The sequence below is a fragment of the Mus musculus genome, chromosome 4 (genome assembly GCF_000001635.26).
Source record: "Mus musculus strain C57BL/6J chromosome 4, GRCm38.p6 C57BL/6J".
Taxonomy (NCBI): Eukaryota; Metazoa; Chordata; class Mammalia; order Rodentia; family Muridae; genus Mus; species Mus musculus.
Genome location: NC_000070.6, coordinates 93,806,098 through 93,878,186, shown reverse-complemented (window position 1 = coordinate 93,878,186; position 72,089 = coordinate 93,806,098). Strand labels below are relative to the sequence as shown.

At 37.0% G+C, this 72,089-nt stretch overlaps 1 long non-coding RNA gene across 2 annotated transcripts; it reads left to right on the top strand.

Moving 5' to 3' along the window:
- The first annotated feature begins 13,951 nt into the window (after window positions 1-13,951).
- On the top strand, window positions 13,952-47,770 carry Gm32035. Of its 2 annotated transcripts, XR_867909.1 has the most exons (5): window positions 13,952-14,176; window positions 28,739-28,801; window positions 43,922-44,087; window positions 44,369-44,509; window positions 46,152-47,770. It is a non-coding gene; the product is annotated as a predicted gene, 32035 (long non-coding RNA). The 2 variants fall into 2 exon arrangements; XR_376397.2 differs by lacking the exon at window positions 28,739-28,801.
- Window positions 47,771-72,089: the final 24,319 nt, after the last annotated feature.

Sequence of the window (72,089 nt, the reverse complement as noted above, 5' to 3'; positions counted from 1 at the left end):
CCTCCCAGGTATTCCACAAATGAGTACTGCACCCATTGTTGTCCTCGAGTTTCAGGGTCTCCCGTGGACTTTGACATTATTAATTTAACATGCCAAGAGTGTCTGGCTTGTGTGCTCCACAGCAATCTTACTTGCCAGAGTCACCTGCATCTGTCTCTTTATGGACCTTTTTGATGTTCAAGGCCAGTCAGCCTGAACTAAGGATGAGAATATGAATCAACAGAGGTCATGCTGTGACTTGTAATATCCACACACTTCTATACTTATGGATCCTTTATACAATTCTGTCATTCTTATCACTAAATGTATAAGTTATGTGTGTGTGTGTGTGTGTGTGTGTGTGTGTGTGTGTGTGTGTGTGTGTATGTGTGTGTAAAGTGAGGGGATACTTAGCAAGACAGTGTTCTTTACTGACATATTCTACATTTCAGAGATATCCTGTAAAGACTCAAACTCTGGACCCTTTATTATGACACGTGCCATATTTTTTAGGGAGAGTTAAATCAGTGAATATTGTCTCAAGTGACTTATCTATCATTCCTTCAGCCTCGATTTGACTGAAATTCTATACTATAATCAAAGTGAGCTATTACAACTATAATCCTTTAATGAGTCAAGAAAGTATTGATAACATGTTTTTCTTTCTTTAGCAGAAAGATTGGCTGATATCAATATACCATAATCTTTATGAACAGAGAAGAGAAGTTAAAAGCAAGGTTTCCCAGAATGTTACTCAAAAGAGACACATTCTTTTGATCACAAAAGTTTGATGGGAATGTAGCTGCTCTGATTAACTCACTCCAATATAATTTCTTCAATTAGATATTGAAAAAACACATTCTATCAAATGAGAACTAAGTGGCAGGGAGATGGCTCAGATGGTAAAGATAGGAGCATTGCCAGACCAGTAACCTGAGTTCCATTACCAGAATCTCCCAAAAAAGCTGCATGTGGTGCATGCTGTGTGTAATCTCAATCTCAGCCCTTCTACCCCAATATGGAAAGGGGAGACAGGGGAGTTGTCCAGAACCTCTAGGGCCATCTGGAGGAAGCTGCACAGTGGCAGAAAACCAGAGACCCTGATTCACCAGGGAGGAAGCCAGAGCCAACTCCCAAAAGCTATCCTCTGATCTGCAAACCCAGGCCATGGCATATGTGTGAACACCCCCCCCCCAGACACAGACACAGACACACAGACACAGACACACAGACACACAGACACAGACACACAGACACACAGATACAGACACACACACACCACAGAAACACACAAACACACACCCCACAGACACACACACACACACATCCCACAGACACCCCCCACAGACTCACCCCCCACAAACACACACACACACCACAGACATACACAAACACACACCCCACAGACACACACAGACACAGATACAGACACAGACAGACACACACACACAGACACGCACACACACAAACCCCACATATATACACACCCCAAAGACACAGACACCCCCACACACAGATGCAGACACAAACACACCACAGACACATACACACCACAGACACACCACAGACACAGACACATACCCCAACACAGACACATACATACACAGACACCCCACAGACACACCTCACAGACACACACACACAGACACAGACACACAGACAAACACACACACACACACAAACACGCATACTCACACTGATTCTAATAAAAAAAACTATAAGCTCTCTATAATTATTTAAATTTTTTAATCATACCCTTTGGCATTTCTTGTAATTTGGTTGATTTAAGACAGCATCTGACCCTTGCTAAATCTCAGGCAAGCATAATGAAATAATCTGTCAGATGTTGTAAATCCATTAAGATTATTCAATAACGCCAATGGTATTCACTGGGAGAAGGCTTGTTTTTTGTTTTTTTGCTTTTTGTTTTTATTCTGATATTAGAAAAGGATGTTTGACAAGTCAAGCTCCTCACCCCATCCCATGTTCTTTCATTTGGCTTCTTTTTGTGCTCATTCTGTCTTGGTTCTGAAAATGGTGAATTGTTTTAAAAACCTGATGTGATCTCTTCGTTCATTTACATGTTCTTGCATTTCCTCCAGTATCTTTCTTTCCTAGGAATAACTCTGAAATTAGATTAATTTGACATAGATACTTTTCAGAGCGAAGAACGGAAAATAGCCTACAGTTACTGCCTTTGTCACCCTACTGGGATGAAAATGACAGGGGTGCTGAAATCTGACAGTGATGAATTCAAATTCTGAATTTGCCAATTGCTTGTTGAATGACCCCTTGTGTATGCTTCCATTTCCTAGGATGTAAAATGGCAAAATGTCTATCTAACTCCAAAGGTTCTTAGGGAAATTAAAAAGAAGTCTGGGCATGCCTTTCCTCTAAGGTAAGAAAATGATGTGTTTTACTCTATTTTCATCTAGGATGCTCACTAACTTTTTGAAGCCACACTACTGCCATTTGGAAATTATTGTTTCCTCCTATCAGAAAGAACAGTTATTGGCCATTCATATCTGAAACTCCTGTCTCTTTCACAGCCCTAATAATCTTTGAAAAAAAGGACCTCCATATTTCTATAAGTTGAACAGTTTGGAATCAGATTTGTATCTGAGTGTCACTTCTCAAGCATTTGATTCATACAAATGGCTAGTTACTTGATACATACATACACATCCACATACAGAGGCTAAAATTCATTTAAACTATCAGAAATTTACTAACAATATGTGTTTGAGAATATAAGGCCAGACTGGATGTATGGATTCTTGAAGGCAATATGTTATATTTTCCTCCTTGTTCAAAAGAGAATATTGTCAAATTTCACCTGGTAAAAAAATGAAGTGGTTGGTAGCTTTACTCAAAGGAATGTGGTATCGTATAATATTAAAAGGTGGACCATTTGAAATATTAATGTCTAATGATTGCAGATAGCTATGCAAATTGTTCTACATTTTTATGATAGATAATATTAAAGTTTAACAGGAAGAAGAGAGTTGGATACAGTAGCATCTGTGTGTAGTCCCAGTTATTCCAGAAGCTTCATTGGGACCAGTGGGAGAGCCAAATAGTTCAAAGCCAGCCTTAGCTTAACAGTGATACCATGATTTGATATTACTCAAAAGAAAACAGTTTCCTTTCTCTTCTACTTGTGTGTGTGTGTGTGTGTGTGTGTGTGTGTGTGTGTGTGTGTGTGTGTAAGGGGTCATGGGTGAAAAGAATTGTATCATTAACTATATTTTCTTAATGTATTAATTACTTTTTTCTTTTTTATTAGATATTTTCTTTATTTACATTTCAAATGTTATCCTGAAAGTTTCCTATGCCCTCCCTCTCCCCTGCTTCCCTACCTACCTACTCCCACTTCTTGGCCCTGGCGTTCCCCTGTACTGGGGCATATAAAGTTTGCAAGACCTAAGGGCCTCTCTTCTCAGTGATGGCTGACTAGGTCATCTTCTGCTACATATGCAGCTAGAGACACAAGCTCTGGAGGGTACTGTTTAGTTCATATTGTTGTTCCACCTATAGGGTTGCAGACCCCTTCAGCTCCTTGGGTACTTTCTCTAGCTCCTCCATTGGTGTTTGTCTCACCATTCTAGGGTACAGCCCACCACGGAGGATCCACCACTGAGGTGGCAGTAATTTGAAGCAGGTAATCATGTTGAGTCCACATTTAGGAGAAAGACAGAGGCACATGTGGAGTTACTTACTCTAACCCTTTCATGTGGTCTCAACCCAGTGAAGTGTCTGTGTTTGGGGGCAGATCTCCCCACCTTAGTTAACCTAATTTAGGAAATCTCTTACAGAAGTTCCTAGAGCTTTGTCTTTGTATTAATTCTAGGTACTCTAAAGGTGATAATCTATATTAACCCTCATAAAACAAAATTAAAATCTTAGTAATGGGGAAATATGTATGAAAAAATAGGTAAGATAGCTGTAAAATTTAATGTACATAAATTTTAATGTATAGCACTCACATTTATATGATATGTAAAAACTATTTCAAGATCCATTCCCAAAACTACTGATGTTAGTTATTGGAGTGTTTTATTATCTCATTTAAAATTGTTTTTGCTATTTTTGTACAACTACATGTAGTACTTCCCAGATGAGAAAACATTTTAAAAGAAAGTAATCTAAACCTTTCTAATGACATCTAGAATGTGTAATTACTGCTCAAGTTTTGTCTTCCTCATTTCCTGTGGGTTTTACCAGTTTGGATGTAAAATTTGAGGAAGGCTTGTTTTTGGAACAAAAGAAAAAACGTGAGCAGAATGGTAGAAACATCAGAAATCAGTTAAGCTAATGTGTTATCATTTCCATGGTAGAAAACTTCTATATGCGCTGGTGGAGGAGGGAGAACACTATAGGATGAAGTGGTAGGAAAATGTCTTTTGTCTATTTAGTGCCAGAGCACTTTAGTCCCATTTCTACCTTCTCTCTAATAGTAACCGTGTGTAAAATTTAGAAGATAATTAAAAACAGGGGTCCAATACAACTGTGTCAGAGATGCAAATGAGTTAAAAGTGGGAAAAGGACATGGGTTCAGGCACAAGAGAAAAATCCAGTAGCATTTCTCCACAGGCAGCAAATAATTTGTTTGAGTGTATAATTAATAGATTTGTCAGAAAGTACTTAGATTGTGAAATATTGCATGTAGCCCTCGTTCCAGATGGATTGAGATGAATGGGTCCTCCAGCAGCGTATGAAACCTCATTGCTCAGCGGCTAGAGAATTGCTGTATCTGGAGTTGTGCAAGTCTCTGCCTCTTTGCTCTCTCCTTTCTCTTTCTCTGGCTGCAGGGGGAGAAATGAATAGAATGCTTCTAATTCTGATATTGAATGGTGTCCTTTACCTAAAGGGCATCCAAGCAGACAAAATTAAATCAGATACTCAATGGGGAAACTTTCCACTAAGCAGGAATTTAAAACAGAGAAATGTATTAACATGCTGGAAAAAAAAATGGTTAAATTAAGCCGATCTGTAGATCAGAGGTGAGACTTTGCAGCCACAAGCCACAGACGTATTTCATGTGCAATTGCTTGCACATTGGGAAGTGACACATGCCTCCTTTACCCTTGGAAATGACCATGCAATCCATTCCTGGGGGACTCTGATATAAATTGGTTGCTAAAAACATTCTGATGAGAATCCAGACTCGATTTCTTTTCAGCATACAGTTGATTTGAAGGGAAAAAAAATTACCACATCGGTAGTTTGTACTTGAAACTTTTGTTAAACATGAGAATTACAGGCCCATGTGGATGGAGGAAAGAACTCCGAGTCCCAGGTAGTAATCTCCATTAATTTGGGTGGCCTGAAGTCTAAAATAGGGGTACATAAAACAAGTTCATTTCTTAAATTCTTTTATTTATGTTAAAACAATAATTTGTGGGTAGGGGCGGGTAACAAGTTAATTTTAATGTCTATTCTGTATTTCTTTTTCAATGTTTTCAGTGGGGAGCTGTGGAGGAGACATGGCTTAGCATCGAAGGGATGGTACCCTGCCCTCTCACAATGACTCAGCTCTTTCCTCTCGGGCTTAATAAACAATTATTTAAGAGCACGAATAGAAATCAAGGCATTTTCAAGTTTCATAGGTAGGGCACCCTATATCTGATGACATGTATGGATTTTTTTTCAGGGCAAACAAATTGTAAATAACAACAATAAATAGTAAATTATTTGATTACTATACTTGGAGTCTCGGAAGCACATTCAAGATGTCTGAAAGTGTGAGGTCGAAACAGGGCTGACATTTACCATTTCTAGCTATCTAAACTTTATTGAGGATCTAACTATTTGCTCTCAGAAAAGTGTTTTCAAGATTATCAAAATACCAGTCATTTTTAATAATTATTTTAAAACTGTAGATGGTTAACATCCCATCATCAGACCACTGACATGCAACCTCTCTGTAGCAGCTCTGGGCATTGGCATTCAGCCCGCTTTAGAGTACTTTCACATGTAAAGTCTTAGAGTCGGTGGTCATAAGTGTATAGGATATTTTATCTCTCCAGCCCTCATGTTTCACTGCATGAGACTTTGGTCCCTGAAGACCCTGATGTAAGGAAAGCCAGAGTATGTTACAAAATGGTTTCAGGAGTTAGTAAGATCATTGGAATTGATTATAGCTTATTGCTTTAATTTTCTACTAATTAGTTTTTCTACTCAATTTCAACAAATAATTATGGAAAGTCTGTTCTGTATTAGGCATATGTAAAGTTCTGATTTTATCAGGAAGATATTACATAGTATTCCTTATAAATTCTTCTGGGATCCATGTAACATAGGTCTTTTGAGGCCCATTAACCTATTTGATTCTTAGTTGGACCAATTATGTCTCTTTTGTTTTAGAAGTCATTTAAGGCCGGGAGTGGTGGCGCACACCTTTAATCCCAGCACTCAGGAGGCAGAGTTCCTCCTGAGTTCCAGGCCAGCCTGGTCTACAAAGTGAGTTCCAGGACAGCCAGGGCTATACAGAGAAACCCTGTCTGGAAAAACCAAAAAGGGAAGAGGAAGAGGAAGAGGAAGAGGAAGAGGAAGAGGAAGAGGAAGAGGAAGAGGAAGAGGAAGAGGAAGAGGAAGAAGTTATTCACGACTTGCCTAGATTTCTTGAATTTTAGCATCCATCTTGTCTGTCTGTCTGTCTGTCTGCCTAGAAAACTCAGTGAGGAAAATTAAATCTTCAGGTAAGAAAAATTGGCTTTAGATACAGATTTCTCAAGGACAAGGAATAAGCTTTGGGAGTAACTTAGTATTACAGACAACAACAGTATTTTCTGTCCTGTCCAGTGTAAGGAAAAACAGTCTCACTTTATCTTATGCTTAAGGTGATCACATCTGTTTTCCCTAGGTACCTAGTCAGAATCAGATGTAACTCTGATATTATTCAAATAAATATAACTATGAGAACAAAATAGTAAGGTTACTCAAATAAGTTACTTTGACAGCAATATCTCTGATAGATTAAGTGGAAATATTTAGATATAGAATGTGGGTATTAAATTAGCTACAAGGCACGTTTTAGTGATTTAAATCATCAGATTTGCAATGACCAGAAACCATGGAATGGTTGGTTTAAATCTCAAAATGGAAATCTTAGTCTTCTGTCCTCCCAAAACATATCAATGGAGTATCTAGTTATCTAGTGCAGATCCTCTGTCTGTTACATGCTTATGCCGACATGGGCATGCCCGCGCGCGCGCGCGCGCACGCGCGCGTGCACACACACACACACACACACACACACACACACACACACACACACACACACACAGAGAGAGAGAGAGAGAGAGAGAGAGAGAGTCACTCTCAGAAAAGTGATACACAAACAGAACAAACTCTAACATTTTTTTTTAAAAGAAAACCAAGCATTTTGGGAAGACTATTGTTTTCCTGGAATGATAGGCCACACACTCTTCCAAGAACAGGTAAAAGCACCTTTTTACAGCACAAAACACAGGGATATTCTTTTTTTCTTTCTCTTCCTATCCTAGGAACACAAAGCTTCTGTTTTGTTGCCCATTTTAAACTCACCCTGAGCAACCTTGAGAATGTACAATCAGCCTAAAGGGTTTGCTTGCAACCTAAACCCATTGCACATGATAAAATCACATTTTTTTTCCAGTCTAAGGAATGAGATGCTGAGGGTGACAATTACTCTTAAAAGTGTCAAGAAAGACTGAAAAAAAATCAATAACTACTCGGTGGTATATTAAATGCCTATGGACCAAATGCAATTTTGTTTGGTATAACTATTGCAAAAGTTTCTGAAATATAACTAATTTAGGTGTAAAATGTGTAAAATAAGCATGACTGGGTACTAGAGAGTATAGAGAGGCACAGCTATGCTTTCTGTAAATCTGAACTTTATTTTCTCTTTTGCCATGTTGAGCCTTAGTGCCAGGAAGAGTCCAGTCAGTCCCCCTCCTCCCACCCACCCCAGCAAAAACCAGACAGGAGCTGATCGGATGCGACTCACAGCAGGCTCTTTATACTATTTGAGCTAGTTCAGGCCCTCCAATGCAGGACAGTTTGGGTTTTTTTTTGTGGGGGGGGGGCAATATCTACTGGGGCAAGGCTTTATAGTAAGCAGCAAGTTGGGTGAGGGGAGGGTAAGTATGAATCTAATTGAAAAGCTTCATTGTGGCCTTTGACATAAGTGACTGGTGCTGGGAATCATATCATAGACTTCATTTTTGCTCCCCTTTGCATTGGTGGTCCTTAGGCAGGGGGAAATAACCTGGAGATGCTGGTCTTGTTGAAGGTATAACCTGGAGATGCTGCTCTTGTTGGGGATTAGCCTAGAGACAAGAGCTAGGCTTGGGTTTGTTGGGGGCAACTTGGAAACAAATGCTAGGTACCAGCCTGTTAGTTTATCTGAGTTCAAACTTAGGCCAAGTTCTCTAAAATGGAGTCTGACCTTAAAAGATGTGGACTCTCAGAACTTGGTACTTTCCTTAATATAAAAGCTTTAGCATCTTTATAAAAATAAGAACCTGTCAATCTAAGTGCCTGCTGTTATAAGAAATACTTTAAAGTCTACACTATCTGTAGAGTCAGTCAAATCAAGCAGGACACATTGGCTTGATTTTGATCCCACCAAACTACCAAAATTATATATGCAGAGTATTCTTTAAGAAGAAAAACATGTGATTAATTTGAACACTTGAATCTTTCAGTGTTTTTGCCCCGAGGTCATAGGTTTTGTACCCAGAACTCCTTCTGCCCCTCTGATGTTTGTGATCATCTGGTAAATCACTGTGGATACATAATCATGGTGAGGACAGCTCTCATCATCACAGTGAATGAAGGGAAACCTGCAAAGCCTGATTGCTTTCAGTATGTAGCTCAGTGTCAGAAGAAATGCCCAGAGGCAATAATCATGTATAGCGATGTAAATACAATGATGAATTTTTATTCTGGTCACAAAAGTAGAAAATTAGAAATTTTTATATTTGGAGAACTATATTTAATTATGGCCACAATTCTTTCCTCTTGAAAAGACCACTATGTTTTGGTCTACCTCCTTTATTTTTGTTATAATTCTTTCCTTCCGAAGGATTTTGTTCTTTCTCATGGTTTTTGGTTGTTAATTTGTGACACTAATATAAAAAAATGTGTAACCATTTATTCTCCTTTATTGTTAGTACTCTGTTGTGTAATTCACCCTCATTTTGAAGGACTGCATCTTTGCCTTTATGCTCGCCAACAAAGGAACACTTTTAATGAGGTATGTTTAGACATGTGCCTATACTTCCATTTCATACTTTATAAAAATTGACTCCATCAACCAACTTTATGTTCTTTTTCATAGCTATATTCTAATAACTAAAAGAAGTAGCGGATAACATGTCTGAAAATTTAGACCTTAAATTTTAGCATGATGAAGCTGAATTAAGGATATAAAATTACTTTTTTTTCTTGTCAAAACACACACAACAGTTACAAAATGTATCCATATTCAAGGCCCAAATGAAAATGTTATATATACACCATATATAGAACACATTTCACTGCAATTTAGAAGTACGATGGAGGATAGTAACACTCACCTAATATTATGCTTTTGCAACAAGAAGAGATACCATTTTTTTTCTCTCTCAAGGCTCATCTAATCAAATGGGAAGTTGGAAGTAGATCTATGCTTAGGGCTATCCACATGATACTAATCTCACCAAATATAATGTTCAGGGCAAAACCAGAGATGTTATTGGAGTAGTACGATGAAGGAGAGAGGATTTCATTAGTCACCAATTGTGCTGAATAGTCTCAAGCCAATGGAGGAGAGCTGCAGCTAAGAGATGCTGGGAAAGTCATCAAAAAGGGAGCCTACACTCTGGAATGCACCTGTGTAGTGGAAACTGAGTGACAGTCTTTCACAGCATCAGAGCTGCAAATTAAGGACCACATCCTGTTTGGACATCCTTTCTGTGCTTCTGAGTAATGACTTCCAATTTTCACTGGGCTCTTTGGGAGCCTTCCCTGTGAATCATATATTAATCCCACTGTATGTGTATTTAATAAAGCACACCAGCAAAAATAATAACAATGTTCCTTCTACAAATACATTCTCATGCTTAGTAGTATATGTAGCAAGCTTCTGGATAACAAAGATTAAATAAGAAGCAGTTCCAGAAACAAATGGCAACAACTGGCACCATTAAAGGGAGTCTGAGGGTTTATTCTAAAATTATTGGTGCTACAACAGCATTCTACTGACTTTTCCTCAAATTTTCTATTGTAATAAAATAAATACACACTTTACTATCTTAGCATTTATAGGCTCACAGCCTAGTGACAGTAAATACATTCAGACTATTGCTTCATCTTTCCCACCATCTATTTCCAAAACTCTTCACCTTGCAAAAAATAATATTCTAAACTCATCAAACAACAAATATGGTTGCTCCATCCTCCTAGCTATGACAACTAACATTTTGCTCTGTCATGGCAATTTTGACTGTTCTAAGTATTTCAGAGAAGTGGTGTAAGCAGAGTAATGCTCATTTACTTCTTGTTTGTTTGCTTGTTTGTTTGTTTAGTATTTGTCCATTTATGCTTGGCTTTATTCACTCAGCATTGCTTGCCATAGTAAAATGTTATGGATTTGGAAGAGACAACGGCATGCCTGCATCCAGGAGCAGATTCTCTCAGGCTGCGAGGCCACAGCTGTCCCTTAGTAGGACCTAGATGTTTCACTAACATTTCCCACTTTACAGAGATCATCAGAATATTTTAGGATTCAGATAATGGATCAGAACCCCAAAACGCTTTGTATATTTCTGTCTCTTACTAATAAATGTTACTTTCTAAAATCATATAGGAACAGAAAGTATAGCTACACACTTAAATTACAAAACACTACCTTTAATCTCCCATGTCTTTTAATTTAAAAGTGTCTTTATTACCATACATACTTTTAAGTTGCTTCACAGTATCATTTCATACCAACCTGTAAGACTTAATATTCCTTTTAGGATTGTACTAATAGTTAAAAGCATCTTCAACGTTTGTTTACCTGGGAATGTTGAGATTTTCTCCTCAGTGAGACAGCTTTGCTTGCTGTAAGGTTTAGATTTGTTGGATGTTTTGCTGTTATCACTTCAAATATATCATCTTACTTCTTTTTTCCCTTCAAAAATACTGCTGAGAAGTCTAGTAATATTATTGATGATGCCTTGTGTACAACTCATCTTCTTTCTCTTAGCTTTAAAATTTTTTCTGGTCCTAATGAATAGTTTGATTGTAATGTGTCCTGATGTATATTCATTTTTAGTTCTTGATTTCCTTGAACTTTTTTTTAACTTTTATTTTATTTTATTTTATTTTATTTTATTTTATTTTATTTTATTTTATTTTTTATAGTCCAGCCGCTGCTTCTCTCTTGGTCTCCCTTCTCACAGCTCCTCATCCCCTCCTGTTTCCAATAGGATGTTCCCATGCACCCCTAACCCCCCCCCCCCACCTCTCCACTCCCTGGGGCCTCAAGTCCTTTGCTGTATATGTTAGAGTCCTCGAACCACATATATAGAGGTGGATCCCTGTCTGAGAGTTCTCAGGGGTCAGAGTTATTTGAGACTGCTGGTCTTCCTATGGGGTTTTCCTCCTCCTCAACTTATTCCAGCCTTTCCCGAATTCAACTACAGGGATTCCCCAACTTCAGGCCCATGATTGGGTGTAAGTATCTGTGTCTGTCTCAGTCAGCTGCTTGTTGAGCCTTTCAGAGGACAGCCATGCTGGGTTCCTGTCTATAAGCACACCATACATAGCATCAGTAATAGTGTCAGGCCTTGGAGCCTCCCCTTGAGATGGATCCCAATTTGGGTGGGTAACTGGGCCTCCTTTCCCTCAATCTCTTCTCCATGTTTTGTCCCTGTAGTTCTTTTAGACAGGAACAATACTTGGACAAGGTTTTTGATTGTGGTATGGCAACCCCATCCCTCCACTTGATGCCTTGTCTCTCTGCTGGAGTTGGACTCTAAAAGTGCCTTCTCCCCACTTTAGGGCATTTCATCTAAGGTACCTCCCTTTGAGTCCTGAGAGTCTCTCACGTCCCAAGTTTCTGGTACTTCCCTATCTCCCATTCCTAGAAGTTGCATATTTCCATTCATTTTGCTGGCTTCAGGACTTCTGTCCTATCTCTCCCATTCCCCATATTTGATCATGTTCCCCTTTCCCCTTCCCTGTCCCCTCTCCTATCCAGGTCTCTCCCTCCCTTTTCCCCTTGTGATTGCTTTCTTCTCCCTCCCAAGGGGGATTGAGGCATCCTTACTTGGGCCCTTCTGCTTGTTAACATTGAGTTCTGTGGATTGTGTCCAGGGTATTTTGTACTTTTTTGGATAATATCCACTTATTAGTGAGTAGATACCACACATGTCCTTTTGGGTCTGAGTTACCTCACTCTTGAACTTTTAATTTCAAGTTTTTCAAGATGTTTGAAATATTTTCAAACATTAGTGTTTCCAATGTTTCTCTGCCCTTCTCTCTTCTTTGGCATTCTACTGAATATGGTCCTGTCGTCTTGTTGGGTCTGTTTATTTCTTTTCAGTCTTTCTTTTCCCTGCTCATGAATTTGAATTTCTTCAGTGAAAGGGTTTATTTTGTTTGTTTGTTTCCCAATTTTTAAAATCCCAGTTTACTGTACCTTCCAGCTATAGAATTTTTTCTGATTTATGTTTTCTATTTTTTATGAAACTTTATATTCTATTTATAGCTTGATTTCCTAACTTTCTTTATCCCTTCAGTTATTTGAATATTATAACAGCATCTCATTGAGAGTCTCTTTGTATTGTATCTGCCATCAGTTCTTTTCATGCCAGCGCCTGTTGTTTTGCTTGCTTTTTTCTTTTGTTTTTGTTTTCTTTTGAATGGACCACACTTATTTTCTTTCTTTATATGCCATTTGAGTTTTGTTCTTGTTTTGGAAAGATGTATTAAGAATTATAAACGTCTTTTGAGAGTCCAGCTTTCCTGTGGGTACGCACAGTGACTATCACGTTTACCCTTTTTGTATGCAGGTTCTTTTGAAAGCTCTGGCCTTCAGTATTGTTGCTTTTAACATCCAAATTCTAAAAGAAGAATGTAAATGAAGGCAGAGGTTAAAAAAAAACTGAGGGATTTCTTTTTTAGATCCTCCTAAATTCACTTTACATAGAAAGAAGTGGCCTGTAGTAAGGGAGAAAGGTGCTGATCAATGACTCCTTCTGTTTGCCCTTGTATGATGAGAAGCAACTATTAGCTGTCTGTGAAGACATCCCTGATAATTAAAGAGAGCCCAGATCTGTGCAGGCTACTCCAGCATATATCTGTATATAATCTGTATATATTTATACACATATATTGTATATCTATGTTTATATTAGATAGATAGAGAGAGAGAGAGAGAGAGAGAGAGAGAGAGAGAGAGAGAGAGAGAGAGAGAGAGAGAGAGAGATGATAGATAGGTATATGGATGAATAGTTGAATGGTTGGATGGTTGGAAAGATACAACTTTCTCTCATGGTAAAGTGACAGAAGATGTATAATTGAAACTACACTGAGTACTAAGAGAAAGTAATTGATTGAGTTGATAGCAATTTAACATTCAAGCCTTCCTCATGGGAGTTGTAAACCTTTAAAAAAGTAGCAGAGTTCTAAAGTAGTTGCCCTGGACTGCTTCTACCCTGGACCTTTTTCAGGTGGTGAGATGTGTCTCTACTGGCTTCTACTGTATCATTTTCTCAGATGCTCTTTGCTGTGTGTGTGCTGCTTGTTTACTTTGACTGACAAGACCTTTTTTTTATCGATTAGATTTTTTTCTTTGACAATTTCACCCATGTATCTAGTGCATTCTGTTTACTCTTATCCTCACATTTTGAATCCCACTCTCACCTTTGTCATTCCACTTCCACCTCCTCGATGATCCCTTTTCCACATCTTACTTTTTAGTTATATTTTGTTGCTCAACAATTTTACCAAGAACCATCTGTGTGGTCAAGAATTTAGAACTATCTACAGTTAACTGGTAGGTACAGAGTCTCATTCACAACTGTAGGCAATGGCTGTTTCTCCTCCAGAACACAAACTGCCAGTAATTCATTAGGGAGGATAAGGATCCAGAAGTCCTTCCAGTATCCATGATAATCCAGGTTTGTGCAAGCCCAGCACAAGTACAGATATCTACTATGAGACCATGTTTACAACGGTATGTCTGAACTGATGGAAACATTTTCTGGTTCTTCTCCCTGTCTTCGGGTTCTTATATTCTTTCCGCCCCCCCCCCCCTTCTAACACGTTCCTGGACTTTATAAATGTTGTCTTTAAAGCTAAACATACAACAGGTTTTTAATTATAAGTATTTTGAGCAGTCACAAATCTGTGAATTCACCACAGTTCAGTGCAAAGGAAAGTTTCTCTGATCAAGGATGAGGGTAGCATTTCTCTTTTGGGATAAGCACTAATATTTAGAAGGGATATTATTTTGAAGCAGTAATATTTAGAATGGTGTTTTAATTGGCTGTCAAAGTCATAGGTTTGTATGTGACTTTTTATTTTTCTTCCCTTTGATTAATTTTCCATCACTATTTGAACATTTCCACCTCCAGTATTTCCCTTTCTCTACTTTTATATCACTTATATTCTACCACCCCCTTTCCTTAAGTCATTCTCTTTTTCTATGCAATTGGCCCTTTCTAGTTTCCTGACTCCTATAGGTATATCAAGTTAATCTATAAAACTAAAGATCTGAAGCAAGAGTCAGAGTATGAGGGACGACAGATGTTTGTCTCTGTGTACCTTACACAGCATAAGTTTCACCAGCTCCACTTATCTACCTGTATATTTCATAATTTCTTTTTCTTTTGTTTTCACTTTTAAAATTTTTTTTAATTGGGTATTTTCTTTATTTACATTTCAAATGTTACCCCCTTCCCCAGTCCCAGTCCTGGAAAACCCCTATCCCATCCTTCTGTCCCCTTGCTTCTATGAGGGTATTCCTCCACCCACCCACTCCCACCTCCCCACCCTCCATTCTCCTGCAATGGGGCATCTATCAGACTTCCTTAGGCCAAAGATCTCTTCTCCCATTGATGCACGTCAAGGCCATCCTCTTCTACATATGCAGCTGGAGCCATGTGTACACCTTTGTTGATGGTTTTGTCCCTGGGAGCTCTGGGGGAGGGGTGTGTCTGGTTGGTTGGTATTGATGTTCTTTCCATGGGGTTACAAACCCCTTCAACCCCTTTCTAACTTCCTTTCTCTAACTTCTTATTTAGCTCAGCACAATAGTTAGCTGTGAGCATCCACATCTGTATTTGTAAGACTCTATCAGGTCCTCTCAGCAAACAGCCATATCAGGCTCCTTTCAGCATGCACTTCTTGGTATCCACAATAGTGTCTGGTTGTGGTAACTGTGTATGGAATGAATCCCCAGGTGGGATAGTGTCTGGATGGCTTTTCCTTCAGTCTCTACTCTACACTTTATCTCCTCCATATTTTCTCTTGTGAGTATTTTGTTCTCCTTCTAAGAAGGACTGAAGCACAAATACTTAGTCTTCTTCTTGAGCTTCATGTGGTCTGTGAATTGTATCTTGGTTATTTGGATCTTTTGGGCTAATATCCACTTATCAGTGAGTGCATACCATGTATTTTTTTTTTTTTTTTTTTTTTGTGATTGGGTTACCTCACTTAAGATGATATCCTTCAGATCCATCCATTGCCTAAGAATTTCATAAAGTCATTCTTTTTAATAGCTGAGTAGTACACCATGGTGTAAATGCACCACATTTTCTGTATCCATTCCTCTGTTGAAGGACATCTGGGTACTTTCCAGCTTCTGGCTATGAACATAGTGGAGCATGTTTGGAGCAAATTTGGGTATATGCCCAGGAGTGGTATAGCTGGGTCCTCAGGTAATACTATGTCCAATTTTTTGAGGAACTGCCAGACTGATTTTCAGATTGGTTGTACCAGCTTGCAATCCCACAACAGTGGAGGAGTGTTCCTCTTTCTCCACAACCTTGTCAGCATCTGCTGTCACCTGAGATTTTGATCTTAGCTATTCTGACTGGTGTGAGGTGGAATCTCAGTTTTGTTTTGATTTGCGTTTCCCTGATGACTAAGGATGTTGAACAGGTCTTTAGGTGCTTCTCGGCCATTTGATATTCCTCAGTTGAAAATTCTTTCTTTACCCTATTTTTAATAGGGTCATTTGATTCTGTGGAGTCTAATTTCTTGGATTCTTTGTATATATTGGATATTAGCCCTCTATCAGATGTAGAATTGGTAAAGATGTTTTTCCCAGTCGGTTGTTTGCCTTTCTGTCCTATTGACAATATCCTTTGCCTTACAGAAGCGTTGCTATTCTATAAGGTCTCATTGGTGGATTCTTGATCTTAGAGCATAAGCCATTGGGTTTCTGTTCAGGAATATTTCCATTGTGTCCATGTGTTTGAGGTACTTCCCCACTTTCTCCTTTATAAGTTTCAGTGTCTCTGGATTTATGTGGAGTTCCGTGATCAATTTAGGCTTGAGCTTTGTATAAGGAGATAAGAATGGTTCGATTTGCATTTCTCTACATGCTGGCCACCAGTTGAACCAGCACCATTTGGTAAAAATGCTGTTTTTTTTTCTCACTGGATGGTTTTAGCACCTTTGTCACACATCAAGTGACCATATGTGTGTGGGTTCATTTCTGGGTCTTCAGTTCTATTCCATTGATCTTCCTGCCTGTCTCTATACCAATACCATGCAGTTTTTATCATTATTGCTCTGTAGTACAGCTTTAGGTCAGGCATGGTGATTCCACCAGAGGTTCTTTTATCCTTGAGAAGAGATTTTGCTATCTTAGGTTTTTTGTTATTCCACATGAATTTGCATATTGGTCTTTCTAACTCTATGGAGAATTGAGTTGGAGTTTTCATGGGGATTACATTGAATCTGTAGATTGCTTTTGCAAGGTGGCCACTTTTACTATATTAATCCTGCCAATCCATGAGCAAGGGAGGTCTTTCCATCTTCTAAGATCTTCTTTGATTTCTTTCTTCAGAGACTTGAAGTTCTTATCATACAAATCTTTCACTTGCTTGTTTAGAGTAACACCAAGGTATTTTATATTATTTGTGACTATTTTAAAGGATGTCATTTCCCTAATTTTTTTCTCAACTTGTTTATCCTTTGAGTAGAGGAAGGCTACTCATTTGCTTGAGTTCATTTTATAGCCAGTCATTTTGCTGAAGTTGTTTGTCAGCTTTAGGAGTTTTCTGGTGGAATTTTAGGGGTCACTTAAGTATACGATCATATCATCTGCAAATAGTGATATTTTGACTTCTTCCTTTCCAATTTGTATCCCTTTGACCTCCTTTCATTGTTTAATTGCTCCAGCTAGATCTTTGAGTACTATATTGAATAGATAGGGAGAGAGTGGTCAGCCTTGTCTAGTCCCTGATTTTAATGGAATTGCTTCAAGTTTCTCTCCACTAGTTTGATGTTGGCTACTAGTTTGCTGTATATTGCTTTTACTATGTTTAGGTATGGGCCTTGAATTCCTGATCTTTTCAAGACTTTTAACATGAAGGGATGCTGAAATTTGTCAAATGCTTTTTCAGCATCTAGTGAAATGATCATCTGGTTTTTTTCTTTGCTTTTGTTTATGTAAAAGATTACGTTGGTAGATTTCAGAATACTGAACCATCCTTGCATCCCTGGGATGAAGCCTACTTGATCATGATGAATGATCATTTTGATGTGTTCTTGGTCTCAGCTGGCAAGAATTTTAAGTATTTTTGCATCAATGTTCATAAGGAAAATTGGTCTGAAGTTCTCTTTATTTGTTTGGTCTTTGTGTGGTTTAGGTGTGAGCATAATTGTGGCTTCATAAAACTAATTGGGTAGTGTTCCTTCTGTTTCTATTTTGTGGAATAGTTAGAAGAGTATTCATATTAGGTCTTCTTTAAAGTCTGATAGAATTCTCCACTAAACCCATCTGGTCCTGGGCCTTTTTGGTTGGGAGATTATTCTATGAAATGACTGCTTCTATTTCTTTATAGTTAGTGGGACTGTTTAGATAATTTATCTGATCCAGTTTCAACTTTGGCACCTGGAATGTGTCTAGAAAATTGTCCATTTAATCCAGATTTTCCAATTTAGTTGGGTATAAACTTTTGTAGTAGGATCAGATGATTTTTTTGGATTTCCACAGTTTCTGTTGTTATGTCTCCCTTTTCATTGCTCATTTTATTAATTTGGATACTGTCTCTGTGCCCCCTGGATAATCTGGCTAAGAGTTTATCTATATTGTTGATCTTCTCAAAGAGCTAGCTCCTGGTTTTCTTGATTCTTTGTATAGTTCTTTTTGTTTCTATTAGGTTGATTTTTAACCCTGAGTTTGATTATTTCCTGGTGTCTACTCCTCTTGGGTGAATTTGCTTCTTTTTGTTCTAGAGCTTTCAGATGTGCTGTCAAGCTGTTAATGTAAGCTCTCTCCAGTTTCTTTTTGGAGGCACTCAGAGCTATGATTATTCCTCTTACCACTGCTTTCATTGTTTCTGATAGGTTTTAGTATGTGTCTTCATTTTCATTAAATTCTAGAAAGTATTTAATTTCTTTCTTTATTTCTTCCTTGACCATGTTATATTTGAGAAGAGCGTTGTTCAGCTTCCATATTCATATGTGTTATCCATTGTTTTTGTGGGAATTTAAGATTAGCCTTAGTTTGTTGTGATCTGATAGGGTGCATGGGATTATTTCAATCTTCTTGTATTTGTTGAGGCCTGTTTTGTGATCAGTTATATGGTCAATTTTGGAGAAGGTACCATGAGGTGCTGAGAAGAAAGTATATTCTTTTGATTTAGGATGAAATGTTCTATAAATATCTGTTAAATCCATTTGGTTCATAACTTCTGTTAGTTTTACTGTGTCTCTGTTTAGTTTCTGTTTCCATGATCTGTCCATTGCTGAGGGTGGGGTGTTGAAGTCTCCCACTATTACTGTGTGCTGTGCAATTTGTGCTTTGAGGTTTAGTAATGCTTCTTTTATGAATGTTGGTGTCCTTGCATTTGGAGCACAGATGTTCAGAATTGAGAGTTCATCTTGGTAGATTTTTCACTTGACCAGTATGAAGTGTCCTTTATCATTTTTGATAACTTTTGGATGAAAGTTGATTTTATTTGATATTAGAATGGCTACTCCAGCTGGTTTCTTGGGACCATTTGCTTCGAAAATTGTTTTCCAGGCTTTTACTCTGAGATACTGTCTGTCTTTGTCACTGAGGTGCGTTTCCTGTATGCAGCAAAATGCTGGGTCCTGTTTACATATCCACTCTGTTAGTCTGTGTCTTTTTATTGGGGAATTGAATCCATTGATGTTACAAGATATTAAGGAAAAGTTATTGTTATTTTCTGTTATTTTTGTTGTTAGAGGTAGAATCAGGATTGTGTGGCTATTTTCTTTTAGATTTGTTGAAAGATTACTTTCTTGCTTTTTCTAGGGTATAGTTTCCTTCCTTGTGTTGGTGTTTCCCACTCTTATCCTTTGGCTGGATTTGTGCAAAGATATTGTGTAAATTTGGTTTTGTCATGGAATATCTTGTTTTCTCTATCTATGTAATTGAGAGTTTTGCTTGGTATTATAGTCTGGCTTGGCATTTATGTTCTCTTAGCATCTGTATGATATCTGTCCAGATCTTCTATCTTTTATAGTCTCTGGTGAAAAGCCTGGTGTAATTTTGTGTTATAGCGCCTGGGATTTGGGACTCCTCTGGGTGCCATGGGACTGGCTGCAGAGTTTGTGCCCAAAGTAAATAGGAACCAGAAGCCACTGGGCAGGCAGAGTTACTGCTTCCCTGGATCCTGCTGGTCCCAGCTACTCCTGGTGGTGTTGGAACAGATGTTGTGTCCTACTTACCCCTGATCCTACGATCCTGGGCTTGCTAGAGTGCCTGGGAGTGGATCTGCCTCTGGGTGCTGTGGATTTTATTTTTCTTTACAAATGAATAGAGTTTCATTGTTTGTACCACAGTTATATTATCCATTTATCATTTACCTCACATCTAGGTTGATTCTATTTTCTATCTATTATGAATACAGCTGCAATGAATATGAATGAACAATATTTCTATTAGGATATAAAGTAACATAGTCCTTTGGATATTTTCCTAGGAGTGGTTTAGTAGGGTTAGACAGTGTATTTCCAACTACCCAAGAAAATGCCACAGTGATTTCAGCTGCACCACCTACACACATACCAACAGTAAATAGAGGTTCCATTTCCATACAATCCTATCAATATCTGGTGGCATTTGATTTTTTTCAGTAATTTCCATTTTATTTGAGATGAGATGAAATCAAAAATAAGTTTTAATTTGTATTTTTTGTTTGTTTATGTTTTTTGTTTTGGTTTTGTTTTTGTTTTTTTGAGAAAGGGTTTCTCTGTGTAGCACTGGCTGTCCTGGAACTCGCTCTGTAAACCAGGCTGACCTCAAACTCAGAAATTTGCCTGCCTTTGCCTCCCAAGTACTGGGATTAAAGGTGTGTGCCACCATGCTGGGCTAATTTGTATTTTCTTAATGGCTAAGGATATTGAATATTATTTAAAGTGCTTATTAACCATTAATATTCTAATATTGTTTTTAGAGTTCTGTTCAGACCCTGAACTGGTATTCCTTGTTGTTATTGTTTGTTTGTTTTGGATGGGATTATTTGTTTTCTTGATATTTAGCTTTTTTGAGTTCTTTTTATATTCTAGATACTAATCCTTTATCAAATAGCACTTTCTCCCACACAGGGTGCCTTTTGACACAATCAGTTGACAATGTCCTTTGCTGTACAGTAATACTTGATTTTCATACAGTACCATTTGTCAGTTAGTTATTGGTGTAGTGTTTAGAAAGTCTTTACGTATCACCATACTTTGTAGTGTATTTCCTAGCATTGTGTTCTATCAGTTTCAGAGTTTAAGGTTTTATGTTGAGATATTTGATCCTGATAGAGTTGACTTTTGTGCATGTTGGATTAATTTTTAATTGGCATTTTCAACACTACGCTTTTCTCTTTATCCTGGATCAAGATAATAATATATTGGATGATAAATTATTCCTTAAGTCATAATGCTATATATCTGTTTATCACCTGGCAATGCCATTTGTTCTAACTCCTTGTTTATCATTTCCATGCACTTAAATTCTAGATTTGCTATTATACCTGAGTTGAATCCTTCTAAAGAATAACTAATTAAATCATATTTTATAAGCAAGTTAAAGCCTTGGTGTTTTGCTAGTTGTTTTATATGCTAGTTATGATGTTAGAAAGTTAGTCTTACTGTATTAAAACTACAACTGTAGTTATTACCTAATATTTCATTCTTTGGATGAATCATGTATTATGTAGCCATTTTATTATTTTGACATGTAAAGTTTTCATAAGTTATACACACTTACAACTATGCTGAAGTGAACAATACTATGCATACCTTTCATTGCTTGCTTTGGGGGTTTACGTTCTGAGAATTCAGAAGAGTAACAAGTACATTACATCCAGTATTTAAAAAGTACTAATTAGGCTAATTTAGGTATGTATTAATTTAAATATATTCAAATTGGGCTTTAAAATATAACAAAAATTTAAATACTATTAAGAGGATAGCCTATACATACATTTATAGAATCTACAACTGATAGCCAGAAGATGGAATTAGCCTGAAAACATCATTTCCCAATAGGTGGCCATTTCTGCATTGACTAACTCTAGTGACAGTACAACCCTTCTTGGCATCTTGTTCCATTACTTAATTTCTTAACTAACATCACTGCTTTAAAGTGTTTTATAATATTGAATATAAATTACTCCAATTTGAATTATAGTCAAATTTACAAATATGTTTCTGTGCCCTTTCACTTACACACTTAATAATTAAGAACTAATTAATAGCTATACATAAAAGAAAGTATAACTCATACCACAAAAACGTTATGTGTTCAATTTTTTGCATAAAGAAATGAAAGCTTCAAGAAGCAAAATAGAAAATGTTGCCTAGAAATAGTATCAGAGAACCTCAAAGAGATCTGAATTATCTAGCTGCCCAGCTACAGGCCAAAGCTGGCCAAAGATCAATAATAGTTACAAAACATTAAGTCTTCTGCCTTTAGGGAAGAAACTAAAACCTCTAGTAGCAATTAAATAGCCCCAGGCAAGAATGTGAACCAATTGATCAAAGTTATAGGGAGGCAGATTTTAGCTTAGTGTAAGAATTTTCAAAAAGTTAGAACCATCCACACATGTAATGAAGAGGTAAATTCCCAAGAAGTTTACTGTTTTTTGTGGAAAGCAGATAGCTTCTTATCAATAAGTTTGAAAGGAAATCCTTGGTCATTGGCCTTCAAACATTTTTGTCTTAAAAAAGAGTTTAATGATGAATACAGATTAGCTTTTGTTTAATAGGTACATATATCATGGATGAAGACACTGCCTTTATGGGCTAGTTATTACTCATATAGAATCATATGGATTAGGGCACAGCATACAAATTTGGAGCAAACACAAATATTCAGCTTGCAGAACTTATTTATATGGTTCTATACTTCGCATTTAAGTCTGAGTATTTTATATTAATAAAATGGATCTATATATACAACCATTCAATATCTAGATAGATATATGCATTCCACAAGCTCTAACACATAACTTTAAATTTTTAATTTATTGATGAACCTATATTTTCTCTTATCCTTTTATGTTTCTTTAGGAATTCATACAACATATTTTGCTTCTCCTCCTACCACTTCTCTAAGACTCTCCTCAACTTCCTTACCTACCAAAGTTCATGTTATTTTTCTCTCTGTGTCTTAAACACAACAATAAAAGACAAAAACAAAATCAAGGAATATACTTTGTGTTGCCTTGACAGGCACTGAAGACGTAATTTTCTCTTGCACAGCAGGCAGTAATTGCAAATCATTTCTTGGTCTTAGGTAGGATGTGCCTACTTCCCATGCTGGAATTTTTTTGTAGCTTGAATTTTTGCAGATCTCATGCATGTTGTCTCAGTCTTTGTGAGTTCATAAATGCATCAGCCGTGATGGGTGTGGAAAATGCTGTTTCAATGAAGTCATCCACTACCTTTGGCTTTTATGTTCTACTTCTGCATAAATCCTTGATCCTTGAGAAGGGTATGCTAAAGACATCCCATTTAGGGATGAGAATTCCAAAGTCTTTGCATGTTTCCTGGTTATCAGTTTCTATGGCTAAATATTAATTACTGCAAGGACAAGCATCTCTAATGAGTATTGAGTAATGTGCTGATCAGTGGGTATAATGACACGTCATTAGGAGATTTTTTTTTATTTCTACATTAATTTAGCAGAATAAAAGTAGTAGGTTTTCTAATAGTATCAGTATCTGATCTATACTCAGGTTCTTGGTCTCTTTGACAGTGTCAGGTATAAATTCTATCTTGTGAAAGAAGCCTTAAATTCTCCCAAAAGGTGGTTGGCTACACTCCTAAAATTTGTACCACCATTTCCCCAGTGGGTATACTATCAGACATGTTGCTATTATAGCTTGCATTGTTCCTAGACTAAAGATTATTATTGCTTCTCGAGTAGTATTCATAGCACATTTTAATACTGTTAACACTAGCTAGTAGGGTTTTCCAATTGAATATCAGCTAAATTTCTCCTGAAATATGATATAAGTGTGTGGCATTTTCAACAATAAGTCTTACTGTCAAGGTGTGGAGGATAATAAACAGCCTGGACAAGTCTTTAGTGTTATTGACCATCAATTCAAAGCTGTGTAATATCCCAAGAATATTTATTCCATGGCTGGTCTGGCTCTACTATTGGTATTGCCTCAATACATTTTAATTATCTTCTTTAACACTCTTCTTTGTCAATCATTGAATTCTTGTCCTCAATGATCTTGACATAATTCCAACATGAGACACTCACTGTGCATTTACCCTGTGGAATGTGGTTTTGATAATAAATGTTATCAAATTTTATTGGCATTAAGACTTGAGGCTTCCCCTCTGTCCAGGTTCGTTTTTCCTGAACCAGGTCTCTACTATTTAAGTATTTGTTCTTTCCTGGATTTTGCCATAACTTACCTGTATAAGATAACTATATCATGGCAAAACCCACTCTAGCTTAAGATCCATGATCATTATTTCCATGTATGTACTATTAAGTCTGTAGTTATCTCACTTTGTTTCTTTTCAGTATTTGTGGCAAGGCTAACACTATGCTTTTAACTTTCTTTGCCAGGCAGAGTGGCACTCTCCCCTGCCCCCATACTTCTTGCACTCTGGATACAGATCTAGATGCTTCAGTACAAATTTAAGGCCAGGCACAGTCACATAGTAAGGCTTTGTCACAAAACAAAAATCCATTTCTCTAACTAAACTGAAATGGTACCCTTTAAAGCTGATTGGGGCTAGATAAAAATCTATAGTCATTGGATTGTTCTCTTTTAAAATTCATGAGAGTGAATGTCAGCGCTCGCAGTGCTGCCTGCAATTATGCGAGTCAGATGGCAGGGGCATAGGCTTGACATATGTGTCCATTAGATAAGCCTACAATCTGGATCCCTAGGGAATGCCAAAGCACTGGATATGTCCCTAACTTAAATTATGAAGGTGGGCCATTACATGAATTCTCAGATTCTCTTGCAACAAGTCTATCCCTGAGTACACTCTAGCCAGTGGTTTAAGAATTACTTTAGAAGAAAGGGACTGGTTACTGGGGAAGCCATGTAACCTGGACCCATGGGTTCTAGTTTGAAACCTGCTCATTGGAGCTGTTCCAATGAGCTGGCCTAATGACTGGATACTTAAGGCATTTGCTAAGGCCAGATGTGAACAATATACATGGTATATGAGTTTGTTGTCCAGGGAGCAATACATGACCTGGATCCTGGGCCTTGTAGGTTTTGACATTTTTTTCAAAACCTACCTTACTTAAGGTTTTTTAAACACTTCTACCTTCCTTCTAACCCACTAACCAGAGGTAGGGGAAAAAATCTCAGTAGAAAAAGGGGTGGTGGATCTGTTTCTGGACTAGACAAGGCTGCCCACTTTCTCCCTACCTTTTCAACACAGTACTTGAAGTATTAGCCAGAGCAATTCGACAACAAAAGGAGATCAAGGGGATACAAATTGGAAAAGAGGAAGTCAAAATATCACTTTTTGCAGATGATATGATAGTATATATAAGTGACCCTAAAAATTCTACCAGAGAACCCCTAAACCTGATAAACAGCTTCGGTGAAGTAGCTGGATATAAAATAAACTCTAACAAGTCAATGGCCTTTCTCTATACAAAGAATAAACAGGCTGAGAAAGAAATTAGGGAAACAACACCCTTCTCAATAGTCACAAATAATATAAAATATCTTGGCATGACTCTAACTAAAGAAGTGAAAGATCTGTATGATAAAAACTTCAAATCTCTGAAGAAAGAAATTAAAGAAGATCTCAGAAGATGGAAAGATCTCCCATGCTCATGGATTGGCAGGATCAACATTGTAAAAATGGCTATCTTGCCAAAAGCAATCTACATATTCAATGCAATCCCCATCAAAATTCCAACTCAATTCTTCAACGAATTAGAAGGAGCAATTTGCAAATTCATCTGGAATAACAAAAAACCTAGGATAGCAAAAACTCTTCTCAAGGATAAAAGAACTTCTGGTGGAATCACCATGCCTGACCTAAAGCTTTACTACAGAGCAATTGTGATAAAAACTGCATGGTACTGGTATAGACACAGACAAGTAGACCAATGGAATAGAATTGAAGACCCAGAAATGAACCCACACACCTATGGTCACTTGATCTTTGACAAGGGAGCTAAAACCATCCAGTGGAAGAAAGACAGCATTTTCAACAATTGGTGCTGGCACAACTGGTTGTTATCGTGTAGAAGAATGCGAATCGATCCATACTTATCTCCTTGTACTAAGGTCAAATCTAAGTGGATCAAGGAACTTCACATAAAACCAGAGACACTGAAACTTATAGAGGAGAAAGTGGGGAAAAGCCTTGAAGATATGGGCACAGGGGAAAAATTCCTGAACAGAACAGCAATAGCTTGTGCTGTAAGATCGAGAATTGACAAATGGGACCTAATGAAACTCCAAAGTTTCTGCAAGGCAAAAGACACAGTCAATAAGACAAAAAGACCACCAACAGATTGGGAAAGGATCTTTACCTATCCTAAATCAGATAGGGGACTAATATCCAACATATATAAAGAACTCAAGAAGGTGGACTTCAGAAAATCAAATAACCCCATTAAAAAATGGGGCTCAGAACTGAACAAAGAATTCTCACCTGAGGAATACCGAATGGCAGAGAAGCACCTGAAAAAATGTTCAACATCCTTAATCATCAGGGAAATGCAAATCAAAACAACCCTGAGATTCCACCTCACACCAGTCAGAATGTCTAAGATCAAAAATTCAGGTGACAGCAGAAGCTGGCGTGGATGTGGAGAAAGAGGAACACTCCTCCATTGTTGGTGGGATTGCAGGCTTGTACAACTACTCTGGAAATCAGTCTGGCGGTTCCTCAGAAAATTGGACATAGTACTACCGGAGGATCCAGCAATACCTCTCCTGGGCATATATCCAGAAGATGCCCCAACTGGTAAGAAGGACACATGCTCCACTATGTTCATAGCAGCCTTATTTATAATAGCCAGAAGCTGGAAAGAACCCAGATGCCACTCCACAGAGGAATGGATACAGAAAATGTGGTACATCTACACAATGGAGTACTACTCAGCTATAAAAAAGAATAAATTTATGAAATTCCTAGGCAAATGGATGGACCTGGAGGGCATCATCCTGAGTGAGGTAACACATTCGCAAAGGAACTCACACAATATGTACTCACTGATAAGTGGATATTAGCCCCAATCCTAGGATACCCAAGATATAAGATACAATTTGCTAAACACATGAAACTCAAGAATAATGAAGACTGAAGTGTGGACACTATGCCCCTCCTTAGAATTGGGAACAAAACACCCATGGAAGGAGTTACAAAGACAAAGTTTGGAGCTGAGATGAAAGGATGGACCATGTAGAGACTGCCATATCCAGGGATCCACCCCATAATCAGCATCCAAACGCTGACACCATTGCATATACTAGCAAGATTTTATGGAAAGGACCCAGATGTAGCTGTCTCTTGTGAGACTATGCCGGGGCCTAGCAAACACAGAATTGGATGCTCACAGTCAGCTAATGGATGGATCACAGGGCTCCCAATGGAGGAACTAGAGAAAGTACCAAAGGAGCTAAAGGGAACTGCAACCCTATAGGTAGAACAACATTATGAACTAACCAGTACCCCGGAGCTCTTGACTCTAGCTGCATATGTATCAAAAGATGGCCTAGTTGGCCATCACTGGAAAGAGAGGCCCATTGGACACGCAAACTTTATATGCCCCAGTACAGGGGAACGCCAGGGCCAAAAAGGGGGAGTGGGTGGGTAGGGGAGTGGGGGTGGGTGGGTATGGGGGACTTTTGGTATAGCATTGGAAATGTAAATGAGCTAAATATCTAATAAAAAATGGAAAAAAAATAAAAGTTGTATTGTGGGATAATTCCACTCTTTGGTGTCAGGATACCAACAGTCCAGTTCAATAGCAACCACCAAACATGAATCAGTAGATGAAGCATGATCCAACAGAAATAGCAAGGCTCTGCTAAACTGGCATGAGTTAGTGAAAGCAGCCTGAATCAGCCTGAATACAACAAGTTCTTCAGTATGTTTCTTTCTTTGAAGTGAAGACTAACAAAGACCAGTGAAGACCCCTTTTGTGCTAATCTTCATTTATTTAAGTGGTATGATATAGTTTTTGTGTCATTATTTTAATTCTATTTTTTTTCTTGTGACATAGTCTGGGAAGTTTAGCTAGTACCTGTCTACCCACTAGAGAGCTCCATAGATAGTTACTGAATGCTTAAACAAATGGATGAATGACAACATCTGAGAGGTCAGAACATTAAGTTTTTTATGTGAGACTGGTCAGAATGCTTTTACCCTCAGTCATTTAATCGTAGGGTGTTCAAGATGACAATTGATTTAGCCAACTTCAAAACATAGCCACCAGCTGATTCAGGACAAACACAAAGTTTGAACAGTAAGTAATTGCTTACAGAAGTCTGAGTTTAGACAGTATTTGTCATTACAGGTATAGACTAGCATATGCTGGCAGTGTCCCTCATGCTGTACAAGAATGAAATTCTAGAAAACAAGTGTCACAAATAGAAAATAACAGCTACTTAAGTGACTGTACATTTATTTAAATAAAATTTTCCAGTGAGTGGAGAGAAAATAATTTTCAAAAAAAAGCCCTTTTAATTCAATGACCAGAAAACATAATATACTGGCTTCTACAATTTTAATACGATCCCTGATTAATCATTTATAATGAGCAAAGTAAATATTATTTTTCTCTGAATGGATTATATAAAAAACTTGCACTGAGAATGATAATTTCTTTGGTATAGCTTTTGTGTTTAATCCTCTCAACTCTCAAGTTCTGAGGAAAGTGGCTGCTAACTGTGTCTAATAAGAAATGAAGAAGCTTTTTACATTTCTCTTTTTATTTTAGAATTGAATAAGAGCTTTTATTGGGGCTAAATTGGGTTATCTGAAGAGGGTATTCCAAATAGTTCTTATGAAGTATTTTCTGTAGTCTGTACTCATTTCAGCTGAAGTTTTCTTTTCTTTTTTTTTTTTTTGTTAACTATTTTCTCTTACAAAGCGGTGGCCAATTACTCTTGTGGGACATGAGGACCTTCACAGGACATGGTAAACACTAGATAAGGTAAGTCTCCCTAGTAAAGTTCCTTTCTTCCTCATTATGCTTCTTCTTTTATCTTAAGAGTCAATGTGTACGCAGAACAACATCCCTTGGCCATATGCTTTCTAGTATAATTAATTCTGTTGCTGTAGTTAAAATGTAGCAGAACTTCGAGAGCAATATGAAGAACAACCTTAAGGAAGCTGTCAATAACTGAGGTAGGGAAGGAGTTACATGGGAACCAGTTTAGTAAGAGAAACCATTTGGACCCTGAAAAGGAACCAAGGGTAAAAGAGAAAAAAAAATAAACAAAACAAAAGTAAAAAACCAAAAACAAAAGAAAAAGAAGAGAACAGATGTTTCAATTGAATCTAGGGAATGAAAGAACCTAGAATAAAGCCAAGACATGGATTCTGTGCAAGCAGACAGCAGGAACTTGGTGTAAAGACTAATCCTCTTGGGAAGAGCACTGGTGATACTGGAAAGTGATTTTTGTATGCCATCTAAAGTGTCACTCTATGTGCTTGAAGGTTTAAATACTTGAAATATTGTTATACCGCAGCAATTTGCTCATATATTAGAGGCTGGGATTTTTGGTACCTTCGATTACCTGGGAAAAATTTACACAAATGATTAATATATATATATATATATATATATATATGAAAGCACAGAACCAGATGTGCTTTCAAGGTGTGACTAGAGCATCATAAGTGGTCATCACCAGGTTCTGTGGCAGGACATGTACACTGAAGGTGTTCATAACCCCCAGGGTGTCCTGGGGACTAAACAGAACAATAGATTAAAAGGCTGGCTAGTTAGTACCAGGTACATAGAAAGGATTCAGGCAGCATGGTGGTCAATAGTGATTGCTCTGATCAATCCTATAGAGAATACTGAAGAGCTCTAGGTGTCTCATACCTGGAGCATATGGGAAAAGAGCTGTTTGTCACTGCCAAAAGAAACAAGTATTCACTGATGTCTCTGACATGCTGCTTAGAATTTTAATCCTCTAATACGTCTGTCAGTTAGATATGACTGGAACTGTCCAGCATAAATGTAGATAGATCACACTCATGAAATTGAGAGAATTTCATCAACTTACCCATGATCTTTTCTGGTAAATTTCCAGTTGAACTCTAATTTTAGGCCAAGTCTACTTCTAAGTGCTTTTTGTTACATTATGGTTCCATCTCCATGAGTCAGTGACAAATTCATTCCAAAGGTCATTTGGCAATACATTTTTTTTTTTTTTTTGCTACACCAGATAAAGGAAATTACCATTCATCCACAAATTAATAGCTTGAAATACCTGTATAGACTTCCTTGGAATTATGGAAAGTTTACATCAAGAATAGCTTGGTAATGGCCTCTGGGTTTACACAAAAACATTATTTTCAAATGCGTGTAGTTGATATAGGGATGCTTTTGAACATATCAAAAATTGTTTCTCATTTTCTTTTTTTCCAGCTTACTTTTATTTTTTATTGAATATTTTCCTTTTTTACATTTCAAATAGTTTCACCTTTCCAGCCCCCCCCCAAAGCTCCCATCCTATCCCACCTCCCCATGCTTCTATGAGGGTATTCCCCACCCACACACCCACTCCTACCTCCCTGCCCTGCATTCCCCTACACTGGGCCATTGAGCCTTCACAGGATCAAGGGCCACTACTCCCATTGATGCCTGACAAGGTCATCCTCTACTACATATGCAGTTGGAGCCCTGGGTTTATCCATTTATACTTCTTGGTTGAGGGTTTAGTCCTTGGGAGCTCTGGGGGTACTGGTTGGTTCATATCGTTGTTCCTTCTATGGGGCTGCAAGCACCTTCAGCTTCTTTCGTCATTTCTAGAACTCCTCCATTGGGGATCCTTTGCTCAGTCCAATGGTTGGCTGTGAACATTTGCTGCTGTATTTGTAAGGCTCCGGCAGAGCCTCTCAGGAGACAGCTATATCAGGCTCCTGTCAGCAAGCACTTCTTGCATCCACAATAGTGTCTGGATTTGGTAACTGCATATGGGATGGATCTCCAGGTAGGGCAGTCTCTGGATGGCCTTTCCTTCAGTCTCTGATCTACCCTTTGTCTCCGTATTTGCTCCTGTGAGTATTTTGTTTCTCCTCCTAAAAAGGACCGAAGTATCCACACTTGGGTCTTCCTTCTTCTTGAGCTTCATGTGGTCTGTGAATTGTATCTTGGTTATTTAGATCTTTTGGGCTAATATCCATTTATCAGTGAGTGTATACCATGTGTGTTCTTTTGTGATTAGGTTGCCTCACTCAGGATGATAATTTCTAGTTCCATCCATTTGCCTAAGAATTTCATGAATTCGTTGTTTTTAGTAGCTGAGTACTCCATTATGTAAATGTAGCACTTTCTTTTAATCCATTCTTCTGTTGAAGGACATCTGGGTTCTTTCCAGCTTCTTGCTATTATAAATAAGGCTGCTATGAACATAGTGGAGCACGTGTCCTTGTTATATGTTGGAGCATCTTCTAAGTATACTCCCAGGAGTGGTAGAGCTGAGTCCTCAGGTAATACTATGTCCAATTTTCGAACGAACTGCCAGATTGATTTCCAGCGTGGTTGTACCAGGTTGCAATCCCAGGAAGAGTGGAGGAGTATTGTTCTTTCTCCACAACCTTGTCAGCATTTTCTGTCACCTGAGGTTTTGGGGTTTTGTTTTGTTTTGTTTTATTTTGTTTTGTTTTGTTTTTTCTTTTTTTCTTTTTTTTTCTTTTCGGTTTTTTAAGACAGGGTTTTTCTGTGTAGCCCTGGCTGTCCTGAAACTCACTCTGTATACCTGGCTGGCCTCGAACTCAGAAATCTGCCTGCCTCTGCCTCCCAAGCACTGGGATTAAAGATGTGTACCATGTGCCACCATGCTTGGCACTGTCATCTGAGTTTTTGATCCTTGTCATTCTGACTGGTGTGAGGTGGAATCTCAGGGTTGCTTGTAACTTTTGCTTTTTCTGAAAAAAAAAAAAAGTTAATTTTCTTCTAATATGTTTCATTTATTTTGGGAAAAATAAAGGCAGAAATATTTATAACAGCAGATTTTTTTTTCTACAAGGCACTTTTCTATTGAGATTCCCTATTTGGTTTATCTCTAGCTAGCTCCTCCATCTCTGAGTGTGGTAACTAGAGCCTCACCACATTTTCCAAACTTCACCACTTCACCATAGAGCTTTATCTAAGCTCTGTGCTGTTTAGGATTTACTTTAAAGCTGTAGTTTGAGGAATTACTGGATCTTAAAGCGAGATTTATTCTATGCAAAGTACAAAAACTCAGGTAATCTTCTTTGTTCAAATATAGGGAGCTGGCTAATTGCAAGACGGAATCAACTATGCTGTATCGTACACGCACTTTAGAGACAGTCTTTATAAAATGTAAGATAATATGAAAAGAAAGAAGTCCTGGGCTAGTTTTCCAGATATGTGCAGATTTCAGAAGCTAAATGCTCAGAATCCCCATGAAACGTTCTGCTTAACACTGACACGGTTGATTATTGCTGCTCTATTTCTGCTCCTTTGTGCAAGAGCGAGCTAAGGATTCAACAGTTCTGGGTGAGCAAAGCATTCTCAAATAGCAGTGTCCACGGGGGTTATGGTTTAGGCAAGCTTTCTAGTTTGGTCTTTGAACCTCATTCATGGGTTAGCAAGGCACCTCTAACTCCATCAGAATCAAGTCAAATGTTTATGAAAATCTGAGTGCACAAATCAGGTTGTGTTTTCCTTTAGTGACTTTGAAGTAAGTCAGGAGTTTTAGACCCTTATACATGTTTTAGAAGTACCAACTGCTTACAGATTACAGAGGAGGAAATGCAGAGCAAGGAGAGAATTCTTAGCTGGCAACTCAGTATGAAGTTTGTGACTGAGGAGAAGTCACTTTACTTCCTAGCTCTCTTCAATTAAAAACACAACCTGGGGAAAGACTCTTGGACTGAAAAAGAAAAAAAAAAAAGAATAACAAACCCTTTATATATATATATATATATATATATATATATATATATATATATATATATATGTATATATATGCATATATATACACACATGTACATGTGTGTGTGTCTGTATATATACACACACACACATATATATATATATATATATATATATATATATACATATATGTATACACACACACACACACACATATATTTTTTCATGAAGCAGAGCAGATCATGGGTTCTGTGTTCAAGTGAGGATTATCCTGTGCTGTTTAGCTGTAGGTGTAGAATCACATATAGTCTCTTTTCTAGGTGATGGGCTAATGAATAATAGTAATCTGACAGCTTTAAATCTTTGAACCTAGGTTATTGCTGCTTTTCTCCTCCTCTTCCTACTCCTCCTCCTCCTTCTAAGTCTGTCTTTATTAAACTCATTCTTTTTCTAATCATTTAGAGTTCCCTGAGTGAGTGACTGAATAAAATAAACCAATTGACTGGCTACTACTGTAAGTAATGAAAGGATCCATTTTTCCTGGGAGAAATGGAGAAGCAATGGAGAAACTGTGATGCCATTCTTCCTGTAGCAACAAATGAGCTAAGAAGGAATGTTGTCTGCTTGCTATGTTGTTTTTCACACCTCTTCCATTTGACTTATCTACTATATTGTGACACTTCCAGCATCAAAATATAGTGCTCAACAAAAGTAACTAATCCAGCATGGGAATGGCATTAGGGCAGACCACAGACCAATGGAGTCAAACTGAAGGTCTGGAAATTACATACCAAGCTATACCCACTCAATTCTGAATGAAACTGTAAAAACAAACAAACAAAAACATGTTGGTAAAGCCATATATTTATTTGGAAGTTTTTCTTTGGAAACTGAATTAAATATGTAGAGCACTAAAACTACGTACCTATCTCATACTCTGTATAAATATCCCAGATGGGCTAACCCTAACCCTAACCCTAACCCTAACCCCTAACCCTAACCCTAACCCTAACCCTAACCCTAACCCCTAACCCTAACCCTAACCCTAACCCTAACCCTGATTTTAGAGTGTAACACCTATAAAAGATACTAGAGGAATATGGACGGAAAAAACTTGAAGTTCTAAGCACAGCCAATGGTTTTTTTTTTTTTTTTTTTTTTTTTTTTACTTTACCAAACTGATTTATTTTATTTTATTTTTTTCCATTTTTTATTAGGTATTTAGCTCATTTACATTTCCAATGCTATACCAAAAGTCCCCCATACCCACCCACCCCCACTCCCCTACCCACCCACTCTCCCTTTTTGGCCCTGGCATTCCCCTGTACTGGGGCATATAAAGTTTGCGTGTCCAATGGGCCTCTCTTTCCAGTGATGGCCGACTAGGCCATCTTTTGATACATATGAAGCTAGAGTCAAGAGCTCCGGGGTACTGGTTAGTTCATAATGTTGTTCCACCTATAGGGTTGCAGATCCCTTTAGCTCCTTGGGTACTTTCTCTAGCTCCTCCATTGGGAGCCCTGTGATCAATCCATTAGCTGACTGTGAGCATCCACTTCTGTGTTTACAGCCAATGGTTTTATGAATAGGACTTTCTTCAATTTAGAAAATAACAGAAAGAATTTGCAAACATTATTACATGACATTAAGAAGCTCCTTCACAGAAAAAGAAATGAGCAATATGATAAAAATAAACATTGCTGAACAGAGAGACTCTTTAGTGATATTTATCCAATATGGAATTAATAGCCAGAATAAATAAAGAACTAAAATATTAAACTCCAAAAGAGCAAATGATGCCATCAGTCACAAGGCAAATGAACTCAACAGGCACGAGTTGTCCAAAGAATTACAAATGGCCAGGAAATACATGAAGAAACTTTTAATGTCTTTATCAATCATGGAAAGAAATTCAAATCAAAGCTACTCTGAGCTTCTATTCTAGACAGATATCTACCATTAATATAAAAGATATGGCATATCTTTGTCAAACTACAAAGGAGAATAAAACTTTATAAACCAGTAATGGATTTTCATGATGGAAATGAGTTTTTGCCCTATGGAAATCAGAGTAGGAGTTCTTCAAAAACTTAGATATAGAACTTTGATATCATCAAGCCACACCACCTTTGGGTTATACTAAACAGCATAGACTTATTGTAGCATAACCTACATACTCACATTTATCAGCTTTTCATTCACAAGAGCCAAGTTATTGAATAATTCTAGATACCTATTAACAAATCAGCAGATACAGAAAACATGGCACACGTAGACAGAGGAGTTTTGTCCATTCACAACTCTGGAGAATGGATAGAACTGGGAAAAAGAGAGAATAACTGGGATAATAAAACTTAATAAAAGCCAATAAATATGAACAAATAAATTATCTGCACTTATAAAAATGTAACAGCAAACTTATTTTGTGAAATTACTATTTTATATATAGATATAGATATAGATATAGATATAGATATAGATATAGATATAGATATAGATACAGATATAGATACAGATATAGATATAGATATAGATTAAATTACAAAAGGAAATTAGTTTAATTTCTTTGATTTCAACATTTTTTCCACACTTGTTCTCTCAGGAAACAGAGTGATGGTATTTTTGTGATACCATGAGTTACAAATCCTAGAACTGCATGGTGAAAAGCATGCAGATACTAGAAGAAATTATGTATTTCCCATGAAGAGCTAATATTTCAAAAATGTGAAATTCTATCATTTGAGATGTTTTCTTAATTCTATATGTTACCCTGACTGTACTGAGATTTGAGAAAGATTCTGTTCATTGAAAACAGACTGAAGGAATATATCCAATGAGTGTTGACATCCTTGGAATTCCTACAGGGGTTTTTTCTTTTTTTCTAATTTTCCTGTAAGATTTTTAAATCTATTTTTATTCTGTATTCGTGCATATATGTGTCATAAAAATACATGTGGAGATCAGAGGACAACTTTAAGAAGTCTGTGTACTTCTACCATTGCAGTTCTGAGGATTGAAGACAGGTCATCAAGCTTGGTTACACACACCTTAAATACAAAGCCATCTTGCCAATCAAGAAATATTATAGAATAGCATCACCTGAATAATAAGTCTCTTCTCACTGCCAAAGAGAACTATTCTCTTTTACCCACATTAAACTCAGAATCAGACTCAACCTAATAATTATGTAACATCAAGTAGACTACTTCTTCATAGTTATTACTTTAATTCTACCTTACTTTATTTCTCTGATTCTGAAGTTTTTTTTTTTTTTATAGGTTGTCAACTATATCACAAATGAGTTACTTGAAATATCTGTAGGATGTAGAGACTTAACTGTACAGGAATTCCCATTCGGGCAATTGTATCACTATCATTTAGTAGTCCAACACGTTAGTCTTGAGTGTTCTACTCTGAGGAAATTGTTTCTATTAGAAGAAAATTTCATGAGGTTATTTGAGAGGTAAAGTTGAAGCTAGAAAATCAATGTTTAATGCAAGGTCACCCCTGAAAATTTCCCAAAAAGAGTTTATTAGAAACAAATAATAACTGGTGTCAGTAAATATAACACAGTTGAATTTTCACACAGAATTATATGCATACCTATTAATTTGTATAAATATAATGTTAAATTGATTTGTGTTGGTAATCCTTTTATGATTGGATGAGAATCTTTAATATTTGAACAATACTCTATATGTAAAGAATTTAGGCATTAAGGAGAAGGGTTACACCTCTATCTTATTTTCATGTTGGAACATGAAAATTCACTGTTAAAACTAGACTTCTATTTTTCTTTTATTCTTTATTCAGGTTGTTTATTACTTTGTAATAAAGGTTTCAGCAACCAACTTAAGTTTAATGGTTGGGAAAATTAGAATTTAACCCTTCAACCCTGTCCCCATCCAGCTTCTCCTAACCCTTGCTATGTACCCCTTACAAATTTTCTCTCCTCTCTCTCTGACTCTGTCTCTGTCTGGCCCCCTTCTCCTTCTCTGTCTCATACCCTACTGAGTTCAGTTAGCATTGTCCACTGTACATATGTACATAAGTGTATGGCCATCTATGGGAGTGTGGGCAACCTGTGTGAAGCTACATGCCTGAAAAAAATGGTCTCTTCATCTCCTGGAAGCCTTGAATGGCTCAGGAATTTTTCTTTTTCTTTTAACAAAATTGATAATTAAGACTAAATATCAAAACACCAAGACAGATTTCTTATATCTGAGTTGTTCAGATCATAGAAGAGTCTTTTTATTATTTTATTTTATTTGCTATGTTTTCTCCACTGACTGGAAGGCTGGAAATTTGGAATCATGATTTCTGGAGATTCATGCTGAGGATTCTAGCAAAAAAATCTTTGTTTCTTCCAGAGATAACTGCTGGCAAACGTTGGCATTTCTTGGCTTGAAATTGAACTGCACTTCTCCACCAACACACACACACACACACACACACACACACACAATCTTCACAGTCCTGCATTCCCTCTGTGATTTTTGTGTTTCTGAATCTCTCTCTCCATGAAAAGGTATCAGTCATTGAATTAAAGGTCTTTTCTGTTGTTTAGCAATTTCCTTTGAATTGAAATGTTCCCTCCAGGAGGGAAGAGAAGGCACCTGAGACTCAGGAAGTAAACAAAAGGCCATGTGTGGGAAAGTGTAAACCTGGAAGATTCTGGAAGATTCTCTAAAGCTTTGTAGAGGGAAGAAATAACTGGGGTAGGAGGCTTTGACCAGCAAAATAACTGAGAAGAGAGTGCCAGGTTGTTGAAGTGCCTGCCAGCTGTACAGAGAGCTCCAGGGTTCCATTTTTTTGTGAATTGTCCTCTAAGCGGGAGTGGGCTTTCTGTGTTGCAAGTGCTTTTTTGATTCATTCCTTCTCCTGTAAATTACCCATCCCCCATACTGCTGTTGGTTAACCCAATGTGAACTCACTGGCTCACTGAGCTGGACCTTTACGATTGCTATCATTCCTATCATTTCTTTGGTCTGTCATGTGTTCTCTTTCTGAGATGAATAGACATGTGTGTACTGTATCTCCTCAGAAAAAGTCTATTATATGCTTTCTAATCCATAATAACTTCACCTTCATTTGATGAGTCTAAAATATTTTCTCTTCCAAGTGTAACATTCACAGGTATTAGAGGTGAGGAATACAAAATGACGTAGGAGGTACACAATTCCATCCATAACACCAAACACTGCCAAACACGTAGGCTGAAGGTGTGAAGCATTTTAAGGATTTGTTGCTGTCTTGAACCTGTCAAACCCTCTTTCCTTTTCCATTCCCCTTCCTTTAATTTCATTGCCTTTCTTTTCTTCTGAGTCATGATTTAATTTTCAATGCATTTATTACACAACTCCACTCTCTTACTGCTACATAATAACACTTAAAGGTTATTTTTTTGTTTTAAAGTGACTTTTATTAGTTTTAACATTTTAAGAATAATTTCAATGAGTTTTATAAAATTTTATAAATTTTGATCAGGCTTTTTCTGACAGTTTGTGGGGTTTATTTCTATGTGTGTGATATATGTATTTTTATGTATGTATATGTATGTAGAAGAGATAATAAAGGAGAAAGGAAAAGAGGTATTAAAGTAAACAGATCACAGGTGAGATAGCTGCTTCCATTGAACCCTATGATTGATAAAATATCTTCTCATCAAATAAACATTTATCTGCTGCTTCTCAGGATGTTCGAGGAATCAAACAGAAATTAAATAGTTTTGAGACCTATTGGTAACAAGAACATGGGACAGATTTGCAAAGCAGGAGAACATGTCTGCTTCAACAGAAAGATCACCAGGGAGGAACACAATGCTGAATCTATGCCTTGTAATACCTAGAACTCTGTTATCTAAGATTCAATTTTTGTACTTGGCTGTCTTATTAGGATGATATTTTTAAATAGAAGACTCGAAGGCATGCAAACATGAACATTTTGAATAAAATGTCTTTTTTGTATGATGTTACCTGTTTCCTTTTATCAGTTTAACTGTATGCATCCTATACGATTTTTTAGTACATTTCTATTTCTGAGTAAAATGCCCATCTTGGTCCTATCTACAGGACTCTTGTAGATAATCTTTGTTGTCTACTGCCTTGAGTTTTTTTTTTTTTTTTTTTTTTGATGATGATGATGTAAATTAAGTGAGAAAGAGTATCAAGGTATATTCTTGCTTGTCCATGGACTGCCTACTTTGCTTGGCTTTCTTTTATGATGTAAATTAAGTAAAAAAGCTCTGTGTCTTTTCTGGGTAAAACATATTCAGGAAGCATCTTATTATCACTCTGCCAGGGAAATGAGCATGTCCCCAGCAGGTCCTCCTCCTTGTCTGCATCCTGGAGTAATAGAGCAGAGTCCATGCCACTTCACAATGACAATACAACAGAAGTCAGTGTCTTAAGCTACTGAAAATTTCATAGCCTTTGAGCCTTTAGAATAACTCAAAAGATTTCAGGAAAATAATGTCTGTGCCTTTTTTTTTTTTAAAGGAGCAACGTCTTCAGTCTCCTGGAGTCATGGGATAGTTCCATGGATACATAGAACTTAGTGTTGCATTCAGATGAGTCTTTGAGTGAGGTACCACTCAACTGAATGATTAAATTATTAGATCTGCAGCTGATTTCATTTCTGCTTCTCTCTGTATTACATCAGGCAAATATCCAACCTCCTCAAGGTTGTGCCATCTAATCTAGAAAATAGAGACAGTAATACTTGCTTCCTATGATCATTAAGGGAATTCAGTGAACAAAGCAGTAATTATTGATGGGGACACTTTTGCCATTTGGGTACATGTGACAATGTCAAGCAACTCCTGATCTATGTTATTGACAGGGAGCAGTGACTGGAATGTGGATGCTGTGATACTCAAAAACTGGCAACAGTTCATAGGACAGCCCTCACAGCAATACGAATCCTCCAGGATAACACAAAGTCTTTGCAAATTTCTTGTCAAATAGTAAAAGTAACAAAAAGGGTTGCCACATATGGTAAGAGGAAGTAGGATTCAATAGCAGTCTGAAAGCATCCTTGCAATTATTCTGTATGAAATTCAACTCTGTAAGTTTATTATAAACATTTGTATCTGAAAGTAAATATATAACTATAAAATATTGTTCTTTGAGATTATTTCACAATGGTAGTCTATAACCCCCATACCCTCTGTGGTTATCTCAGTAATAAAATAAAAGAGGCTTGGAATGTGCTGAGGTTTCATAAGAATTTTTATGACATGCCTCAAGTAATTATTGTCACCATATAATTTACACAGGGTTTATAAAATCGTATGAATTTAAAATGTTATATAAATACATAATGTATAAAGTAATCTTCTTGAATAATAAATGTATTTACCCAAAGTGTATGTGAACACCTTCTAAGAAGCTGGTCCAATTATCCAGGTAAATACTCGTGTCCACGGCCACGTTTCTTTTGTTGTTTTGTGTCATAGGAACAAAACTAGAAATATTATCTTATGATGAAGGTGGAAAAGGACATCACCTAAAGCCTGCCCAAATCTGTAAAGTGCTACTGTACCAACATCTCTCTTTGTCAGTATTCAAGGGCTCTCTTCATCAATGCACTCTTTCTACAAAGAGGCTTTACTTAGTATAAAATGAAGGCTACAAAGTCACTTTTAGGGAACCTATAGCTAAGTTTCTCTGATTCTCAGCAGTTTAAGAAACAGATTAATTAGTGTTTTGTGAATTCATATAGAACACATACATTTTATGGAAGTACCATCCTTGGGCATGAATATGTTAAGGTTCTGAGTTACTGATTCAATTAGATGTCAATATGGTATTGCTTTTATATTCTTAGTTTCTAATTAAAAATCAGGCACCAAAGATTAAAAATCTACAGTAAACTAATTCTGGATATTTTAAATAGCCAATAATTACAGTAAAGGTGATAATAGTGCATTGTAGTAACATGGAAAATCCTATATTATGTGTGTTTTTTCTCAGTTGATCATAACAGTCACCCTGCATTGGAGACATTATTATCTAATTAAAAAAACTTTATTGGATATTTTATTTATTTATATTTTAAATGTTATCCCCTTTCCTGGTTTCCCCTCCAGAAAACCCTATCTCTTCTATCCTCCCCCTGCTTCTATGATGGTGCTCACCCACCCACCCACTTCTGCCTCCCAACCCTACATTCCCCTACACTGGTGCATTGGGCCTTCTCACGACCAAGATCCTCTCCCCATATTGGTGTCCCACAAGGCCATCCTCTGCTACATATGTGGCTGGAGCCATAGGTCCCTCCATGTGTACTCTTTGATTGGTGGTTTAGTTACTGGGAGCTCTGAGGAGTTTGGTTGGTTGATATTTTTGTTCTTCCTATGGGTTGCAAACCCCTTCAGCTCCTTCAGTCCTTTCTTTACCAAGATGAATTCTCAATTCTGAACATCTATGCTCCAAAGGAAAGGGCACCCACACTTATAAAAGAAACATTACTAAAGCTAAAAGCACACATTGTACCTCACACAATAACAGTGGGGGACTTCAACACCCCACTCTCATCAATGAACAGTGGAAACAGAAACTAAACAGAAACACAGTGAAACTAACAGAAGTTATGAACCAAATCGATTTAACAGATATTTATAGTACATTTCATCCTAAAGCAAAAGAATATACTTTCTTCTCAGCACCACGTGGTACCTTCTCCAAAAATGACCATATAATCAGTCATGAAACAGGCCTCAACAAATACCAGAAGATTGAAATAATGCCATGCACCCTATCAGATCACCAAGACTAACTAACGTTGGTCTTCAATAACAACAAAAACAACAAGAAAGCCCATATATACATGGAAGCTGAACAGTTCTCTATTACCTATTTTTTTAATCTTTTTCCCCACATATTTTATTAGATATTTTCTTCATTTACATTTCAAATGCTATCCTAAAAGTCCCCTATACCCCCTCCCCGCCCTGCTCCCCTACCCACTCACACCTACTTCTTAGCCCTGGCGTTCCCCTGTACTGGGGCATATAAAGTTTGCTAGACCAAGGGGCCTCTCTTCCCAATGATGGCCGACTAGGCCATCTTCTGCTACATATGCAGCTAGAGACACAAGCTCTGGGGGTACTGATTAGTTCATAGTGTTGTTCCATATATGTGGGTAAACTAAGACTTAGTAAGCATTAAAGGTCAGAGTCTATTACTCTCATGAAGGTTGTTAACAGAAAAAACACCCTCATAATCTTCAAGTCTATGGCCATCTAAAGTTCAAAAACTGACACCTTTCACTGAAGTGGTACCAACATGACCTTTAGAAAGTAAAGGGTATTTATTTGTCTTTTCTAGCTGCTAGATATACTTTCACTAGGATATTGGGATGCTTTCTGTTCTCAGTGCTGAAGGGGTGGTCTATTTCTTAAGAGTAGCTATCTGGCAGTAAAGAAGAACCTGTTATGGCAGGATGCAAATTAGGAAAGTACTTATTGATGATAGACAAAATGATTAGTGACTTCCTTTTGTTGGAAGCAAGCAAAAGAAACTCATTCTTAGTTCTGTCAATATGTTTCAAACTCCATTTAATCATAGGAAGAAACTAAATTCAAGGTCCCAGGTCCTGGGGTCCTAGGGGAACTTGGGACTTCCCAAAAGCTGAACGACTTGTATTATAAGAAAACAGTGTTTTTGTTTTTTGTTTTTGTTTGTTTTTTGTTTTTTCAAGACAGTTGTCTGAGTCCAGACATCCCAGGGAAACGTTGTGCAGGAACAGTTGTCTGAGTTCAGATATCTCAAAGACAACTATCTTGCTGGCAGGATCAAACAAGTCCATGTTCTTAGGTCCGGGAACCTAGTCTTATCCTGCTTGGTGAAAACTCCCTTGCTTAACCCCTTATATGTTGTGGGAAATATTTAAAAAGTCACAACAGCCCACACAACACCCAGCTACTCTCTGCTCTGGCAGTCTCAATCTCACCGCCTCCATGGCTAGCCCCACGTAGTGACCAATCATGGTTCTCTTGCTGCAACTTCTGCTCACATTCCCAGCCATCCACTCCCTGTGGTCACAGGTCCCAAATCCCAGTAACCTGGTAAAATCAAAACTCCAGCAGCTTGCAGTTTATACGTCAGATTTGTATCAGTAAACTCTCACCCCACAAAACGTCTACACAGTTACTCAGAGACCATTGATATTGATATAATTTACCTACCTAGATAAGACAAATTATCCTGTAATTATCCATCCCTTATAAAATATTCATAGCTATCTGTTTCTATTTAAAGCCACGTGGAATCTGGATCATCCTACTCTTCCTCCATATTCCTCCCTTCCTCTCCTGTCCTCCATATTCCTCCCTTCCTCTCCTGTCCTCCATATTCCTCCCTTCCTCTCCTGTCCTCCATATTCCTCCCTTCCTCTCCTGTCCTCCATATTCCTCTCTTCCTCTCCTGTCCTCCATATTCCTCCCTTCCTCTCCTGTCCTCCATCTTCCTCCCTTCCTCTCCTGTCCTCCATCTTCCTCCCTTCGTCTCCTGTCTTCTATATTCCTCCCTTCCTCTCCTGTCCTCCATCTTCCTCCCTTCCTCTCCTGTCCTCTATATTCCTCTCTTCCTCTCCTGTCCTCCATATTCCTCCCTTCCTCTCCTGTCCTCCATATTCCTCTCTTCCTCTCCTGTCCTCCATATTCCTCCCTTCCTCTCCTGTCCTCCATATTCCTCCCTTCCTCTCCTGTCCTCCATATTCCTCTCTTCCTCTCCTGTCCTCCATATTCCTCCCTTCCTCTCCTGTCCTCCATATTCTTCTCTTCCTCTCCTGTCCTCCATATTCCTCCCTTCCTCTCCTGTCCTCCATATTCCTCCCTTCCTCTCCTGTCCTCCATATTCCTCCCTTCCTCTCCTGTCCTCCATATTCCTCCCTTCCTCTCCTGTCCTCCATATTCCTCCCTTCCTCTCCTGTCCTCCATATTCCTCCCTTCCTCTCCTGTCCTCCACATTCCTCTCTTCCTCTCCTGTCCTCCCCCTGTCTCTGTCTCTGAAACTTTTAGCTCCACCTCCCTTTTCCTTGTCCAATCACAGGCTTCTTGTATTAATATTTAAATTGATTAGACAGAGAAGATTCTGCCATACTTATATCAAAATATGATCAGACAATGCTATAACCTTCAATGATACCCCTCACTTTATGGCATCCTTTAAATATGCTGTGCAATTTCTCTTCAAGGTCACAGTTCATCTCCTGAGTCTGTTCCATGGCCCTGATCGATCTGTAGCAGCTGAATTCCAATACATTTTTGTCATCTTCATTGACCTGGTGCTTGAGTTATATTGGATTTGTGTTGGGTTTAAGCAGACCTCACAACAATTTACATCTAATACATAAAGCCCGTGTAAGTTTTAGTAATTCAGGTGGAGTCAGGGAAGTTTATGGTCACTAATCATCCTCTCGTATCTTTGGAAATTATCATGTTGAGTCTTAGACTAGTGATTCTCAACCTTCTGAGTGTTGCGATTCTTTAAAACATTCCTCATGTTGTGATGACCACCAGCCAACAATTAGTTTTGTTGCTAGTTCATCTCTGTAATTTTGCTACTGTTATGCATCACAATGTAAATATCTGTTTGTTTGTTTGTTTGTTTGTTTCTGATGTTTGTATCATTTGACTCCCAGGTTGAGATCCACTGGTCTACATGAAAGATGGAACTCCCTTAATGTCTGATACTTATTTAGAGGAGAAAACGTCTATCTCCAAAGCAAATGTGGCCTACAACACTGTCACTTTGGATACATTTCAGGAAAAATTCCTGAAGTGTGAGAATTAATGTTTATTCTTTATTGATCCATGAGTAACACATACCAATAACAACTTGTCTTTTTTAGAAAAATGTATTTTTATCCTTCATAATTAAATATCAAAAATCTCTAAATAAAGTTTTGTGTGGTCCCTAAACTATATCCTAGGATATTACTACTTTTCCTCTATAAATGCCTTACTTTGTGCCACCTTTACATGAATTATGTTACTGACCCATATAACTGCCCTCTGAAGTAAGTACTATTGTTATCTTTGTCTTGGAGATGAGAAGGTAGCTGACATTGAGAGTACTTAGTAACTCTCCCTAGGCCACAGATAAATACTGGTAAACCCAGGATTCAAGTTCAGGCATTATGACTGTAGTATTTATGCTCCTAGCCATTATGTATCACTGTGTTGAGAAAAAAAAGGATTTAGATTCAACCACCACCCATCTCATATCTCAAAGTATTTATAACTTTTGTTAATGAGAAATTTATAACTCAGTTTTTAGTGTAACATTTTAGAATTCACGTCTGAGGAAGACACACACAATTTGAATAAATAGGCAGCTGTACATATGTATCTGCTTAAAGAGGCTGGGTTTGTGAAAGTGGTTGCTACTGAACATGTTGGGATATCTATGATTAGCATTGAATTGTTTGTGCTTTCATTTAAATAAGAAACCCCTTGTGATCTTAATGAGAAATTCCCCAGTTGGTGATATAGCTTGTTGAGTTTTAGGAGGCCAGGCTTTAATGGAGGAAGTATATTACTAAGGGTGGGCTATGGACTTATATAGCCTCACATTACTTCCAGTTTGCTATCTCTGCCTCATGGTTTTGGTTGATAAATAATCCCTCAGTTTCTTGCTCATCCCACCATGCCAGTAGTTTACTACCTATGCTTTGCCAGCATGATAGATTCTCCCTCTAGAATCAAAACAAACTCTCTCTTCTCTAAGTTGCCTTTGGTTATCACAGCAACAGAAAGTAACTAATCCACTCCTCTTATCTGCATCGATATTAGCATTGTTGTGGATCTTAGAGTCAAGTCCTGATCTGTTTCCCATTATTATGAGTTATAGCAGTTCAGATCCCATTTTTCATAGGCTGATCTAGAGCTCAACTTATGCAGAACCAGGAATCCTAGTTGTATATATACCGCTGTTACCCAGTTTTAAAAATTGCTTGAGAAAAGATCAGTTATAATATTTCTTAAAAATAATAAAAATACAGAAGATATAAACCCACACTTTCTGTCCTAAAAACTCACCAGGCAAAATAGAATCTGTTTAGTCTGCAGTAATTTGGCAGCTTAAGTATTGAAATGTGTATCACTTTCTGTTATTGAATTTAGAGCCAAGTTCTTATCTCTCCTTTTGTCTTAAGATATCTGCACAGATTTTGTTGTATAATTAGTACAAAATGTTCTCTTTGGGTTTGTGTTATTTAATTTAAAAGAATCTTGGAGTCCTCAAGTTTTTTCACATTTCAAACGTGAGTACATTTCTGTTGCGTTATTGGTTATTTTTATTACTAACCATTAGAAGACTACTAAATAGCAGATAGTATCTAAGCTTGAAAAACATCTCTCTTTGTCATGTTTCTTTCTTCTTAACACTTTACTTATTCCTACATTTCTTTTTTTTTTTTCTAGACATTCCTGAAGGTCAGAAGTTACTGGGATATTCATAGAGTGAAAGAAGAGAAAAGAAAATACCTGGAGGAAGGTTTCTTTCTGGAACTCCCCCTCCCTCCTAAAATCTGAAAGCAGGATGGAATACAATAAAATATAGAGTATCCTGTTTGCAAAGACTCTGCTTATAATCTAAAACCAAATTAACCATTTAAGAAGTGAAACCTTTGAGATTCCAGTATCTTCCATCAGTGTTCTGTATCTCCTCTATCATTCTTCTGTCATTCAGATTCCCACATCTATGAACTGGTTCTTATGGTCCACCCAAAGTCTCTTGTTTTTCCTCAATAGAATATTCTTTTCTAGAAATTGTGTTCCTCTATATATGCTTTAAATAATGAGTGAAAGATTAGATTCTGGATCCAAGTATTGATATTTGAATTTCACAACAGACTGGGTTAGCTAATGGCAGAAGGCAAGAAATGTATTTCTTTAATTGTGCAAGGCTTATTCTGCCATATGCTTATAGTAAGAGGTGTGTGTGTGTGTGTGTGTGTGTGTGTAGATTCAAAATACATTTCTTAAAGTTGAAAATAAATAGCCTTTGACTATTTGATCAACCCCTCACAATTTTATAAAACTCTTCTGTGGCTAACCACAGTAAACAGAACCCCTCACCACTTTTGTAAGTTTTATGGTATAAATCCCAATAGTTAGACAGCTTTAGAAAGAAATAAAAAGAGAGAATTAGTTAAATAGTGGATTGATCAAGTTCACAAACAGATTCTTGCAGGAACTGTGGATGTACAGGGTGGGTTATCTTCCCCTTAAGGTATTGACGAATGCAAATCACTCAAATTCCTTGCCTCTGATTCCCCATTCACCTAGCATTTCTAAAATTATCTTTTATCATCTAATGTGTGTTCATAAGATTCAGAATACTCTCATCATGTGATCCTGGGTTATTACAGTTTCTACTGTTGATTAATTAATTGATAACTTTGCATGTTACCTTCTAGAAGCCTCATTGATATAGACTATCTATTTATTTCCAGAACTGATATATTAGTTTTCTGAGTCTATATAACTAAAGGGCCAACCTTGAACTGGGGTGAATTCAATAAAGGGAATGTCCTTCTAGTCTCTTGGAAGCCTGCCTGACTGTTTCTCTGGGGACAGTGTCACAACTCTGTGTTATTTTCAAATTCCACAGTTGCAATTAGAAGAGAACTCAAAACATAAAAATGTGGGGTTTTTTTTTTTGTTGTTGTTTGTTTGTTTTGTTTGTTTGTTTTGTAGAGCATTTGTTTCCTTCCTGATCAATGTGCAGAATATGTTTTTTAAACCAATCTTTATTTTTTCCTTATGTTTTTCTTCTAAATTTTAATGAACACAACCTGTAAAGTTAATCAAGGTTAATTTATTTATTTCTACCAAATGTGCTAGAAATTGGGAGAGGAATCAGCAAGGTTCAGTTAATATTGGCAAGAACGAGAGGAGAAGGACATCATCACATTTAATCACATTTCATCATCACATTTAATATTTTACAGGCTTCTTACCATCTTCATTAAACATGTTTGATGCTGTTTATGCTGATGCCAAAGGAGGTTAAACACAACTTAAGTATGTTGTTAATTTGTAAGAATGTTTAATACAAAAACAAATAAACATAACCTCATGAATATGTAGTGCTGCTGATGGCAGCTAAAATGAATTCTGGTCATCATTAAAGCTTTCCTGTAAGGTCAAAGTTGCCTGTTTATTGCTTAAACTGCTGGGGTGTTCTTTGACACTGTTGGGATTGTATAAGAGTAGCCATTTGGTTTCTGAATTGTATTCTGAATTCTGTCTCTTCTTTCACTGCATGTCTTGCCATGTCTAAGAATTCTAAGACTTTGAAGGACTGGTTGGCTCTCAGGTCCTTCTGTCTTAGAATGGAGATTTCTGCCACAGATTATTCAACCTGCTGTGTATTTATTTAATTGTTCTATACTAGGAAGATTTCTTACAATACTAGTCTTGCGTTGCATGCACACACACACATACACACACACACAGACACACACACACACTCACACACACACACACACACACACACACACAAAGGGGCCTGGGATAGCTCATAGAACCAACAGCACAGTATTACAAGCTAATAGAACAGGTGTGGTAAGAGAAATAACATGCCTTCTCTTTTTCTTTTTTCTTTTAAGACATCAATTTCCCATGCTATAAATACAAACCTACTTTTTACCCTATAGAAAACAGAAATATTTTTATCCAGTATCTTTTCAGACAATATTGACTTTTTTTTCCTTGGGCTGGGGAGATAATTCAGTGTACTTTCTCTGAAAATATGACATGAATTCAGATCCATAACATTCATGTAACCTAATGACATGGCTGTATGAGCCTGTAACCACACCATTAAATAATAGAGACACAGGCCAGGGAGCCTAGATGAACGAGCAGGCTTGCATTTAGTGATGGACCCTTTCCTTAGGTGCTAAAACAAAGGCGATAGAGGATATCCTATGGTCTTCTTTGGCTCCATATGTACATACAGAGGTGTAGACATCCACACTCAAGTACATGTACAACATACCGATAGAGACGGAGAGAGACAGAGACAGACAGAGTTTTTTAAAAAATATTTCTCTAGTGTATGTACATATACTTTGATTCGGCACTTAAAGGATATATGTACTGAAAGAGAACAAAGCATATTTATAAGGTAAATATTCACAATTTTAAATGATAAAGTTTATTACCATTAACAACTTTCTGACTTTCTGCAACATTTTATGATTTATCAAACATTTTCACACATTGCTAGGAGAAAACATTATTTATTTGAGATTTGAATAAAAAAAACTCTAAAGTGGCTAGTGGATAACACCATTTGTGAATACAGGTATACAGGTCTTTGGGTGTATATACAAAAAAGTAGAATGCAGGTCAAAAATCATCACATTTGGATTTTAGTAGCCTCATAATAATGAACTACATTATATTAATTTGAGAATACTAAATATGTTCGTGAAGTGAGGAAATAATGAAGTTATTATACTCAGCTGAAATATTAAAATGAATTAGGTCATTGCAGTAACTAGGAAGACATGATGCTGGAAAAATAAAAATAAAATTGACTAGCCCAAATCCACATTGCATTCATTCACTCAATAATTCAATTCCTCAATAAATAATTTATCTTGATATGGCAATTTGATACTATCTCTTAAGTTATTGTCATAGACATCCTAGGGTGATCCAAGCCTTCACTAAGATTTTAGTCTGGTGGGGAGATAGATAGACATTACCCCATGTAAGTTTGTAGTTATATGCTGCCCTATGAGACAGGAAAGTAAATCACTAGGGACTGGGGGGGGTACTCTATGGTAGAAGCTAGAAGCCTCAAACTTAGTCAGGATTCTGTATGTGGCTTCTCAAAGTTCTCTGATGAGAGACAGCATTTAATACGTGAAGCATGAATTAAAGTTTTCAAGGTGAGGGGAGTTAGGAGTGGTCCATGTACTCCTGAAAGTGGGAAGGGCCAATAAATATACACTGAGTTAGTAATTGAAAGAAAAAGCATGCATGAAGTATAGATTAACAAAATTTGTTGGGGGTGGGAGTCATTAGCCAAGTGAGGAAAAAAGGAGGCCCATAGAGGATCTTGTTTCTTTTGAACTTCAGCCTACCAATAGTTGAAACTACAGTGTGAATTCTATTAGAGGCATATGTTGATAAAGAATGAGCTATTCAAAGGATGACTCTGAATGTCTAGTTATGGTTAGACACATGAATTTATACCACACAACTCCCACGCATAGATCAATAACAAGCAAGAAGAGTCTTTAGATCTCTTACAGAAGTTGAAGCAGTAAGTATTCTCCCAAGACAGCATTCAGGTCTGCATGGCTTCACTGATGAACTTCATAAAAAGAACAGGGAAGAAAATTTAGTAAATTCGAAAAAGAGATCTACCTAAGAAGGGGAAAAACATTTCATGACATTTTAAGAAGTCTACCTAGTCCCACAGTTTCACTACAAGAAAAGCATAGACTAATATATCTTAGAATATATTGAAAATTGTTCAGAATCAACAAAGTATAAGTGAATTGACTACATCAGCATATAAACGTTGAATGATTCTAAATGAAGACTGTTTGCTCCTTTGTGGCTCTTTTTTTAACCCTTCTCTATGCTTTCTACCTTCTCAGCCCCCTAACACTAGATAACAGAGAAAAGAGTGTGAGCATGCATTTTACTTCCTGGAGCATTGCACAGGAAAAGACGAAGCTGTTCTGGGGGTGGGTGGATCAGCAGGGTATCAGTATGATCTGAACTCTGGTGGGGCTTGAGGAGGAAGCTTTTTCTGAGGATTTCAGTGTTACACCTCTTTAAGGCAGTATTCAATGAAACATCTCGTGTGTCTTTTATTCTGGGTGAACAAAGGCTATATAAACTTTGGAAGAGTGGGAAAATATTTTCAGGTGAATGTACATTGGCTAGAGCTTAAGGCACTGGGAATGCCTCATTTACATGGAGAGGGATTCTAGGTGCTGGGTGGCCAGGTTCTTACTGGAATAAAGAGAGTTGAATCTGTAATTTTTCTCCATTTCATTCCTGGGATAGAGGATGTGGGGAATTAGGCTCCCCAGAGAAGAAGGAGCTCTTCTGGGAAAGGAAATCTTCCATTTTGCACTCAGCTCATGGGCCTGTTCCATCATGGTAGTCAGAAACCTTAAAAGTATGGTTTTCCAACAAAAAATGGATAGAGTGGAAAAGGGATGATGTTATCATTAGACTACTCCCTGCTGATTAGGGGCATCGAGTTTCTTAGGGGCAAGTTTGATCTTTGTTATCGGGATATCTAATGTCTTGTTGTTTTTCTTCTTTACACATGACTACTTAGCAAACCCCAACTAACTAACCAAAAACTCAGCACCTCTCAGGGTCTAAGCATTTATATACACTCATGAAATCCCTAGAATTCCAAATGTCTCACAACTGCAGAAATTATCTGCAGCTGATAGGAAAGTGGCAAATCACACACCTGGGATTAAACACACACACACACAGACACACACACACACACACACACACACACACACACACACACACACACACATTCTGTTAATATTTCTGTGTTTTTCTGGAAACCAAAATTCTCACTCTAGAAGACTGTTTCAGGAAGTCAAAGTTGTTCTAATATTTTAAATGTGATTAAACTAAACAGGCACATTAAAGGAGAAAAATTCCACATGACTTTCTCAGTGCAGAAAAACAAAACAAAACAAAACAAAACAAACAAACAAACAAAAACCACAAAACACTAGACAAAATTTTTACAGCCAATCATATCAAAAGCTAACAAAATCTGGGGAAAAAGGTGGATTTCCTCAGTCTGACAGAGATCTCCAATTAATTCTATCATTACAACTAAGAGCCAAAGAGTCTGATGCTTTCCTGGGGCCGTCTGCCTAGTAGTGTAGCACTTTAAGCCTCCTGGAAGTTCCTCTGTGCATGTATAAATCAGGGATGATAATTCTTACCAAGCAGTGTATGCTTGTGAATGTGTTAGCACAGTAAAAAAGAGTTTGGGTAGACATGAGGGCCATAATGCCTAACAGAGAATTACAATTCTTTTAGGTTTTCTTATGAGTGTCCTGAAAATCCTACAATACATCTTCCCCTCAAGTGTTTATTTCCTCCAATTTACTTTTATTATTTGGGGTCTTGAAAGAGATTTAAATTCTTTGATTATCTAGTCATCTTTTGACCTTTATTACTTCATTCATATTAGCTTTCCCCTCTGGGTTGGGCCGACAGCACATAAAGTTAATAAGATTTACAGCTAGCTCTTTAAGTCCTTCACTGAGGATCTTGAAAGGACGGAAAAGGACAATTGATTAAGTCATTATTTCTTAACTTATTGGTAGGTTTTAGGTGTTAGGTTGTGGATACTTTATTCTTTTCTCTTTTTTTAAACCCTCATCAAAAAAGGCATATTATCCCACATTCAATATTTACACTCAAGCACTTCTCTCTGTATATTAAGCAATAACAGTGTCAGGGTTTGATGCCTGCCCATGGGATGGATTCCAAGCTGGGCCAGTCACTGGATGGCCTTTCCTTCGTCTCTGCACCATTTTTGTTCCTGCATTTCCTTTTGAAAGGACCAACTCTGGGTCAAAAATTTTTAAGATGTGTGAATGGCCCCATGCCTTGACTAGGGGCCCTGTCTATCTATTGGAGGTTATCTCTTCAGGTTTCATCTCCCTACTGTTGGGCATTTCGGCTAAGGTCATGGGAGCCTCCCATATGTCAAATCTCTAGGACTTTCTAGAGGTTCCCCTGCCTTCTGTCCCCTATTGCTGCATATTTTTATTCATTCTCCTGGCCCTCTGGGCTTCTCTTCTGTCATCCTTCATACCTGATCCTACCCTTCTTCTCTCCTTCCTATCCCCTGTCCCATCTAGGTCCCTCCCTTCCTCTGCTTCCTCTGATTATTTTGTTCCCCCTTCTAAGTGGGATTGGAGTACCCACACTAGGGCCTTCCTAAGCCTCATATTGTCTGTGAGTTTTAATAGTTGAAGAGTATTCCATTGTGTAAAAGAACCACATTTTCTGTATCCATTCTTCAGTTCAGGGAAATCTTGGTTGTTTCTAACTTCTGGCTATTACAAATAAGGCTGCTATAAACAGAGTGGAACATGTGTCCTTGAGGTATGGTGGAACATCTTTTGGTTTTATGCCCAGGAGTAGTATAAATGGGTCTTCAGGTATAACCATTTACAATTTTCTGAGGAACTACCAGATTGGTTTTCAAGGTGGTTGTACCAGTTTGCAATCCCACCAGCAATGGAGGGGGATTGTTCCTCTTTATCCACATCCTCAGCAGGATGTGCTACCACTAGAGTTTTTTACCTTAACCATTCTGAATGGTATAAGGTGGAATCTCAGGATTGTTTTGATTTGCATTTCCCAGATGACTAAGGATGTTGAACATTTCTTTAAGTGCTTCTCAGCAATTTAAAATTCCTCTGTGCAGAATTCTCTATTTAGCTCTGCACCCCATTTTTAATTGAGTTATTTGGGTTTTTGGAGTTCAACTTCTTGAGTTATTTCTATACTTTGAATACTAGTCCTCTATTGGATATAGGGTGAGTGAAGATCTTTTCCCAATCTGTGGGTTGCCATTTTGTCCTTGGTGTAATTCTAACCAAGCAAATGAAAGATACGCATGATAAGAACTTCAAGTACCTGAAGAAAGACATTGGAGAAGACTTCAGAAGATGGAAATATCTCCCATGCTCATGGATCAGTAGGAATAACATAATAAAAATGGCCATCATACCAAAAGCAATCTACAGATTCATTGCAATCCTCATTAAAATTCCAACAAATTCTTCACAGACATAGAAGAAGCAAATCTTATCTTTCTTTATATGGAAAAACAAAATCTCAGGATACTGAAAACAATTCTCAATAATAAAAGAACTCCTGGGAGAATCACCATCCTTGACCTCAAGCTGTACTACAGAGCAATAGCAATAAAAACTGCATGGTCTTTGCACAGAGACAGACAGATCTACCACTGGAATAGAATTGAAGACTCAGAAATAAACCCACACACCTATGGGCACGTGATTTTTGACAAAGAAGCCAAAACCATACAGTGGAAAAAAGAAAACATCTTCAACAAATGCTGCTCATCTAACATGTGGTCTACATGTAGAAGAATGCAAATAGATCTATATTTATCACCTTCTACAAAGCTCAGGTCAAAGAGGATTATGGACCTCAACATTAAATCAGATACACTGAGTCTAATAGAAGAGAAAGTGGGAAGAGAACGAGAAAGCCTCAAACATGTTGGCACAACAGAAATTTTTCTGAACAGAATACCAATGGGTCAGGCTTTAAGTTCAACAATTGACAAATGGAACCTCAAGAAATGGAAAATCTTCTGAAAGGCAAAGGACACTGTCAATAGGACAAAATTTATTATTTTTCTAACTATTTATATTTTTTACAACATATGAACGTTAATGAGATCCCCTTGTTTGGCTCAGTTGTTTAGGAATCAGTTGTTAAAATATAAAAATGTAAAGTTCTATAACAATAATGAAACAAATTTTTTCATATGGATCAAAGTAATTTTAAAATTTTCATATTAATTCATTGATTATCATGTTCCACATTATAATTTAAACATTTTTCTGTTTCTATTATAATTTCCTCTCACTCAGCAAAGGAGAATGCTCTGTGACTTTTTCTGGGGAGATTTGAACTAACATGTGTTCACTCCAGATAAAACACTGTGAACACATTAAGTAAACAGTTACCCCTAAGTCTAGCCTAGTAAACCAGTGATTGTATTGTGGTTACTTATAGGTATGTGAATAAAAGTTACATACAGAAGCATGAGTGACTCAAGACAGCTGCCATCTCTAAAAAGCCCACCCCAGCAGAGGCAACAACTTACAGAAACTGCATCTCTGTAGTCCTTGAACAATTGAAAGGCATGCGGCTTGATGGGACAGGCCCTCTAGCAACTATTAAGGTCATATAATCTTAGGACAAGACCCTATGAGTCTTGTCACTTTTAGAAGTTCCTGACATAAGTAAGTTCCACTTCCTTCATGGGTCTTGTAAATTTTGTTACTTCATGATGCCTATGAGACTCTGTCCTTCAAGGAGAGAATGTTTAATAGTAAGGGAATAACTAAACTACAGAGGATGAATGTCTGGGTATGTAATAGTAAAACAGAATTGACCCCTTTAGGGGTCCAAATTTTGAGAAAAGTTAGTCCCTTTAACATTGTACACATTTTCTTTTAGATCACCAAATGTCTGAAAGTGTTACTTAAAAGTTATACCCCAGGGTGAAATAGCTTGGTTTCAGATTTTGGAAGAATTAAAGCTATGTTAGAGATTAAGTCACTCTGGTGTTTTGAGTGAAAATGGCCCTCATAGACTCATATACTAGAATACTTCATTACCAGGAAACGGAACTATTTGAAAAACTTAGATAGTACGGCCTGTTGGAAGAAGTGTGTCATTGGAGGGTGGGCTTTAAGGTTTCAAAGGCTCATTCTAAGCTGAGAGTTTCTCTCTCCCTGCTTCCTGGGAATCTGGATGAAGAACTCTCAGCTATTTCTTCCAAACCATGTCTGTCTGTATGCTGACATGCTAGCTGTCATGATGATGATGGACCACATCTCTGAAACTCTAAGCAAGACCTAGTACAAAACATCCTTCTATGAGAGTTGCTGTGGTCATGATGTCTCTTCAGAGCATTGGAATACTGACCAAGGCAGTTAGAATTCAGAGGTAAGATTCAGAGATATTGCTAAATGGGACAAGCATGGGTCTTCCCAAGTCAATACCTTGAATGATCACCTAGGAGGCTTAGAGAAAAGCTTGTACACAGGTTCTGCATTAAATATGTTATCACAAACAAGCACAGTGTGGCTCAGCTAGGTGATGATGTCATAGCCAATTCAGAGACAATGCTGATCTTCCACTTCTTCAAGGATCCTGCTATGCAAGAGATGCCTACTGAATAACAGTGGCATGGCTGTCATGGAAGAAGTAACTGATAGGATTTGAGGCCTGCTTCATAAGAAAGGACTTTATATCTGGTACTATAAACCTGATCTTAAGCCCATGGCTGAGTAGATCACTTGGCTTGCTATTGATGATTTTGATATTATTACTTTGCTATATGGTCATGCTGTTAAATTTCTTTCTAAATATTTGTTTATACATAAACATGTACAGACTTTGAAGTCTTTGAAGTTGACAGATATCAGTGGAGAGATGCACAATGGGTTTAAGTGTTGAGAATAAAGTTTCAATGTTCAGCTCTAAACGAGATATCATACAATCATATCATACCATAGTAAGTGTTTAACCATCAAGACTTAGTGAACACTTTGGAGGAAGAGGCAGAAAAACCATGAGAGCTAGAGAACATGGAGTAAGTAGTATGTGGAATACTGTCTTCTTGATTTGACATGTCTGTAAAAATCACGACCTCATCTTAGCTATAACACTTACACAGGATCAAGACAGACAAAAAACTTTGCCTAGATTAGTGGACGATCTCTAGGCTTTACACAGTCCTAAGGAGTGTGGTATATTGGCAGTATATGGTATTTTAAAGAAAGATAGTTTTGTTGAGGATATGGCCACAAGTAGGTTTGCCTGTTAGAGTGGATAGTCTAGTGGATAGTATAGACTCACACACATGTGCAGGTTTAACTGGACTATGTGAGCTTATATAACATGAAATTATGAGGAGGTTGTCACACTTGAGAGATACGGAAGGTGTAATGGGGGAAAATGGGGCATATTTTCATATTTCTTTGCATAAATGTATGAATTTTCCAAAATTATATTTTTAATTTTTACTTTATAAATAATTAAATGGAAGCTAGGAACTATAAGAAGGTTTATAAATTTGAAGCTGAGCATATGTACAGAGAATTGAAAGTGAGACAGATACTTGGAAATTTAAAGATTGAAATATGACCACGTAAATATATGGTTCAGGTTAGAGACTGCCAAAATACATGCAGATTGTTAGTGGGTGAATATATATTGAAAATGCTTTAGTATAATTCTTGTAAACTAATAGGTGAACCTTTGTTTCAAATGTGGTCTCAGAGTTTCTGGCTCTTATATTTTTGATAAGTAAAATGTAAGAAATTGGCTTACATTATTTTCATATTTTCTTATACTATCCAAAGCTTTACCAAATATTGGATGAAATAAATACAATTAAACATTTCTACTTTATATAATATAATATACTGAGCTTTTTATATTCTTTACCACCTTCTGCTGTGTAATTACACCATTCATAATTTATTGAGACAAATGCTCAAACCTTTAGTATAAAATGCTTTAAAATATCCTGACAGATGTTGGTAACATGGCTCAGGTTGCTGCCATCCCTGAAACTATATAGGAGAGAGAGAAATACCCTAGTGCTTGTCTTTTGACCTCTTCATATGTGCTGTGGTATGGATGCCCGCATATGCAAACACAGAAGTGATTAAATATAGTAAATATTCATTAATGTGATTATAAAAATTAAGAATTTATTTAAGGTACTACAGCATAATTTATGAAAATAAATGAATTATACGTGCATTTTCATCTCATAATTTACTAGCAAATAGCTTATTTCTTCCCAGGTATAATAGAAATTCCTCTAATTGTAATGCATTTGTTGATAAATCATCATAATTTCTTATTTATTTTTCACTCGTATTATTACTTCTTTGATATAGTTTAAGATTTTCATACAAAGCAAGAATTTTTGATTTCTTGTGTTCAGCTAAATGCTAGAATGCTAACAGTCATTTTATTTATTAAAGTAAAAAACAGAAAACAATCAAGAGAGAAACTACCTAATTTTTTAATAAGAATTTGCTGCTAATTATAATGTACTGTTTTTATTTTATGATTTAGACAATATTTTTGAAATTTCATGTTTACTTTAAGAAAGAGTACCTAGTTGTCATTAATTTCATTATTATTTGCAGTATTATCAGTTATAACATTATTTATTATTATGTTTAGGTAAATATCTAGTATTGTTAAATATTCAAACTAATTCTTTAATGGGTAAAATGTGGAAGACTCTGTTATCTAAGTGGACTATACACACAGAATACCTGGAAACTAGGAAATACTTAGTAACAATATTGTTACTTTAGAGGAATTTTTCTTATAATTTGTTAAAGAAAATTAAGATTTTCAGAAATTGAGAATAGAACCAAAGTAAATTGATATATGAATCATTACTATTATATCCTCAGTATTTTAATTTTACTTGGGTTCTTTTTTTTTCCCCCAAGAAGATACAGATAAAGACGTCTGAATTAACGTAGGCATAATGTATCGTTCTATAAACTAGGTAGCTTGAAATATGTTCACTTGGTATGAATTACCTTACTTAAAAAAATTGATGCATGAATGTATCCAATTAGCCAAGGTGATGTACATTCATTATTTTATGACATATTTTAAAAAGCTAATTGCTACATGTGTAGAGAGTGACATTCAAATTTACTGAAGTATTGAGTACTAGAGGTAACAGTTGCTTAAAAGTCATCAAACTTTGCTCTGTTCCCATATTTAGCCTATTGAAAAAAATCATATATTATATTGATTTGAGTATTTCCCTGAATATATGTACATGTACCACATTCATATCTAGTGCCCACAGAGGCCAGGAGAAGTATCCACATCTCATGGAACTGGAGTTTTGATGGTTGTGAGCTGCCATGTGTATGATAGGAACTGAATTCAAGTCCTCTGCAGAACAAAACATTCTTTTAACTGCTGAACTATCTCTAGTCCCTAACTACTTTCTTCATCATGAATCTACCATGTTCAAGGCACCTAAATATCAGTTACAATGTTTAGCATTTCATACAGAGATTAGTGAAGAATTTAACTCAACTCAAATTTGATGAATAACACCATAAAGAACACAGCATGGATGTCAAAGGAAACTCTGATTCTTAGACATTACTTTGGTGGATCGGAGGATAAGGGAGAAAACCTCGATGTTGTTTTCAAGAAGTGTCATTTAGAATCAAGTTGGAGGAATTAGAATAGACAGTGCTTTTTAAGGGGAAAAGGTATGAACTGTTTCATCTAAGATTACTGTGTGCTCACTGGATGATGTTATACAGACTTCAGCCAGTTCCGGGAGGAAAGGCCATGCCAACTGTCTGTTCTGTTCTGTAATACCTAGAGCTAGAGGGCTTAAAGGGAGAATCAGAGCATTGAGTCATTTTCTATGGACCTGAAACTTCAGGGTATATCCTCAATGTATTCTCTGCTCACATATTCTTTTCTTTCAGAATTCTAAACATTTGTCTAAGTCATTGTTGTCACCTGAGAATGAATTATTCTTAATATAAATATAAACAGTGAATTAATCCAACAGCTGTATTTCTTCATGTTATGGTAGTCCCCAATAAATTCACAGAGAAACAAAGATTTATTTAAAACTACATCTCAATAGCTGAGCAATTAAATGATCTGTCTTTTCTTTACGCTAATCTGGCTACCTCCCAGCCCCATCCCATGATACATCCCAAGATATAAGGGTAGAGAAATCAGCATTTAAATAACCTAAGGATAAACATTATACAGCATACAAAACATTATGCCCATAGTCACCTATCTAGAAGATTGATTGCAAAGGGTCTTCATTAATCAATTGTTATCCCTGCTTTCCCTCTTGGCCCACTTTTTAAAGGTTATTTTCAACCTGGCAACCAAAGTAATTCTTCTGAAAGACAAGTTTAGTGTGTAACTTAATAACCCAACACCCCAATAGATAATACTTCCCACATTCTTCATATGATTATCAATATGATTTTAAGCAGTGCTTTTTAGACCTTTGTGAGACACTATAGGATGTGTCTCTCTATGACATCTCTCCCTCCATCCCCTAAAGTTCTTTTTCTTGCTCATATTGTTCTGCTATACACCAATTTTCTTGAACATGTCAAGCATCCTTCTTCGTTTATCCCTGCTGCCTGTGTCTAACATGTTCTTCCCTGAAAGGGCTCTTCTGCAGGTGTTTTGTCACATGTTACAGGAGCATCAAACATTCTATTGAAATCCTACAACTGCTTCAGCTTTTCTTTCTACAAAGCATTGAGTTTTTATCCCTGTGTTTGAATGGGGAGGCTATAGATGTGACCATGAGAAATGAATTCAGTAAAAAAGACCTGTTGATAGAAGTCTGTGGCAATTGGGTTGGTGTTTTCATTCAACTCCACCCCTTCCTATTCAGAGATAAAATTAGCACAAAGGGAACCACACCTGATGAATCCATGTGCTTGTAGACTGGTACTTCCAATGCCCTCTTGGTGCAGTCCTGTGTTTGTTTCCTTTTGACGATTCAAAGTAATCAATTCTGCATATTTATAACAACAACAACAACACCTTACTCTGTGTGTATGTCTTGTCTGTGTGTATGTGTGTACATCATACTCATGTGACAAGACAGCAGAGGTTGGAAGAGGGCTTCAGATTCCTGGAACTAAAGTTATGAACTGCCAAGTGGCTGCTGTGAACAGAACTCAGGAATTCTGAAAACACAACAAATCATGTTACTTGGATAGTCTTTCCTGCAGTCCCAGCTTGTAACTTTTTTTGTGTTTACTGTTCTGGTGTCACTTGGAGTCCTAACTGACCAGTTTAAAGTTGAATGGAATTCTTACTGTACCCAATCCACTTCCCCAGGTAGAAGTATCTTCATTCTTTGTTCCAGAATCTCTTAGTCACACAGAGCCAAATGGTTTAGATTTGCTCAGACTTTACTATCATGCCACATTGTTGATCAATTTTTGATAGAAGATGGGATTTTTTCTCATTAAAAATAAATGTAAATTGCATAGGGGTTGATCAGATGTGTTTTTTCCCCACATTTATTATGCATCCCATTGTCTGTGTGAGTTTTCCCAGGAAGATATGAAGAAATTTCTTTTGATCCCAGATAGTAAGAACATCTTTAGACCATAAAAGAAATCATGTGCAAATCTGGCTTGGTGAGCCGAACTGAGGCTAATCCCAGGAACCCTGGAGAACCAAAGGCAGTTTTCACAGGATGAAGATGCAGCATGGAAAACTCCTTAAGTGTTTCTCTGTCTCCAAGTTACTTATAGGCAGATTCTACTGAAGAGTCCCATCATTATCATCTCTTTACTCTCAATATAGCCAGGGGAACAGAGGAGCCTCAGTGAGAATTACTTGAAGGACTTTAAGCATCATTTTTTGAGTCCTTCATGTCTCCATGATGAAATGTTTATAGTCTCAACCCATAAACTTATGCAGATCTTGTGAAGATTATCAGAACTGCTCTGATCTATGACAGCAATGGTCATGTACAACTCAGAGGGAATAGCTAACACACTTTGGTGGAAATCAGTTATAGGTATTTTAACTAACCACCCAACTTCTCTGTGGCTATATGATTATGTCTCTTACAACACCTTAATTTTTTGCTTCTTGTTTGCTTCTGGAATTTCTGCCTATGCTGATATCAGCTTTGCAAATGTCAGTTTTATCTTCACCTGCTGCATAGATCCTGAGCCTGCCCTTTTCAGGATGACCATTCTCATTATTTACTGAGATTTGATCCTAGTGGGTAATTTATTAACAAATGTGAGGAATTTCTAGACTTGTTCATCAATTTCAGTGTGTCTACGTCAAATTTAGATATATACATATATCTAGGCCTTATGGGGTACTCACTGTCTGCTGCTCATGAGGCAACAACTGTGACATGTTTTCTCCTGGTAGATCAGGTATCCCCCACCCAAATTCTATATTCTCAGTGTTGTACTCTTTTGATTTGCCAATCTGAGACTCTGATTGTCTAGACATTTTACCCAAATAAACTTATTTCTTGCTAAATATCTCTAATATGATCTTTTAAACTTTTATTAGGTTTATATCCATTAGTAGGTTGTTCATGGACATTCTTGGTAAGAATAGAAGTAATCACTGGGAATTCAGTTAGACAATGTCAGTATCTTACTGGGATTCACTGAGGAAATGGCACTGTAGAGAGAGTAGTGGTGTGTGTGGGAGTCTCCGAGTGTGAACTTGGCTCTAAGGTTTAGCTCTGCTTAGTTTCAGCCACTCACAAGAGAAAATGTAGAGTCACCAGGGATGTGAGCCTTAATGGGGAATTATCTAGATTAAGTGGCCTATAAGCATACCTGTCAGATATTGTTTTGATTGCTAATTGTGTTTCTAAGAGCCACCCTAAAGGTGGCATCACCATTTTTTGAGCTGAACCTGGACTGTTTAAGAATAGAGAAAACAAGTTGAGCATTAAGAGATCAAGTAGGCAATATGGGTATATTCCAGTAGTTCTCAGCCTTTCTAATGCTGTGATTCTTTAACACGGTTCCTCATGTTGTAGCAACCCCCAACCTTAAAATTTTTTTCTTTGCTTCTTTATAAGTGTAATTTTGCTACTGGCATGAATAGTAATGTAAATAGTTTTGGAGATGGAGTTTTGCCAAAGGCATCATTAACCACAGTTTGAGAACTCCTGGCATATTCTATTCTTATTCTCTCTGCTCTTGACAGTAGATGTGATACAACTGGCTGCTTAAGTTCTTGCCTTGACTTCACCACAACAATGGATTGTTACCTGGAATTGTCAGCCAAAATCAAACCCTTTCTTCAGCTTTTGATCAGAGTATTTTATTACTGTAGCAGAAATGAGACTAGAATAATTTCCAACCTAAGACTATCTGTAGCTGTGTTTGACAAGGTAGGTAAAGAGGAATTATTAAGAAAATGATGAAAGGCAACACAGAGGCCAAGGCGAATGGCCTTTAGATGAGAACTTTTTTCTATTCTAGAAAAGCTGAGAATTGCTTTTTTTGACATTAAGGTCATTTTTCAGCTATTGAAATTATAATACATATTTAAATATGATGAATCAGACAGTCATAGTCGAAACTTCAAAGAATTAATGGCTTTCTTATTGTCCATACTCACAAATTTCAAGTATAATATCTAGCTTTTACTTTTTGCTCTGATATGAATATTTTACATTTCCCATTTAGCTTCAAACACATCCTTTTATGTGCACGCTGAAATTGTCCTTACCAATTAATACTAAATCAGTTGTTTTCTTATATTGCCACTGCAGAATTTAAGTTGAGTAACCATAGTAAGTTTTAAGGAAATACACCGTATTTTTATCTCGTTCCCTGTACTTTGCTTCCATCAATGTCAACTTTAACCAACATATCTTCTACAAATGAATTGCCAATTTTACTATATTTCTTCAAATCTTGCGTTTAATAAGCAGTATCGGACAGTCTGTGTATTCAGACAAATCTTGACGGGCATTTCACTTACAGTTTTGACAAATGTTCTAGGAGTCTCAGGACAATGTACTTACTAATATGAAACCCATTTTTCTCAGTGACGTTGTAGACAAATTTATATTTTTCTTCATAGAACACTGTGGGCATTTACTGAGAAAGTTTTCAAACAGTTTAAGACAGTGGTAGACTCTCAATGGATGCATATTTTCTTTATTTCATCACCCATATCCTACTTTTCTTGGCAAATGATCTATCTGTTAAGACCCTACCACTTAATTCAACATATTACTATGTTCAGGGACAAATTTAGAGATTGTGCTGCATAAAGAATAACCTACTCACTGAATGTTCTATGTTTCTAGTGGCAGTACATAGTTTATCTCTACTTTTAAACAATATGCTTCATTCTCTCTGGCCTAGTTCAGGATGAGCCTTGAACTGGTTCAGAAGGCAAGACACGAAGTATGGAGAGCACCAGGCCTCCTCTCTCTCCTATTTACAATAAACTGCATGAAATAGAACTCTAAAAATTCTTTAAAAGGAAAAACAATAACAAATTATTTTCTAGGGAAAATCACATTCTTGTATTGTATTTTACTTGGGTCCATTCTAAATATTGATCATTCTTTGTTTTCTAATAAACCTATTCTTACAGCTCAACAATTTTCTCTTTTATACTTCCTACATTTTTGTCTTACAAATTAGGAGAAAAGTTTGCCCAGTGGCTCTTCTTGAAGAACTGTACAAGCTCACCAATTACCCTTGAAAATTTTCCCAGAATGTGCACAATTATTATTATTAATTATTTCTAGAAATCAAGCTAGAAACAATACTATAGAATAGTACTTTATGCAGAATATACATGATAAAATTCTAACCACAAAAACATTACCTCAAATAATTCTGAATCATAACTAAATCAGTAGCATTATAGAATGTCATACTCAGCCTCTTCTATGAGTGGGTATTGCACATACATATCCAAACAACAAAAATATTTAAAAGCTTTGTATCAAATATGTGCAGAGATTTTAGTCTGTCCTTAATGTTTAGTCTTAGAGCCCCATAAGCACTGCAATATAATAACTGCTCTAACTTACATGGTGTTAGCTATTATAAATATTCTATCATTTATTATTAAAGCGGTGATGATGTGTTCAGGATTTACACAAATGCATTGGACCTAGGATGGAGCACTCTGGAACCAACATGTCCTTGTGAAAACAGAGGGATGACTGTACAATTAGGAATTAGAGTGCTTCCATTAATTGGTACCTACACTTCACTACTACGATGCATGGAGTTAACTTACTAAGTAAGAAGTCAGTAGTGGAACTAGCGAGCACTGTAAAAATATTCAGGACTAATATGTTTATGCTTAGTAACAAAGGTTTCCTGTTACTGAAGAGCTTTTTTTTCAATTTCTTGAATATGATGGAAAACAAATCAGGAGCTGCAACACTTGATGTCAGTTAGTGTGAAAATGCTTAGTAGGGATCTACAAAGTTATTAGCAAATGGGTGTACTAATAGAGTGCTGTCTTTAGCAGTTTGCTAATAAATGCTTAATAGATGTTACCTATATTAAAAGCACTGCAGTGGGCTATGGCCACGACTTTATCCATGTTTCCAAGAAACTGATACAGTAGGGAAAATGATGATGATACTGATAGTTTGTGATTTCATATCACACACAAAACTACTGACAACAAATGTTAGCAGGATTATGGGGAAAAACAAGCCCTCATTCACTGTTGGTGAAATGCAAACTGATGCAGTAACTTTGGATATCAATGTGGAGAATTTTCAGACAACTAAACGTGAATTTACAATATGTGCTAGCAGCACTATTTCTTGGATTATTCCCAAAGGACTCAACATCTCAGTCCACAAACAGTTCCTTGGCAATTTTCATGGCCACCATATTCACAATAGCCAGAAAATGGAAACAACATAAATGACCTTCAGCAGATGAATGAATAATGAAAATGTGTTACATATACACAAGAGAATAGTACTCAGCTATAAAGAATAATAAAAACATGAAATTTGTAGGAAAAAAGTAGGCCATGAAAAATATTATATTGAGCAAGGCAATCCAGAAAGAAAAATCCCTCATGCTCTCTCACATCTGTGGTTCTTAGCTCTAATTCTTCAGACATGATTACATGACATACGGTAACGACAGTAAACACCAAAGTATAAAATGAACATAGGTGCATGTGGGAAGGAGTTGGGAAGAGAGAGGGATAGCAGGATACAGGTGTATAAGTTGGGAAACTGAAAAACTGGGAGGGTGTTATACTGACTCTATGTGAGAGAATGACGCCAATATGGTAGGAAGAGAGAGATAAGAAACAACTGACATCAAGCTTCATTAATAAACCTTCAAGGAATCATACTATTTCATATGTGTCTAAAAGTATATAAGACACAAATACACACAATGGAGGCAGGGTGAAGGAGGGGGAGATGAAGGAAGGGATGAGAGGCATTTGGGTTAACAATGAGAAATTACGCCATTTGAGTTGACAATTATTTCCACAAGAACTATATACTAACAAAACACCTAGATCAGGTATGAGGAACCTCCTTTTGAATGGTTGATCAGGGTAGTCCAAATATAAATAAACTATTGCTGTTGCCGTAGGTTGCCTCTCAGAGGTTGAGGATAGGCCCCTGATGCTGAAGGAGTCATAGCACTTGGATTATTCAAATGAATCTAAACTGAAAGACTACTTCTTGTTATCTAACCTGAAAACCTGAGCTTCCATGGTGCTGGAACTTATTATACAAGCTGTCAAGGGAGGGAAGCAATAGTCCTACGAAGATGAATAGTCCAACTGGTGAATCACAGCAATCACCAACATGACATTATATCATAAAGTTGCAAAAAGTGCCACTCTCACATTGATGGTGATCAACAAATCTCTAAATGGACCTAAGACCCACTCAATACGAAGGACTTCATGCCTAATACTTGTGTCTAGACAGTTTGCCAAGGTTAGTGAGGTCATGGGCCTTAGAAAAGAATATACTCCCACTATATTGCTAGACCAGCATAATTCCTACTATATTCTAAACATCAGCCTTCATTCTGAGATAACAAGGGTAGCTACCACTCCTCAAAAGAAACTTCTCTTGACAGTAAATGAAGACCATTACTGAAAACTATAATTAGACACAACACAAAGATCAACAGACCATGGAGAGCCTGTAGCTGCTTGTAGTCTCATGTTAATTAGGTTCCCCCAAAACCTGTTTGTAGTGTCCCACATGTAAGACTGAGGGACCTTGCCCACAGTTGGTTTTGATTGGTAAATAAAATTGCCTGCAGCCAATGGCTGTGTGGGGGGAGACAGAGGTGGGACTTTAGGATTCCCAGGCAAGGGATCCTAGGAAGGAACAGGAAGAGGGAGGTCTACCTTGCAGAGGGAACGTGAAGGAAGGAAGAAGGAAGAAGCTCAAAGAGGGCATAGATAACATGTAGGAAGGGGCGGGGGATGTCCCTGAGAGAAACTCCAACTGGTTCTAGGTCCACAAAGATGGAATATAAGATTTGTAAGTAATGACTAAGGAATATGGGGGTGGAGGCTAAGGGTGGGAGGTGGATCAGCCACGTGGAGGTTAGGAAGTGGCCCAGCCATTGAATTGTTTAAAGCACATCCAAATATAAAGACTGTGGAGTGTGTGTGTGTGTGTGTGTATGTGTGTGTGTTTGCATATGTGTTTCATTCGGGAACCCAGAACACTGGGACAGGTAGTGAGGACCGTTAAATGGGTACAGCTACCGAAGCTTGAGACAGATGGATGTATCTGTCTCACAAGTCCTGTATCTGTGTTTGAGGGACCATTGTGGACAAAAAGGTAAGATGTAAAACAGTCTCTTTTGGAACTGACTATATCAACAACACCAGAACAATGGCAACGACACAAGACCTGCTAAAGTAGAAAGGGAGAATTATCACTTCCTCATTCCCCTTGGCAAAGAACTATAGAAAACCAGTGACTGATAGGAGAGGAAAATTAGCCTCTCCCAGGAGTGAGCCCTTTAATAGTTGTCCAATATATCAAAAGATGGCCTAGTCGGCCATCACTGGAAAGAGAGGCCCATTGGACTTGCAAACTTTATATGCCCCAGTACAGGGGAATACCAGGGCCAAAAAGGGGGAGTGGGTGGGCAGGGGAGTGGGGGTGGGTGGATATGGGGGACTTTTGGTATAGCATTGGAAATGTAAATGAGTTAAATACCTAATAAAAAATGGAAAAAAAAAAAAGATAATAAAAAAAAAAAAAAAAACAAAGTGGTCAGTCCTGAAACTATAGACAGACACATAAACAACAAAATGTACTCACTGGATTTTATTCACATATCAGTGTGTGAGTGTGTGTGTGTGTGTGTGTGTGTGTGTGTGTGTGTGTGTGTAAATAAAAAAAACAGACTATGAAATTAATTGAACTCAAGAGCATGAGACAGATTGGAGGGATGGAGTCTTGAAGCGTGAAGGAAAGAGGGATGAAAGAAAATGATTTAATTTTATTTTAATTTAAAATATTAAAAATTAACATGTGTATTATACATGTGAAAGAGCATGAACTTGGATGGGAGGTTGAACATGAATGGGTATGAGTAAAATAAAGGCATATTATATACATATGAAATTTTCAAAGAATAAGTTTTTCTTTAGTTAATAAATATTTTTGTTTATTAATATATTTATTAAATAAAGAAAATATTTTAAAAATAAGAAAGATATCAATGTGGCTAGCATATGCCAAGATAAAAGTAGAAAAAGTAAAACAAAACAAGGTAAAAGATAAAAGACAGACTTTAGCTGGTTCTTACATTAAGTCCAGGCTTGCATAGAAAAATAATTCTGCCAAAATATTGCCAGCTAGTATTGTGAAAACTCAAGACTATAGGCAAAGAAACCACATTTCTTGAGGTAATTGAAAGGACATACATTTTTAAATCATAATCATAAATGAGATTGTGATCTAAAGAGATTAGGGATTAGACTGGTTACCCCTAAATTCAGTAATTTGAAGTCAGTACTGATATGAAAAACTACATTGGAAATGTAAATAAAGAAAATATCTAATTAAAAAAAAACTTAAAAAAAAACCCTAATCCTTAAAATTTAAGAACTATTGTTCTGCACTGTGAAGTATGTGGATTTGTAGTGATATATCTTCTAATGGTTCAACTTCTGAAATTCATAAGATGTTTTCTCTAAATCTCCCAATAAAACAACATTAGGTCAATTTTAATTTTAAGCTTTTCACTTTTACACTTTTGGCCAAATATAATAAGACAAAAATGTATTGTTTGATTTACTAGCTCAGAGATTGGGACTAGTGTTAGTTCTTCTTCCTGTGATGTTTTAACATGTTTAATATGTTCTGTGCATTAACAGATAACTTGAGAATGTTCCTTTTACAAAATATATATTTTGAAGAGAATAATTTCTGTACTTATCACTTCATTGTATTATGGTGGCACATAAATTTCAATGTGACATTAACTTGTTATTGGATTCTATATGTTGATTAATTTCTACCATATTGGAATATTTTAAATTATTGGATTTTACGCAAACCTCTGTTGAACATTTAACATGAAAATGTTACCATTTCTTAAGTTACATCCTTACAGTTAAATTAAAACCTAGCCATACCAAGCAACTACGGGAAAAATTTAATAGTTTAAGTTGAAATCTACAGTCATTTGGATTTGATAAAAGCAACAGAAACTCCAGGCTTTCATTATTTCTTATTAATCTGGTTCATTCCATTCAAATGCTGGTAATATTAGTTAAGTCAAGGAAACAATCTACAGTGCTCTAAAATAAACAATGCTTTATTCAGCTTCTTGACTACAGCTATGCCTGTGTTATGAGAAATGTACCAGGTGAATTGTCCTTGTTTTCATTGGCTATCTAAATGCATCCCAGAAACACATAGCAAAATAGTCCAAGCTTTGAAAGCCCTGTTTTGCTGCTTACTGGCTTTGTGGCATTTGGGAGTTTGCTTTATCCCCATGACTTCTATATTGTAATTATGGTTACTAGTAATGCACATAAGGCATTTATTCTTGCATTTTGTGCATACTGATAATTAGAACTATTCTTAATTAACATTTATAACAAAACAGTTGTTTATTAAAAAGAACACAGTAGCAACTGCTGAGAAACACACCACTGACATTCACCCCTTAACTTTTTATGTAGGAAATGAGCTGATATAGTACTTATACCTTATCCAATTCTAATTTCCTTACTTAAATGAAACAACTAAATATATGTTAGTATCAAAAAATGATTGTTCACCTGACCAGAGGCCAGAATCAAAGCTAAGACTGTTATATAGTGAAAATTAAAATAGTTGATATAATATAACTCATTACAGATATGCCATAAAAGTAATTTAGAGATGACTTAATTTAATTTTCTAATATTGCATGTAGAAAAAGATTAAGTGTTTTTATCATTATAGTCCTTTCTAAGTTATGTTTTTAGATTTAATATGTTTTGTACATTAACAGATAACTTGAGAATGTTCCTTTTACAAAATCGAATTGTTAGTGGACATATAAGATGTCTCAGTGGATGGAGACCACTGCCACCAAATCTGATGACTTCAATTTAATCCCAAAGACTCACACAGTTAAAAGAGAGAACTCTCTCGTCCATCTTCCTATGATCTCCACACACATTTCCTGGCATGCACACCAATGTGCATTTACACACACACGCAAGCATATGCAAGAAAGATGTGGTTGTTATTTCAAATCTGGAGCCAAAAGTGAAACATAACTTGACAGGAAGAGTCATACAGAGAAATTTGACAGGATGTTGGTTGCTTTCTCCAGAGATTTTTAGAAGAGACAGTTTTAAATGACAGTAAATATGGAGATCAAGTGGGACCCTCATTTCAGTCAATGTAATTGATAGAAGAAATATAGGCTGTTTGTCAATAAGTATTTTAGTGCCAGCTTTAACTATTGAATTTGTTAGTGCGAAATGAAATAATCTAACATGGCCTGAGTAAAATATGCCAATCACAGTAGAAAAAGTTTCCTTTGATCATTTTGATTCATTTCCTTGTGCATTAATAATTCCACTTCACTTTAAAGCAAACACTATATCAATTATTTTATTAATTAAATTAGAGCTTTAATAGGGTAGTTGTTAGGAACTACTAAATATAAAGTAAATCTGTTCCTGCTGAAGAATATTTCTTTAAAATGAGTAATGAACATAGGAAAATTGCTCATTTGGTTGGGGTGGTTTGAATGAAAATTGCCCCCATAGGCTCAAAGGGAGTGGCAGTCTGAGAAAGTGTGGCTTTGTTTGAGGAAGCGTGTCACTGGGGGTGGGCTTTGTTTTTTTTTTTATTAGATATTTTCTTCATTTACATTTTAAATGCTATCCCGAAAGTCCCCTATGCTCCCCTACCTACCCACACCCACTTCTTGGCCCTGGAATTCCCCTGTACTGGGGCATATAAAGTTTGCACGACCAAGGGGCCTCTCTTCCCATTGATGGCCGACTAGGCCATCTTCTGCTACATATGCAGTGCAGCTAGAGACACGAGCTCTGGGGTTACTGGTTAGTTCATATTGTTGTTCCACCTATAGGATTGCAGACCTCTTTAGCTCCTTGGGTACTTTCTCTAGCTCCTCCATTGGGGGCCCTGTGTTCCATCCTATAGATGACTGTGAGCATCCACTTCTGTATTTGCCAGGCACTAGCATAGCCTCACAAGAGACAGCAATATCAGGGTCCTTTCAGCAAAATCTTGCTGGCATATGCAATAGTGTCTGGTTTTGGTAGCTGATTATGGGATGGAACCCTGGGTGGGGTAGTCTCTGGATGGTTCATCCAAGCTTGTACAACCATTCTGGAAATCAGTCTGGTGGTTCCTCAGAAAATTGGACATAGTACTACTAGAAGATCTAGCAATATCTCTCCTGGGCATATACCCAGAAGAAGTTCCAACTGGTAATAAGCACACATTCTCCACTATGTCCATAGCAAACTTATTTATAATAGCCAAAAGCTGGAAAGAAAGAAGATGTCCCCGATACAGAAAATGGATACAGAAAATGTGGTACATTTACACAATGGAATACTATTCAGCCATTAAAAACAATGACTTTATGAAATTCTTGGGCAAATGGATGTATCTGGAGGATATCATCCTTAGTGAAGTAACCCAATCACAAAAGAAGTCACTTAATATGCACTCACTGATAAGTGGATATTAGCCCAGAATCTTAGAATACCCAAGATACAATTTGCAAAACACAAGGAAATCAAGAAGAAGGAAGACCAAAGTGTGGACACTTCATTCCTCCTTAGAATAGGGAACAAAACACCCATGCAAGGAGTTACAGATACAAAGTTTGGCTTTGTGGTTTCAAATGCTCAAGCCAAATCCAGTGTCACACTTTTTCTGCTGCCTAAGAATCCAGGTGTGGAACTCTAAGCTACTTCTCCAGTACCCTGTGTGCCTGGGTGCTGCCATTCTTCCTACCATGATGATAAAGGACTGAACCTATGCATTGTAAGCCAGTCCCACTTGAATGCTTTCATTTTCAGAGTTACTATTGTCATGGTATTTCTGTATGTTTTTTTTACATATCTAATTCTTTTTTATTAGATATTTTCTTTATTTACATTTCTATTGCTTTCCCAAAAGTTCTCTATAACCTCCCCCCGCCCTGCTTCCCTACCCACCCGCTCCTACTTCTTGGCCCTGGCGTTCCCCTGTATTGGGGCATATAAAGTTTACAAAACCAAGGGGCCTCTCTTCCCAATGATGGTATTTCTTTACAGCAATAAAAATCCTAAGACTGAAGTTGGTACCAAGGTTTCTGTGATAGACCTAAGTGATTTTTCTCTTAAGAAATATGCCACACTTGGGACTTTGGACTAGTAAACCAATTGGACACTTTAAGTGGACCATAATAAGCCCAACAAGTAGAAGAATGAAAGACAGTGGTGCTGAAGGTGATTTGAACTGAGGGTCTGAGCTCAAGAAGCTTCAGAGGGGAAGGA